Source organism: Helianthus annuus, chromosome 5, assembly GCF_002127325.2.
Source record: "Helianthus annuus cultivar XRQ/B chromosome 5, HanXRQr2.0-SUNRISE, whole genome shotgun sequence".
In the NCBI taxonomy this organism is placed as follows: Eukaryota; Viridiplantae; Streptophyta; class Magnoliopsida; order Asterales; family Asteraceae; genus Helianthus; species Helianthus annuus.
In genome coordinates, this window is record NC_035437.2 from 170,607,783 (window position 1) to 170,672,665 (window position 64,883).

At 37.0% G+C, this 64,883-nt stretch overlaps 5 protein-coding genes across 9 annotated transcripts; 1 reads left to right on the forward strand and 4 right to left on the reverse strand.

The window, feature by feature from the left end:
- Positions 1–28,950: 28,950 nt before the first annotated feature.
- On the forward strand, positions 28,951–32,574 carry LOC110942080. Its single transcript, XM_022183785.2, has 3 exons — positions 28,951–29,604; positions 30,075–30,203; positions 30,806–32,574. The coding sequence occupies exons 1-3, from the start codon at positions 29,155–29,157 to the stop codon at positions 32,249–32,251; spliced, it is 2,025 nt and encodes a 674-aa protein (XP_022039477.1). The 5' UTR covers positions 28,951–29,154; the 3' UTR covers positions 32,252–32,574.
- Positions 32,575–34,042: 1,468 nt separating this feature from the next.
- LOC110942079 (OVARIAN TUMOR DOMAIN-containing deubiquitinating enzyme 2) lies at positions 34,043–40,115 on the reverse strand. 5 transcript variants are annotated; one of them, XM_022183781.2, is made up of 9 exons: positions 39,965–40,115; positions 38,728–38,808; positions 38,581–38,626; positions 37,830–37,938; positions 35,442–35,533; positions 35,297–35,359; positions 35,055–35,201; positions 34,478–34,553; positions 34,043–34,247 (listed from the first exon to the last, which is right to left on the reverse strand). In XM_022183781.2, exons 2-9 carry the CDS (start codon positions 38,790–38,792, stop codon positions 34,195–34,197), a joined length of 651 nt encoding a protein of 216 aa, XP_022039473.1. In that variant the 5' UTR covers positions 38,793–38,808; positions 39,965–40,115; the 3' UTR covers positions 34,043–34,194. The 5 variants fall into 5 exon arrangements, with proteins under 5 accessions (XP_022039473.1, XP_022039475.1, XP_035846295.1 ...); XM_022183783.2 differs by lacking the exon at positions 39,965–40,115 and adding an exon at positions 39,810–39,907; XM_035990402.1 differs by lacking the exon at positions 39,965–40,115 and adding an exon at positions 39,810–39,894 and having other exon boundaries at positions 35,083–35,201.
- A 2,461-nt stretch (positions 40,116–42,576) lies between these two features.
- LOC110942078 (reactive Intermediate Deaminase A, chloroplastic) lies at positions 42,577–46,073 on the reverse strand. Its single transcript, XM_022183780.2, has 6 exons — positions 45,849–46,073; positions 44,504–44,619; positions 44,347–44,391; positions 43,373–43,446; positions 42,942–42,991; positions 42,577–42,822 (listed from the first exon to the last, which is right to left on the reverse strand). Exons 1-6 carry the CDS (start codon positions 46,021–46,023, stop codon positions 42,728–42,730), a joined length of 555 nt encoding a protein of 184 aa, XP_022039472.1. The 5' UTR covers positions 46,024–46,073; the 3' UTR covers positions 42,577–42,727.
- Positions 46,074–47,546: 1,473 nt separating this feature from the next.
- LOC118479305 lies at positions 47,547–49,024 on the reverse strand. Its single transcript, XM_022183777.2, has 3 exons — positions 48,586–49,024; positions 47,815–48,413; positions 47,547–47,573 (listed from the first exon to the last, which is right to left on the reverse strand). The coding sequence occupies exons 1-3, from the start codon at positions 49,022–49,024 to the stop codon at positions 47,547–47,549; spliced, it is 1,065 nt and encodes a 354-aa protein (XP_022039469.2).
- Positions 49,025–50,108: 1,084 nt separating this feature from the next.
- LOC110942077 (protein translation factor SUI1 homolog 2) lies at positions 50,109–51,515 on the reverse strand. The gene is made up of 2 exons (XM_022183779.2): positions 51,364–51,515; positions 50,109–50,659 (listed from the first exon to the last, which is right to left on the reverse strand). The coding sequence occupies exon 2, from the start codon at positions 50,629–50,631 to the stop codon at positions 50,287–50,289; it is 345 nt and encodes a 114-aa protein (XP_022039471.1). The 5' UTR covers positions 50,632–50,659; positions 51,364–51,515; the 3' UTR covers positions 50,109–50,286.
- Between the last annotated feature and the right edge of the window lie 13,368 nt (positions 51,516–64,883).

Sequence of the window (64,883 nt, forward strand, 5' to 3'; positions counted from 1 at the left end):
GCTCCAAAACTTATTAAAAATCGAAATGAAAATAAAGACAAAAAGGAGTATTAATCCGAATTTGTCCTAAGTTATTGTCTAGACTCAAGTATGTGCAATTGTGTCATTGAGATTAAACACAATAGGGTAGTGTTTAATTCACTCAACGTTGGCTCTGATACCAACCTGTCACACCCCGATTTCCACGTGTTCACCGGTGGGCCCGGTGGGGGATTACCGTGACGATGTTGGCAACAATATAGTCAAACCACACAATTATATAAATGCACAGCGGAAGCTTTAAAGATAAATATATACTTCAACCTCTGGTTGTAATATCAAATGTATTACAGAAGTCGAATGTATCCACAGCGGATCAAAATAAATAAATATTGTTCATTCAGATACGGCATCGAGTTTGCGAGACTATTCGTGATGCTTAGGAAGCTAATACCAGCCAATTTCGTATAGTACCTGCACTTAATCTTTTGGGGAAAAATACGTCAGTTTACACTGGTAAATACATTCAACTGACACATTTGAAAATGTTTATTAAAATTGATTTGAATGCACAAGGCACAAACTCTTTTATAACTTGGGAAAATTATTAAAATCTTGTGAACGTTTTACATGTTCTTTTATGCGTTCAGTAGCCCGGGTCGTACCGGGTTAAAGATTTATAGACACACCACATTGCGTAAAACCGTAGTATAAAAACCAACGGCTACGTCTTTTAATTTAATGTCGACAATGTATACCGGGTGTACGCCTACACCGGGATGTCGATGGTCGTGGCCATTTCGTAAAATGATGCCAAGGATATCCGGGACAACGGTCATTAAACCCCCCAAAGGCTTTTAAGAAACAAAACTGTTTAAATGAGCCGATCATATTATTTAATTAGCCACCTAAGCGATGGAAAAATATAATGCTCAATCAAGCGGTATTATCATACCGTAACCCAAGCCCGTATAGGGGAAATAAGTTAAAGTATTTACCTTTGCAAGTATTATTCCTTAATTTGATTAAATCACCGATAGCTTTTACTGGGCTCCTAATCTGGAACGAAGGTTTTAATTAACCTCTTAGAATCCTAACGGGTCTTTATATTGGCCGTAGCCTAGACCGGTTGGTTCTGGAATATAAATATGGTTTAATCGCGCGAAAAGGCGAAAACCGAGAATGGAATGTGATTCTGCCCCAAACAAGTTCAGAGACCTGTTTTATATGGGTTCAAGGTTCACACTCTGGATTTTGGGGTCCAAATAATATAATTTGACCCGTATCGGCTATTTTATGAAAACTAGTTTCATAAGCCGAACCGTGTGCGCAATAGGCGAAACGGTTAACCATGAGAGTCTTATGCTTATTTCCTAAGTCAATATGCCTTAAAGAGGTTGTGGTATCAGTAGGATACCTTCCGTGATGCCCGTAACGAGTTTAAGTTAATATTATGCCCCGTAGGGGCTTTTCGGTCGTTTTAAAGACTTTTAAAGGGCTCTTCGAGTTCTACAGGAAATCTGAGTTTCCCGAACAGTTTATAAAGTCTAAAATACTTTATTTATTATTTAAAATCAGTGGCAACTGGAATCGGGTCAAAAGACCTTGTAGAACTCTAGTTTTGGCCGAAAAGGGCATATTCGGTATTTACCGAACCGTAGCCATAACCGCAGGTTATGAGCAAGGTAAAAATTATTAAAAATCTTTAAAATTCCAAAAATATTATTTTATAACAGTGGGTAAAGGTTTTGGTGACGAAATCTTGGTTTAGATGGGCGTTATGCTAATTGCGCCGTTAATTACAAAAGTTTACTTTAATTGCGCTTTTTAGTATAACTCTCATTCTAGACCTCGGATTGACGTGAAACTTTAAGGACATGCTTATAATTTAGTAAGCAAGGTTATGGTCCGTTCACGTGTCCGAAATACTCGTTTTATTTCAAAAAGGCCGTTACGGTCAACTTTTAGGCGATTAACGGAAATGCGTAAAAGACTCGGACAAACAATGAACCGGTCACAGAGGGTTATACCATCATGTAACCTGGTCCTAAGAGAGTCCTAAGGCATATCTATACCTCGCTAAAACGGGTCAGAACTGAAGTCAAAGCAAAGGTCAAACTTTTGCGACATTCGGCTCCGAACCGGTTCAATGTAGCAAATGGTCGATTCAAACGAGCGCAAACAAGTTTATATACTTAATATCATGTTTTATGAGTGTCTAAACAGGTTCCATAGCATACACATTACAGATTATGCATAAATCGCAAAAATAGCTTTCTGTTGACTTTTTAACCGTTCGTTTGACTCGACATTTGGGCTAGTTAGAGTGGTGATCAGAGGGAACCCTTTTAGAGGTTTATTACCCACATTAATACCATCTCATAACTACCTTTGATTCGTCATAAGACTGAACCATCTCGGATTTATTTTAAAGTCAAACCGTATTTACGACGGTTTGGTTTCTAGCTATTTACTAAGCATAAATCAAACTTCCAAGGATCAATTGAACTTACAGAAGTTAAGACCTGCTTAGAGAACAATGAAGAAGACTTGAGAGCTCTTGAAATGACCAGATGAGTGAGTTTGAGTTGTGATGAACTTATGAACACAAGCTTGCTATTTATAGCCAAAGACATGGTCCAAGATCATCACACAATGGTCTATAAGTGTTCATGGATGATGGGCAGGTGTCCCTAAGTGTTATGGGTCGAGTAGGGGGCGCCCATACTTCTGGAAGACCCATCATTGAGTGTTTTGCCGCTTTGAACAGCCAACAGCCAAAAATCTGTCGCTGGGCATCGCTTACGGACCGTATGGCTTCGGCCTTGCGGTCCGTAAGCCATAGGCGGATCTCAGTAATCATTCCCCCTCCTTACGGTCCGTAAGGCATACCCTTTACGGTCCGTAAGGGGTTAAAAATAAATCTTTTTCAAATCTTTTTGTAATGATTAAAAATCTTGGTAATTAATTACCTGACCTTTCGAGTTTGAAGAGGTAACTTTGCGATAAGGCCCTCGATTAATTACGATTAGGGACCTCACGTTATTTACCCGTATTGTTAAGCCCCTGGTTAATTTATTTATTATTCAGAAGGCTTTAATTTATATTATTGATGCTTTTAACCCTTCTCACACGAATTCGATCGTAACTTTCTCGTTTTATAACGGAACTTCGCGGAAATTTATATATTACATTCTAGTGAGTGTATAATACTGTTACAAAACCTTGGGAACGTTAAAGGGTCACTCAGAGGTATAATTAAACATGTTGACACAGTTAACCCCTGTGGTTTGTAATCTCTCACTTTCTTCCGCGTTTCACTTCCGTACGATCTATGATTTACTCGTTTGAAGGTACAAGCATTATTTAGGGTTACTATACAGTATATTTACCCTTGATTGACATTTATAACCCTCGACTTTATACACCTTCAAGGTTTGTCAATATTAGTCCTTTATTTAATATCAATGCCACGTGTAATCAAATGACACGTGTTAACACATTATTGGACGCAAAAATTCGAGGTGTTACATCTTTTCTTAGTATTACCCATACGAAATCCTTGGGTAATCTTTTGAGCTAATTCCTTCTTCCGGTCTTCTTCTCTTGTGCGCACCATTTCATCAGTTAGGGCATTAGCTAATTCCACATCATCGTCAATAGTGCGTGGTCTCGCAGCTTTAACGATATTACGGATCTCACTAATTAGTCCCCAAATATAGCGAGAAATGAGCATCGGTTCTGGCGAAGCCAGTGTTGGTACCACTCTAGCATATTCAAAGAATGTCGAAGTATAACCGCGACAATCTACACCCGTCATACGATGATTTAGGAACTTATTTGTCATTTGATCTTTTTCATATTTGGGACAGAATTTTTTTTCTACAAGACTCTTAAACTCTTCCCAGTTCATAGCATAGGCCATCCTTTTTCCTTTTGCTTGTAATACCGTGTTCCACCATTCTAGCGCCCTTTCTTTGAACAAATTTGACGCATACATGACCTGATCGTCCATGTCACATTTACTTATTGCAATTACTGCTTCGGTTTTCTCTAACCATCGCAGTGTTGCAGTGGCTCCTTCATTACCTGCAAATTCTGCTAGTTTACAGGCAAGGAATTCTTTGTAAGTGCAACCAGGCGTTGCAGCTTTCATTTTCTTAAGAAGTGGGGCTTGCCGTGGATCATTGTCATGATTATCATGATTGCCACCTCTGTTTACACTATTACTGAAATTATCTTCTTGAGTACGTTTACTAGGAATAATTTGTTGAGGTTCAGCAGGTTTCTGGGCAGCAGCCAAGATTGCTGGAATATCATTGGCTATCCCTTGAGCAACAATGTTCTCGATATCTTGTCTAGTCATAAATTGATTTTCCTGATTTTGCTCAGATTGGTTTACTTCATTTACTGGTTCATTAGCGTTTTCCATCTGGTAATTATTATAAGTGTAAATTATTAATATCAATAATTGTGATAACAAATAATTACACATATACATATAAAATTTTACAACACACATATATATAGTCAAAATTGTCGATTTCTCGACTTTCAGTTTTATAGATTATATAGGCATCCTTACACACAGTTTATCTTACAACGTTTTATTTCTATTTTACAGTGTTATATGTTTGTTACTACTTGTTATTATACAACCACAGTGTCACACCCCAATTTTCCACGTGTCACCGGTGGGCCCGGTGGGGAGTATAGTGACGTAGTTGGCATCATCATAGACAAACAACACAATATATAAATGCACAGCGGAAGCAAAAGATAAATATATTACATTCCGAATATAAGTAATGTCAGAGTATTACAACGGAAGGTAAAGGATCCACAGGCGGATCAATAAAAGAAAACTGTTCAATAGGCTTTAGGCATCTTGAACTTGCAAGATTCCCTAGTGACGCCCCGAGCTCCCAGCCAATTACGCATAGTACCTGCCACTCAACCTTTTGGAAAATACGTCAGTTTACACTGGTAAATACAATTAACTGACTCATTTTGGAAAAAGAGTTTGAAAAGTGATTCGTGTGCAAACGGCACAAAACATCTTGACACATTGATTAAAATGCACAGAGGCAAATTAATCTTTATACTTGGGACAATTTTATTAATAAAAATCTTGTATCCGATTTACATGGTTGTCCAACATTTAGGGCTGGTGATTATACAATACAAGCCGGACAAGATTAATCGACACACCACAAATATAATCTCACAAGAAGATAATCTCACGAGTGAGTATACGTTATACATATGCAACAGGAGGTGTTTTGCCTACACCTTGTGCTTACGTCGTGGCCATTCACTTTTTAAAATGAGCCAAGGATATCCAGGACACGGTCATTAACCCCCAATGTTATTTGTTATCAATCAACACAGATTAAAACGGGATTATGCAATTTAATCATCTCCGATTAAACAGTTTCTACACCCGACCAAGCGGTATTTTTATAATACCGTATCCCAAGCCCGTATAAGGGAAAATAAGTTAAAAGTATTTACCTGAGCTAGCTCCTGTCTTAAATAGCAAGAATAATAACTCAGCCGTATTCCTAAGTAAGCGTAGGTACAATTTACCGGAAAGCTCTAGTCTGGAACGATGGTATAAATAACCAATTAGAATACTAACGGGTCTTTAATTAAGCCTAAGCTTAGACCGGTTAGTTTTAAGGAAATATACGGTTCAAGCGCACGATTAAGCGAAGACCGGATAGAACGTGATTTAGACCCGACAAGTTTGAATACTTGTATAATATGGGTATACTAAATACATTCTGGATTTTGAGACAAAAATGATAATGTTTGACCCGTTTCGGTCAATCTATGCAAACTAGTTACATAAACCGAACCGAACGCAAAAAGGGCGTTACGGGTAGCCGAATGAGTCATATGTAAGTTCCCTGAGATATTATGCTTTAAATATGATATAATATCAGTAATTTATGTTCTATTATGCCCCGAATAAGTTTAAACTCAATTTATGCCTTGGAAGGGCATTTTGGTCATTTAAAAGATTATAAAAGAGTTAAACTGGAAATCTGAGTTATAGGTCTGATTTATACAGTAAATATACTTACTTTGACATATTATAACAGTAGGGTATGACCCATATACCAAACTTGTCATTTAAAAATCAAACTATGCACCGTAGGGGTATTTTAGTAATTTCACAAGGGCTAAAAATGCCAACACTGGAACTCTGAGTTCAACATTTATACTTACTGTTATTATATGAAAATATACTAAATACATCACTAGGTATGAGTCTTATATGTTAGAAATGAGTATAACGCTTACTATGCGTTAAAAACGCTTAAAATGCGATTTAGAGCCGTTTCCGGGTTTTCGAAGGAAAGCTGAGATTTTTATATTTCCAGAATGCTCAAAATAATTTATTTAACATATAAAATCAGTAGAAAAAGGTTTCGGGTCAAAAGAATGTATAAAACTCATTTTATGGCTTAAACGGTCAAAACCGGCATTAACCGAATCGACTAAGCGATCTAAGATACGATCAGCCAAAAATTAAATAAAAATCATCAAAATCCCAAAATATTATATAACATAAGTGGGTAAAAAGTTTTGTATCAAAACGTGGCCTGAAATAGGTTATACGCGAAATGCGCCGTTTATGTAACTTTAAGATATAGTTTTACGATATCGGCCATAACTCACAATCTGGACCACTAACTGATCTCAAATTTTCGGTGCAAGTTTATATATTAGAAATAAAGATTTCTACTCTTTCACTTTTCTAAAAATCACGTTTTATATCAAAAAGGGCAAAATAGTCAACTTTAAGCATAAATCGGAAACACGCAAATGAATCGGCTAAGAATAGACTCGAGATATAAAAATTCCAGAGAGTTTTACCAAAATAAAAATGGTTCAACATATGCTCTAATACAGATCTCAAACATGCATGTACGGATCCGAATCGATAGTCTACGAAAAAGTTTTTTTATAAGACTTTCGGTTCCGATTCGTATTTATACTCAAGATTGTCGAGTTGATTATGATAAAACACATTCTCACATATATTATAAGTTATTTATGATGATCAAACAGATTGCATGTCCTCTACATTACCATTTAAGCTTATTTTTGCAAAAACCACTTCTGTTGACTTTTTAAGAACGCCTTTGACTCGACAATTAGCATGCATAAAGTGGGAATCAGAGAATACCCTTTTGAGGGTTTGTTTCCCACATAAATACCAACATATATCTGGTTTCAATTTGAGAAATGACTGAGTGAAACTCGTTTAATCAGAAAGTCAAAGTATAAGAACAACCAGTTTGACTTTTACTAACAATCGATGCAAGAACGAATTAGAGATTGAATTAGAAGCTTACAAGGGTCCTATTGATTCTTAGATAACACTAGGAATCGGCCTTGATGTCCAGAAAGCTCCTGAAGAAGTCTTGAGAGCTGTCCTTGCAATTTGAGAGTTCTTGATCACAAAGGAAATGCCAAAGAAATGATCTTTGATCTGTTTTAAAGAGGAAATCAGAGGTTGAGGATAGGTTACTGTTGCCATAGGCATGCAAGGATGTTTATTGGAGCTTTTGGAGGTGCCATGAGCTGTTATGCACTTCAAATTCGGACCAGAATTTCAATTTTCGCGAAATTTTGCTTCTGATAGTCTCACGCGGCCCGCCTAAGGATTCCCAGGCGGGTCGCCTGGGGTCTGCAGGCCCAAAAACTTTCAAACATTGGCAGATTTGGTCCCTGTCCTTGTACGCGATGTCTCGGCTACTTATTTTGACTCGTAAACCCCCAAACTTGGTTTTTAAGAACCTTGGGACATTTACCAACATGGAAATGTCCTCGGATAACTTTGCGCTCAACCGAAAAGCCATGAAATTCGACGTTGACGCTTTTAGTCCCTCAAGTACGGTTTTGGCCATAACTTTCTCATACGTTGACGAAACTTCACGAAATTTTTACCACATATTCTAGTGAGTATATTTTAGCATTATAAAGCTTCGGGTCTGCCAAAAGTTCACTCAGAGGTATAAATTAAACATGTTGACACTTTTGGCCCCTATAGTTTGAAATTCCTCACTTTGGTGCAATTTCTGCGTCGTATGATCCATGAACCATCCGTTTAATGTTATAAACATTATGTAGGGTTATCATAGAGTCTAGTTATCCATTGTTGACACTTTGGACCCTTACGTTCCAAAATTTTCACTGTTTGTCACTTTTAGTCCCTCTAAAGTATGTTTTCACATACCGGAACCTTATGACACGTGTCAATACATTATTGGACGAAATTTTTCGAGGTGTTACATCCTCACCCCCTTAAAAGAAATCTCGTCCTCGAGATTTACTGAAACAATTGAGGGTATTTCTCTTTCAATGTGGGTTCCACTTCCCACGTATATTCGGGAACTCTACGGGCATCCCATTTGACCTTAACAATAGGCACGTGCTTCCTTCGAAGCTTCTTCACCTGTCGATCATCGATCGACAAAGGTTTTTCCACAAACTTCAGACTCACATCTATGTGCATATCTGTGTGCGGTATATCCAGTGATACGTCCGCGAAACACTTCTTCAAATTACCGATGTGGAACACATTATGAATAGCGCTAAGTTCTTCAGACAATTTCAACTTATAAGCGACTGACCCGACACGTTCGACAAATCTCGAAAGGTCCTTCGTATCTCGGGCTTAGCTTGCCTTTCTTACCAAATCGCATCACCCCCCCCCCCCCTCCGGGGCGATACCTTAAGTAACACTTTTCCACCTACTTTGACGTGAAAATCTTTGCGCCTAGGATCCGTATTCGATACGGGTTTATCATTATATCACAAGTCTTCCAGCCGTTATGTGATAGTGCTTCTTGGCTTATTGGCGATACATATCCCTTAATCCTTAGGGTGTAATACATTGCGAGTTCCACCAAGCTCCTTAAATAAGCTTTTAGCTCATAAGTTATATGATCTATGATACATTCGATTCCTTCGAATGATTTTTATATATAATCAGAGTTTAACTAGCCTGATACTTATTAATTTGGCACACCCTTCCAGAGTGATGTCTTTGATGAACCTTATTTCTTAACAAGGACTTAGGAGGGTTGCTATTTCCATGAATCCTTGATTCTCTGCCGAATACTGGCAACTTATAGATGGCTATGGATTTGCTCGATCTTATTCGTTGTTTCCAAGGCAACTATCAGACCGGATGATTGGACTTACCAATCTTCTATTTAGCAATAGATAATTAACATTCCATCTAAGCAAGGTCCCCAAAGGAGTAGCCTTGATACTTATACATCACTATTATAGAAATGCTTATCTTAATGTGAGATGGTTCTTCCAACCATTACTTAAAACTAATCTTAAGGGATAGTTAATTCTCTCAGTTAGTCGAACAATCGACGATCCTGGGCAGCTGATGGAAATTCTTAATTGTTGCTTAATTTGGGTTGTGGTATTCAATGCATAAGCAGAATGAACCTTCTTTCTTAGTTAACAACACTGATTTCTTCAAGATATCGAGTTAGGCTATATGAATCCTTTATTTTAAAACTTACTTAATCGGGGTTTCGATTCTTCCAATGATGGTACTAGTTACCTTGAAGGTTTCATAATAGAATAACCCGAAATGGGATATAGATCTTAACTCTACTTGTCTCTCAAGAGGTGAACATGGTAATTCTTATAAGGAAGCTAATTATGACACATAAAGGTGTCAGAGATTTCCGTACTCTCAGGCTTTGGCTCATCTATCGCTGTCGGTGTCAGATAAATGACACATTCCCTTTACCATTGCAAAGATGCCCTAAGTAGAGGTACTTATAAGGACATTTTTTTATATAGGATATCTTCTTTGAATACTACTAGTCGACTTTAGTACAATATGACTATTGGGATATCTTCGGGGATCCCATGCATTAAACCTCCATACTGATCAGGCATGGAAGCAATCTATGGGACGCACTAGGATACGCAAATCCTCATATGGCACTCTTATCAAACATAGTTTGGCATTCGCAGACGATAGAAAACAATGAGAAAAATAATAAAATAAAATAAATAATATATATTGTCGTACTCTTTCTGGGGAAAAGTACTCCAGATTCTTATGAAAGGATTCTCTCCGAGGATGCGAGAGAGGTCATTAAAGATTCCATTGGTAATTTATACCTCATGTTTAATATATGGAGTCCTTATGAAGAGTTTTAAAAAAAAATCTGATATACTTATAGTTTACGAAGGATTTACTGGTATCCGAACCAAAATAAAACTCTTAGCATTTAAATTACTGATAAAACGACAAGGAATTGTACCTGATGTCATTATTTATGGGCCAGCTTAGGCACTTTAGGCGTTTTCAATTTTTTGGCTTTACTTCCTCCGCCGCATTTCCTTTGACATATTTAGGGCACGTAGTCTTGATGTGGCCTTTCTCATTACAGCCAAAACAAACTGCATTCTTCATGTCCTTACAGTCCAATGCTTTATGTCCCTTAGACTTGCAGATCCCACAAGCCCTGGGCTGTGATTTGGATCTTAGTTCGAACCTGCATTTCCCATAATGGCGCTTCTTGCAGGTCTCACATACTGGTTTCTTGTCAGACTTTTGTTTGTTCTTTTTCTTAGAACTCTGGGAGTTATCTACCTCCCTTTTCCTTTTTAGTTCATCCTTTGCATCCGAGGCATGAACGAGATCCTCCTTAAGAGCAAGGAAATGTGGTTCTAGATAAAACTTGGACCGAGCAGCATGGGGCTCCTTTAACTTTTTCACAGCCTTCTTCACAGCTTTTCCAACGGCTGCGTCTATCATATTTTGAAGAACATCTTTGGAAATTCTAAGGTTTACAATTTCAGCATCATTAGCATGTGTCGCGTCATCAATGGCGCGATTGACTGTTATCTTACCCGAGTTTGCCATACTCGATATTGGTTCCTAATACCAATAAAACAATTTCTTAGTTGAAATCCAACAACTGCTATTTTTCACTCTGATGGCCTTAATATATATACTAACCATGGTCTCAATCACCTATACAGGCTATTATAGCACTAACATTATTAGTGAACGTTATTTAAAATATATTAATACTACTTAGCCTAGGTCGCAAAAGACCATCAATGGCATTAAAGATTTGGACCTAGTCCATTACTTTTCTGACAGAGAATCAAAACGTCACATCTGTCTTTATTATATTAAAGAATTTAGGGAGCTTGAAAGCTTTCCATAGGAATATCAGAAAAGAGTGATTCCTATTTAGATATAAAATATCCATCTAAGGTTTGTTGGAGCATTTTCTAAGTGTCATCGGCCAATTTCTACTTCGTATAAAATGACCGAAGTCCTACCAAGACGGATACAACAGTTCTCAACAGTGATCGTTCATTATTGAATCACATGTGTCAGTATCAATTAAATCTCTGCATAAACTGCTTGATAAGGAAAAGTACCTGCTATATAGTTATCCTTCCTGGCATTCATCCGGAAGACTCATGCATTTGTTTTCCTAGCCTCTCAGGCTTCTTTATAAGCTTTGGGCAGTTGGTTTTGATGTGCCCTTCCTCGTTACAGTTGTAGCATGTGGCGTTCTTTAACCCCTTGCAATCTAAGGTTTTGTGGCCTTTGGTCTTGCAAATTCCACACAATTTAGCGCGTGGGTCTATTGTACATCTTCCAAAATGCTGCTTTTTGCAGTTATTGCATTTGGGTCTGTTATCGGACTGACTCGAGTTCTTCCTAAACTCGGAATCTTTCCCATGCTCCGAGCTTCCCTTCTTCTTCTTGTTAGTTTGATGAGAGTTTTCCTCCTCTCTTTCTCTTCTTCTCTCGCCAGAAGCCTTAACAGACTTAATTCTGATTGCATCTAAGGTGAGAGATAAGGATAAGTCCACCGCGGACCTATATGTGGTTGGCCGAGATGCTTTAACATTCCCTTTTATCTCTGGTGCTAGGCCTCCAATGAAACGCGCTATGCGTTTAGGTTCAGGGGTGACTAGATAAGGAACTAGGCGGGACATAGTGTTGAAACTTGTCACATATGCCGGACAATTCAAATCTTCCATGACCAAAGTCAAGAAGTCTGATTCTATCTTTTCTACTTCATGCTGAGGGCAATAGTTTTCCTTGACTAAAGCAACAAATTGTCCCCAAGATAAGTTGTAGAGTAGAACTTTCCCCGTGGCTTGGAGCAATGATCTCCACCATGCCAACGCTTCTCCTTTAAATGATTGTGAAACAAATTTCACAACATCTTGCTCCGCACAACCGCTGATGTCAACAACAGCGTCCATCTCATCGAGCCATGTCATGCAATCGATGGCCCCATTTTCTCCTGTAAAGTCTCTGGGCTTGCAGGAGACAAAATATTTATATGAACAGGTCTTAACTGGTGCCTCTTGATGAAACACAACTTGTCTAGACGGAATACTCCTTTGATCTGACAAGTCATGATCATCGTCCTCCCTTGACTCATGCGTTTCAGGAGGGGGCTTACTATGAGCCATAGATAGAGTCTTGGAGTGGGTATCATTTGATTCATCATTCTGTCGATCAAGAGCTCGAGTAACAGCATAATCTATTATTGCCTGCAGTTCTGCTCCAGTTACATTAATTCCGGTAGTATCATTGCTCTCCTTCAAACGACTGTTAACTTCATCTAATCCAGCCATGTAGCTTGATTGCTACATAATTATTAACAATGATTTATTCAGAGATTATTATGGAATCATCATCTTTGACGATTTATCAACCATGGTAATATAAACCATATTGGTTAACTTGTTAGTTATATTTAATTAGTATTTTCCATTATAATTTATCCTAGTTATAAAACATTAAGGATATTAAAGTGGCGCATAAAGCCTAGTCACAAGGACAGTTCTAAATTTTTGTAAGCCATGATTTCAGAGAATCGATGCATTAAGGTTTGAATCACGTTCATTACCTTCTCTTGACAGGGAGTTGTAGACTTCAACTGTCGTTTGTCTTTTTAGGACAATAGGTGTAGCCCGTGGGCATTTCCCTTCTGAGGGGTGGTTATAATATGATCATCTTCTCAGATGTTATTAGTCGAGATCGTATGGATCCTACCGACTATTATGCTTGGACCTGGTCCAACACTTTTAGACAGGAGGTCAAGACCACCACTGTCATTGTCTTATCGGACAACCAGTTTAGCCCGGAGGCACTTCATCACTATCGGATGTTTATAATGTGATCATCTTATAGGATGACACAAGCCATGATTTCTAAATCACTAGGCTAGATAAGAAAATTGGAAGAATCCAATATAAGTTTGATTGTTGTGATTTATCGAATCACATTTGTCAGGAGTGCTAACACGTTCTTAGGCGTTAACAAGGATCTGAATCCCTTGGGTAGGTTTCACCATCTTGGCCGCGTAGGCTAGATTTCACCTTTAAGATTCTTTTTAAAAATGCCTACTGGCAGGGAAGGAAGGATATTTATTTTATTCAGGATTTTATCATAAATCCTAATTTATAAGTTAATAATAGCACAAATGGCCTAGTCGCGTAGACAAGTTAATTTATAAGCCATGATCGTCTGGGATCGAGGCATTTAGTAATAGCACAAAAGGCTTAGTCACGAGGACAAGTTTAATTTATAAGCCATGATCGTCTGGGATCAAGGCATTTAGGTGTGAATCAAAGTTCATTACCTTTTCTTGACAGGGAGTCATAGACCACCACTGCCTTTTGTCTTATATGACAATTTGTATGGCCCGTAGGCGCTACATCACTATTGGATGTTTAATAAGTTTGGCCCGTAGGCTCTACATCACTAATGGATGTTTTAAATAAGTTTGGCCCGTAGGCATTAAAAGATAATTATGTCCTTATAAGGACTAATAAGGAAAACGATTTTTCAATAAAAGGAGTTTCTTCTTCATCTTATTTCTGAATGCTTTCTCCTTGGATGTTCGTTCCATTTTAGCCGCGGTACGAGACTCAGCATCTCGGGCTCCGGTGTGGAGAACTCCTATTACGGCTTCTTCGCTTGGCGACGTATCCAATATAAAAATAATCGGAAGCAGTAAATTCCAGATTAGAATCGGGAGTATTCCTATGTTAAGTCTAGACTCAAGTATGTGCAATTGTGTCACTGAGATTAAACACATTAGGATAGTGTTTAATTCACTCAGCGTTGGCTCTGATACCAACCTGTCACACCCCAATTTTCCACGTGTCACCGGTGGGCCCGGTGGGGAGTATAGTGACGTAGTTGGCATCATCATAGACAAACAACACAATATATAAATGCACAGCGGAAGCAAAAGATAAATATATTACATTCCGAATATAAGTAATGTCAGAGTATTACAACGGAAGGTAAAGGATCCACAGGCGGATCAATAAAAGAAAACTGTTCAATAGGCTTTAGGCATCTTGAACTTGCAAGATTCCCTAGTGACGCCCCGAGCTCCCAGCCAATTACGCATAGTACCTGCCACTCAACCTTTTGGAAAATACGTCAGTTTACACTGGTAAATACAATTAACTGACTCATTTTGGAAAAAGAGTTTGAAAAGTGATTCGTGTGCAAACGGCACAAAACATCTTGACACATTGATTAAAATGCACAGAGACAGATTAATCTTTATACTTGGGACAATTTTATTAATAAAAATCTTGTATCCGATTTACATGGTTGTCCAACATTTAGGGCCGGTGATTATACAATACAAGCCGGACAAGATTAATCGACACACCACAAATATAATCTCACAAGAAGATAATCTCACGAGTGAGTATACGTTATACATATGCAACAGGAGGTGTTTTGCCTACACCTTGTGCTTACGTCATGGCCATTCACTTTTTAAAATGAGCCAAGGATATCCAGGACACGGTCATTAACCCCCAATGTTATTTGTTATCAATCAACACAGATTAAAACGGGATTATGCAATTTAATCATCTCCGATTAAACAGTTTCTACACCCGACCAAGCGGTATTTTTATAATACCGTATCCCAAGCCCGTATAAGGGAAAATAAGTTAAAAGTATTTACCTGAGCTAGCTCCTGTCTTAAATAGCAAGAATAATAACTCAGCCGTATTCCTAAGTAAGCGTAGGTACAATTTACCGGAAAGCTCTAGTCTGGAACGATGGTATAAATAACCAATTAGAATACTAACGGGTCTTTAATTAAGCCTAAGCTTAGACCGGTTAGTTTTAAGGAAATATACGGTTCAAGCGCACGATTAAGCGAAGACCGGATAGAACGTGATTTAGACCCGACAAGTTTGAATACTTGTATAATATGGGTATACTAAATACATTCTGGATTTTGAGACAAAAATGATAACGTTTGACCCGTTTCGGTCAATCTATGCAAACTAGTTACATAAACCGAACCGAACGCAAAAAGGGCGTTACGGGTAGCCGAATGAGTCATATGTAAGTTCCCTGAGATATTATGCTTTAAATATGATATAATATCAGTAAGTTATGTTCTATTATGCCCCGAATAAGTTTAAACTCAATTTATGCCTTGGAAGGGCATTTTGGTCATTTAAAAGATTATAAAAGAGTTAAACTGGAAATCTGAGTTATAGGTCTGATTTATACAGTAAATATACTTACTTTGACATATTATAACAGTAGGGTATGACCCATATACCAAACTTGTCATTTAAAAATCAAACTATGCACCGTAGGGGTATTTTAGTAATTTCACAAGGGCTAAAAATGCCAACACTGGAACTCTGAGTTCAACATTTATACTTACTGTTATTATATGAAAATATACTAAATACATCACTAGGTATGAGTCTTATATGTTAGAAATGAGTATAACGCTTACTATGCGTTAAAAACGCTTAAAATGCGATTTAGAGCCGTTTCCGGGTTTTCGAAGGAAAGCTGAGATTTTTATATTTCCAGAATGCTCAAAATAATTTATTTAACATATAAAATCAGTAGAAAAAGGTTTCGGGTCAAAAGAATGTATAAAACTCATTTTATGGCTTAAACGGTCAAAACCGGCATTAACCGAATCGACTAAGCGATCTAAGATACGATCAGCCAAAAATTAAATAAAAATCATCAAAAATCCCAAAATATTATATAACATAAGTGGGTAAAAAGTTTTGTATCAAAACGTGGCCTGAAATAGGTTATACGCGAAATGCGCCGTTTATGTAACTTTAAGATATAGTTTTACGATATCGGCCATAACTCACAATCTGGACCACTAACTGATCTCAAATTTTCGGTGCAAGTTTATATATTAGAAATAAAGATTTCTACTCTTTCACTTTTCTAAAAATCACGTTTTATATCAAAAAGGGCAAAATAGTCAACTTTAAGCATAAATCGGAAACACGCAAATGAATCGGCTAAGAATAGACTCGAGATATAAAAATTCCAGAGAGTTTTACCAAAATAAAAATGGTTCAACATATGCTCTAATACAGATCTCAAACATGCATGTATGGATCCGAATCGATAGTCTACGAAAAAGTCTTTTTATAAGACTTTCGGTTCCGATTCGTATTTATACTCAAGATTGTCGAGTTGATTATGATAAAACACATTCTCACATATATTATAAGTTATTTATGATGATCAAACAGATTGCATGTCCTCTACATTACCATTTAAGCTTATTTTTGCAAAAACCACTTCTGTTGACTTTTTAAGAACGCCTTTGACTCGACAATTAGCATGCATAAAGTGGGAATCAGAGAATACCCTTTTGAGGGTTTGTTTCCCACATAAATACCAACATATATCTGGTTTCAATTTGAGAAATGACTGAGTGAAACTCGTTTAATCAGAAAGTCAAAGTATAAGAACAACCAGTTTGACTTTTACTAATAATCGATGCAAGAACGAATTAGAGATTGAATTAGAAGCTTACAAGGGTCCTATTGATTCTTAGATAACACTAGGAATCGGCCTTGATGTCCAGAAAGCTCCTGAAGAAGTCTTGAGAGCTGTCCTTGCAATTTGAGAGTTCTTGATCACAAAGGAAATGCCAAAGAAATGATCTTTGATCTGTTTTAAAGAGGAAATCAGAGGTTGAGGATAGGTTACTGTTGCCATAGGCATGCAAGGATGTTTATTGGAGCTTTTGGAGGTGCCATGAGCTGTTATGCACTTCAAATTCGGACCAGAATTTCAATTTTCGCGAAATTTTGCTTCTGATAGTCTCACGCGGCCCGCCTAAGGATTCCCAGGCGGGTCGCCTGGGGTCTGCAGGCCCAAAAACTTTCAAACATTGGCAGATTTGGTCCCTGTCCTTGTACGCGATGTCTCGGCTACTTATTTTGACTCGTAAACCCCCAAACTTGGTTTTTAAGAACCTTGGGACATTTACCAACATGGAAATGTCCTCGGATAACTTTGCGCTCAACCGAAAAGCCATGAAATTCGACGTTGACGCTTTTAGTCCCTCAAGTACGGTTTTGGCCATAACTTTCTCATACGTTGACGAAACTTCACGAAATTTTTACCACATATTCTAGTGAGTATATTTTAGCATTATAAAGCTTCGGGTCTGCCAAAATTTCACTCAGAGGTATAAATTAAACATGTTGACACTTTTGGCCCCTATAGTTTGAAATTCCTCACTTTGGTGCAATTTCTGCGTCGTATGATCCATGAACCATCCGTTTAATGTTATAAACATTATGTAGGGTTATCATAGAGTCTAATTAGCCATTGTTGACACTTTGGACCCTTACGTTCCAAAATTTTCACTGTTTGTCACTTTTAGTCCCTCTAAAGTATGTTTTCACATACCGGAACCTTATGACACGTGTCAATACATTATTGGACGAAATTTTTCGAGGTGTTACACACAGCTTCGTAACCCACTATTTCTTTGTCAACTGGCATGTCAGTAGTGACGCTCCCTTTCGTCGTATTTCCAGGAGATTTGTTCTCCTATTTCCCGGATCCTATTTCTAGTACCTATCAGTTCTTCACCAAACTGGCGGAGTTCGGCTAAGTTTTCGTTGCTCATCGGTGGGTTGGGGATAGGTTCTGGATCAAACTAAGGGAGAAAGGTACAAGGACTATTGATTATATTTTGGAACTGCCAGTCGTTCGTCCACCACTCTTCCATTTCTCCTAAAGGTCGAGTGTGGATTAGAGGGTCCGGAATAGCTGGTTCTAAAGTCACAGGGAGTTGGGTTTCGGCAGGATAAGGGTAGAAATTGTTGTTGATCGGTCTAATGACATCACAATTTGCCAGTAGGCGATCTATTTCTTCTTGAAATGTTATTTCTTCAGTTTGTTTAGAGCTTTCTCCAATTTCTATTCCCTTTGGCCTAGAATTTCCCCCGATGTCTATCCCTGCTGGCCTATAACTCTCTCCAGTCTCGATCCTTTTTCCTTTATCCACATAGTTTTCTATTTTTGGAAGTTTTCTAGTTACTGGCTTCCTCCTACGTACTTTCCTCCATCCTACATATCTTCTCTTTTAGGCTTTGCTTTCTCCGGAGGTGGAGCTTGAAATTCCAGGGGTTCCTCCATATCCGTAAATAACCAGTAAAGTCGTTGGAGACTTCGATTGGTACTGGGTAGAGATTGAGATTCTGAAATGCTTCAGATAGCTCACTCATACTGTTTAGCATATATGCAAAATGCACAAAAATGCTAAGTTAAAATCTTATAAGGAAATTTAAATAAACATTCCGTTTATTGCATATCGAAAGACTAATTTTACAAAGGATAACGGAAAATTTAAACACACTAGGATTTATTTATTTACGGAGTAGTGGTTTTCTGGATAGAAATTCTAATACTAGATCAGGCTTATTGGTAGTTTAGAGGTTTGCATTCTCTGCTACGGTAGCTAACATATAAAGATTTGCCCATTTTTCATCTAATTTGTCTTCCCAATGTGGATTATTGCCTATTTCCTGGATTTCTGGATTAAACATCACTTTCTTGAATTGGGGTTTCTGACTTTTCCTAATAATCGAAGTTCTTTTCTCTGGAGTAAGAGGATTCTCATAGTTTGCCTTACGGACAAAGATCCCTTCTTCCAGATCTACTGGGTATTTTGAGGAAGAGGTTCCTTTTTCTTTAGGTGCAGTATCTAATTTGTGGTAGATAGCAGAAAGTCTTTGTTTACCCATACTGTAACTAACAATTAATTAGTTAATAAAACACATAATCACAGAATGGCAATTTAAGTATTCCTCAAATAATTTAATAGACTTAAATCAGTGGCAAGCTTATATCAGTGGCTCTGATACCACCTTTTCCTGTCACGGCCCTTGGCCCCGGTTTGACCCGGTCCAGAGCCGCGAGGCAGGAAATCCCGTGGTATTAAATTTGAGTGACAACGGAAGTCTTTTAAAACAGGATCCTTAAATATTAAAACTGCCCGTTTACATAATTTAGGGATAAAACCTTGTAATTTACAATAAGGTGATTTCACTGGGAAATCTTTATTTTACAAAACATGTTTCTTTATTTATTTACATTGAGCCACTTCTCTAAGCTTGTAGTGCTTCACGGCACTTTTCTTGGATCACAACAGATCACCTGAAACATGTTTGAAAAAGGTTTTGTCAGCGGGGAAATACTGAGTGAATCATTCAGTTTACTGAAAACGGCACATTTGTTATAATTTACAGTATTAAGAGCGATTACAATGTTTCCATATCAACCAATTACCCACAGTATTTGTCACTCGACCGGATCTGTGACTGTGGTCATATCACTGTTGGGTCCGTTCACCCACAAGTGACGTTAATCACTATTTTGGTCCGACTACCTAATAGTGTATATCATGATTTAGGCTCGCTCACCTAAAATGATACAAACAGTAGTAATGTGCACAATACCCCACATACTGGCTGTAATTTGGTGATTACAAAGACTTAATCCATGTAATTATAACTTTGGAAAATAATTTGGAGTATTGTAAAACAGTTAATAAAAAGAGAATGACTCACATTGCAGATTTAACGAGCAGTGTATAAGCCTACTGATTAGCCTTGCTTAACCTAGTTTAAATAATAATGCACACAACTGAGTTAGTAACTAATACAGCATTTACGTCAATTCACGAGATTAAACCCTCACAACGATTGACAAAGTGCAATACTTAAATATTCAACGGATTCACGACGAATGACAGAGTATAGCCCGAGTTCGGGCAGTACTCAAACATCTTGTCGAAATCACGATGAATAACAAAGTATAAACCCCATTTGAGCAGCACTCAAACAATCGTTGGATAGTTTCAATCGATCGGACGTTGAATCGTAATAGCGATCGAGTTATTACCCTGTTTTGCGGCAGCAATTCGTGCTATGTGTGTGTTTAGGACTGTTTCTGCTATATCTCAATGTCTATTTTGAGTTTTAACGTCGTTCAAGTGCCAAAATTCGATTGCCAAACCCCTCTATTTATACACAAAATTTGACCCCCCTCGCGTGATGCGAGGGGTACCCCTATGGGCGTCGCGTAGCGCGAGGGGTCACCCTACTCTATAGGGTAGCCATGCCCCCAAATAGCTTATCTGAGTTGACAGTTTCGACAAATTCTAATTCTACAGCGAGTTATTTAGATAATCGTCAGCTAGGATTTACCCCCCCTGAGTTTTAGGGGCCCTGATCCTGATTCTGATTGTTCTGAAAATTTTAGGGTTTATGCAGAATTGCTTGGGTTTCTCAATTAGGGTTTCCTTATTAGATAATTAACATAATAAGTAATGTTTTTAGTGAGAGTTGTTACAAAAACAAACAAACAAAAACATTGAATAAGCACAAAAAAGAAGCAATGCAAAATGTACACTACCAATAAGCGTACAAAGTAAGTAACACATGTATCAAATATTGTTAGCATGTCTAGAGGACGAAACGACATAAGCTCAGAAGCCCATCACGACTGCATGTAATGGTGCCACGCCAAATGACTAACGACATCAACGTAAATAAAAACATGCGTTGCAACTCTCACACTAGCACAAAACCATCGTCAGAGAGACCAAATGTAACCCTCGTGAAAATTTCGAACTTTCAAAAACTTTTCTTTCGAAAGTATTTCGTTAACCAATATTTAAACATAATTAATTTAACGTAACGTACATTCCGAAACAAGGATATAAGTTACACATACCCTAAATACCCTTCATATAGCTTAAATATTAGGTTTGAGGGGTTAGAAATGACAAAAATGCGATAATACAAGTCGAGGAGCCAAAACTGTCTAAAGCAAAATTCGGCCCGTCGGAGGGGCTTATAGACCGTAAGACCTGGGTGGTTACGATCCGTAAGACATTCCCAGTTGCAGAAATTTTGCTTGGCCTCCAAGTTCTACCAACCATTCCCATTTCATGCCACCTAGCACGTATTTGACACATTCTTCCTGGTTCTAACTCCTCATAGCACACTTGTTAACATCTGGAAATGATGGCCAACACATGGCATGATCTTGTTATCACATTGCAAGTATAAATAGCCACCATGTTGAACCACTTTCCTTGCTCATTTCCATCTTTCCTCCCTAATCACTCATTTCTGGAGCTTGCTTCTCTTTAGAGGCCTCCTACTGAGTTCATAATATTTCTATAACACAAGTAAGCGTGCTCCTTAGTCTCTTTTTCATTATGTTGGCTAGTTATGAGCCAAAAGTCAAACAAATTGACTTTCGGTTCTAACCATTTTGGTCAAGTCAAAGTTCAAATTGAACTTTGTAACGTGATCGTAATAATGAATGTATTAATCCCTCACGATTACACCCTCTGATCATCACGTTTAGTAGGCGAAATGACAAGTCAAACTTTTACGAAATAAAAGTAAAAAATGCATAAAAGTGCATTTTACAACGAAAATGTTTTCGGGTATTACAACTTAAAGTTTTGACACCAAATCAGTTTTATAACATAACTAGACATGTTCTAACATGTCTAGCTCGTCATTTCTAGTTTAGTGCTTATTCCTTAGTCGAAAGTTGAGTGGTTTGACTTCCGTTTTGACTTTCGCATCTGACCCGTTTGGTCAATCTTAGGATCCAACCAAGCCCATTTTTATGACCATAGTAATATAGGTAATAACCCTTTGAGGTTATACCTTATGATCATGTCGTTTGGTTAGTCAAATGACGAGTCAACCTTAGATACTTTTAATTGGACAAAAATACCCTTTTTCGCATAAATTAGTTTCAAACATATATGATCATTGTTTTGACTGATAAACTGATCATACAACATAATTAAACATGTTTTGACATATCGGACTAGTCATAGGACCCATTCAACCAACCGAACCCATAGTTACGCATACGACCCGTTAAAGTGGCATAAACCACTTTAACAAGTCATAACGAGTCAAGACACCTTTTAATACTTTCAAATCAGGATGTAAGCTTTAATAAACCATATTATACGAGATCCTTCGCTCGTTTGGTTAATAAACCACATGCTATCCGATATCCCATTTAAGCCATGATACACACTAACCTTAATTATCCAACCAAATTAGGAAACACTTGAATCACTTAAGCTTTGCATACACATTTGAACGAGACATCTATGCAAACCTGTGAGTACATAGTCCCCTCTTTTATATTTCCCAAATGTTTTGGGGTGATTCATATGTGTTAACCGATTTCTCAAATGTATGGCATATATGTTTACTAAGTGCTTTTTGTGTATAATACTTATGAAACAAAACAAGAAACAAAAGCCAAATCCTGGTAGAATCTTTCTATCTTAATAGTTAGATTCTTAAAGGATACTTAAAGTACTAATTTAAATCCTTGATTGGGTTTCTAAGAGTCGTTTACAATGTATGAGACAAGACACTGAAACAAAAACAAAAGCCAAATCCTTATAGGATCTTTCTATCTTAATAGTTAGATTCTTAAAGGATACTTAAAGTACTGTTGCTAATACTTGATTGGATTTCTAAAAGTACTTTTCAACGTATGGAACAAGACGATGAACGAGTATTTATGTGTAGAATTGTGTTAGTGATTTAGATAACGAAACGAGTGTAATACGATAAGAGCATGGTGGATACGCCGCTGGGACTTCCTATAAATAAGTGCTCTTATTGTATTACTCATCGTAGCGTTATCCAAATCACGTTAGGATTTTAGGTTTTGATGAAACAAGAAACAAAATCAAATCTTTGTAGGGTCTTTCTATTTTAATAGTTAGATTCTTAAAGGATACTTAAAGTACTAATTTAAATCCTTGATTGGATTTGTAAGAGTACTTTACAATGTATGAGACAAGACAATGGAACAAAAGCCAAATCCTTATAGGATCTTTCTATATTAATAGTTAGATTCTTAAAGGGTACTTAAAGTACTATTTTAAATCCTTGATTGGATTTCTAATAATACTTTTCAACGTATGAGACAAGACAATGTGTTATTATGTGTAAAGTTGTGTAAGTGACTTAGATAATGAAACGTCATTCTTAGCAAGACCAAAAAGGCTAACAATTCATAAAAAAATCACAAATAATCAAACCAAGCAATCTCGGATCAAGGCAAAGCCCTATTGTCATTGATCCAAAAGAAAAAACAAACAAAGACAGTAAAGAAGCGCAAAAAAGAAGCAATGCAACATGTACACTACGAAGAAGCGTACAAAGTAAGCAACATATGTATCAAATACTGTTAGCATGTCTAGAAGATGAAACGACATAGGCTCAGAAGCCCATCATGACTGCATGCCACGCCAAATGACTAACGACATTAACGCAAATAAATACACGCGTTGCAACTCTCACGTTAGCACAAAACCATCGTCATAGAGACCAAAAGTTCAAACCACATCGGCCAACCATCAAACACTATATGAAAACTCATATTACCACATACAAACATCTTAAACGTCTCGGATCAACAATTACTGTAATCCTCATCGACAACGAAATCCAACTACAACAAAACCAATCACCATTACTAACACAGATCGCAACATCCTGGTTAGAACCAAGTTGCTGGGTTCTAAAGCATTAACAAATATCAGATCAAAACTACAAACAAACAGAAGCCTCAATACAAATAAAATCTCCGATGAAGGCATCCTCATCGTCATCGATAACCTACAAAACTACAAACAAACAGAAGCCTCAATACAAATAAAATCTCTCTTTTGCAGGAAAACCTCATGTGCACAAGAAACACCTACAATCTCGCCAACAACACACACCACCGGGTTGGAGCTATTGAACGCAACATTAACGATATACAAGATGATATCGGTAGCATCCGGGAGTACATGGCGAGGCACGGGGGTGGAGATGATGGTAGTGATGAAGACATGGAGTAGGAGGCTTGAAGGAACAAGGGGCTAGTTGGTGATGAGCCCACAGGTTTAAGTGCCCTTCTATCTATCAAATAATTCATGGCCTGCGTGCCATTTGTCGAACAATTTACTTTCTCTAACTACTTTTTATCTTTGTTTTATTTTTACTTTATGTTTGGATGATGCTTGACGATGGTAATTTAGGATGGTTTGTGCTTGTTTGGTTGGTATTTAGTGTTTAAACAGGTGCAATGCGAGGGTTAGAGTGCTAAACATTAGCACTTGCAGCCCTATGATGGAGAAACCGGGAGACAAAACCTATTTTTCAGGCTAACAGACTGTCCACACGGGGACGTGTCCAGCCGACACGCCCCCGTGTTCATCTCCCAGATCTGCTGTTTGGCTACTGACCTGCAAATTTTTGCCAGACACGAGGCCGTGTCCAGCCGACACGTCCCCGTGTTCACCTTCTGTAAGTTTTCGTTACTGGCAGTTCACCACGGGGCCGTGTCCAATGGACACGGGGCCGTGTCCAGACTGCCAGTGACATAAACCTTTGCTTTTAAACCCACTTTTACACATTCTAATCAACCAAAAACATTATTTTTGGACACATTGAGGACAATGTGTAATTTAAGTGTGGGGGGGATGCTAAAACCTTGAAATTTTGCAAAATCCTAAACACAAGCCTTACACAAAACTCTATTGGAACCGCTAAACACCCCAAATTTTTTTCAAAAACTTTTTCATTTTTTTTTACTTGTCTTAGTTTAAGTTGGGAATAACAAGTTCTAAAAAGGTTATATTTTTACAAGTTTACAACCGATAGCGTCGTGATAAAAAGAACCAATATAAGAAAATTATGAAACGATATAACAAGTCTAGTTAAAAATTCGATTATATATACTTGATCATATTAAAAACCCATTCCCACAAAAGTGAGTTTTGAGCCTTTATTGAGCATAAAAATACACATATTTAGATTAAATGCTCATTTTTCGTTTCTTGTGTGAATAGCCGCTCGGTTCTTACAAATCTAGAACTTGCCACGACGATACATTCCCGGTCCTTACCAACTTAAACCCAAGTAAGTAAATGATGGAGGCATTAGGACTAACCATTTTTCTTTCAAAACCATTATTTTTCATTTTTTTATCACCTACCCAAAATCCCCCTAGATAGCCCCTTTGAGCCTAAACCTTTCATTTCATTACCCCAAAACCCTTTTTACCCACCAAAAACCTTTTTATTTTTTCACCCTTTATTTTAGTAAGTTCCATGCCGCTCTCGAGTGATTCACTAAAAATATACACCTTCGGCCGAGTGTTGAGTGATCTCCCGTGAGGTATGTGAACTTGTATATAAATGGAATTTTAATAAGGCATGCTATGCCCAAATAAGTAATTTATCTTATGAAACGTTCAAAATAAATCATAACGAATAGGATTGTAAGTAAATAAAAATAAAACCTATAAAAACCTTGGATTCCCGACACTCTAGGACAAGCTAAAACATTCTCTTCTACCTATTCCATTTGGGAGTGTAAGCCACATTTAAAGAGTTTTGCTTGAGGACAAGCAAAAGTTCAAGTGTGGGGGTATTTGATGTGTGTAAAATGCAACATATAAATCACATCAATTAAGGCATAAAACTAACCCTTTTTAAGTACTAATGTTGGAAAAAGAGTGTTTTTGTCTTCCTTTTGTATTTTCAGGATGAAATGAGCTCAAAATCACAAAAGAAGCAAAAAGACAACTAATTCTAGCATAAATACAAGAAAAGGAACAAAAGTAGACTGCCCGGACCCTCAACGGCACCTCCCAAGGCAAAGGAGAAGAAACAGAGTCTGAACACGCCCCGTGTCCAGCGAACACGGGGGCGTGCCCAGGAAGCAGCAGAAAAGACAAACCAGTAGAAGCTTCCATTGCCCACCACGGGGCCGTGTCCAGCGGGCACGGGGGCGTGGTGAAAGTACAGCAGGCGCATTAATTGTAATTCGCAATTACTATTAATGAAGAGAGAGAATGTCAGACGGGCACGGGGCCGTGTCCAGCGGACACGGGGCCGTGTCCAGCCTTCTGTTCAGCCTATAAATAGAGGAGCTTGGCTTCATTTTCTCTCATCCCTTGGCACACCACCTCTCTCACACCTCATCCACCACCCACCACCACCATAACACCATCATCCACCACCATCATCCATTGTCCATCGTAGAGTGTGTGAGTCGTCTCGGGATCCAAGATTGATCGTAAGAGTTCTTGACAATCAAGGCCATGTTTGCCTAAGTCTCTTACATCACTTGGTGAAGACAAGTGTTTAGTATAATACTTTTTATTTTTAATCTTTTGCACTTTTTATTTGGTTTTGTATTAATGACTTTAATAACTAGTTACTTATGTTGAAGGTGATCTTTCCTTATCGTTTGTCCGTGGTGTCTTGGCATTATTTTACTGTCTATATAAAATAAAAGATTTTCACCATTCATATCTCCACGGTCTATATGGAGGTATGTTGGCTACCTGGTCGGGGGTTAAGGGAACGGTTTGGTAAGGGTCTTGCCCTTGTTCAGCGTTTAGAGGTCCTGCTTGGGACCTGGGTCAAATTTAGTAGGATCTCCTTCAATGCCCATAGGTATTGGATGGCGGGGATCCAAACTCTTTGACCCCCTCATAAGTTAACTACTATTAATACTATAACCCGGCTATTTAGGACTGTATCCCTGCTGACTCAGACTACTTAGCCGAGGGTAACGTCACCGCCAAAAGCGGGGCCTACCACAATTTGCATTAATAACTTAATTCATTATCTTTCAATAATCCGACCCTTTAGGATTGTATCCTTGCTGACTCAAACTACTGGGTTGAGGGTAACGTCGCCTTCAAAAGAGGGGCCTACTACAATAACTAAGATAATCTCTTAAACAAGTGCAAAAGTGCGAAAATAATCAAAGGTTATACTAATACACGTGTCGGATCCAAGTGATTCATCTTGTCTATCTGTTTTTATTTTATTTTTATTTTCAGCATTTAGTTAGTTTTTATTTTTCTTAGTTTAAAACATTTTTCTAACTTTTTGATTTGATTAGACGTTGAGGATAAACCGGTATTAAAAGCTCTTGTGTCCTTGGACGACCTCGGTATCTTACCAACACTATACTACGTCCACGATGGGTGCACTTGCCCATATGTGTGTTTAGTGTTAGTAAATATCGTGTTTTATAAATTTAAAACTTGGCTAAAAGTGTAAAAAGGGGCTTAAATACTCATCAAAAAAAATATAACACACTTCACGCACATAAAAAATATACAACACAAATAACCAAGGTTAGAATCCAATGATACATAAAAAAAAGCAATGTACAAGTTACAACCAATTGATGGACATACATATTACAAATGATAGTATTATATTATAGGGTTGAGATCCTGTACAAACAGTGCTAATTATAAGAACCGTAAGAACAGATTTAAACCATTGATAATAAGGGTTGATATTGATTATAAATAAAACCCTTATAATTAAAAATTACTACTAACAAATTAGGGGTAATTTTGTAAAATTGCTAGTCATTTGACCATTTTCCATTAAATACAAATTCCACCAAAGTTTTTTAAAGTAAAATAACTTTTATATACTTCATTATTCAAAAAAAAAAATATACCATAAAATCAAGTATTTTTTTTATCTTTAATATGAGTATCATATTGCTATACCTTTTTTGTATTTATAAAATTGATTTTTAAAAAAAGTTAACAAAAGGTGTTTTATAATTGTGTTGATAACGTGTTGATTATGTGTTAATTACAAAATAATACAAACAAACATCAAAAGTAGATATAATCAGCACATCTGGTGTGCTGATAATGGAGAACGATTGAGGATGTTGTGCTAATGTCGTTTATGTTGATAATGGAGAACGATTGAAGACGATTATTCAAAAAAAAAATATACCATAAAATCAAGTATTTTTTTTATCTTTAATATGAGTATCATATTGCTATACCTTTTTTGTATTTATAAAATTGATTTTTAAAAAAAGTTAACAAAAGGTGTTTTATAATTGTGTTGATAACGTGTTGATTATGTGTTAATTACAAAATAATACAAACAAACATCAAAAGTAGATATAATCAGCACATCTGGTGTGCTGATAATGGAGAACGATTGAGGATGTTGTGCTAATGTCGTTTATGTTGATAATGGAGAACGATTGAAGACGATGTGCTGATAATGAAGAACGATTAAGTATGTTATGCTAATTAAATAGTGTTGTCCTGATTATATTTTTTGTAATTATTTTTAATTAGTTATAAATAAATATGGTCAAAAGGTCTAAATTACCCCTAAACTAATTTTTTATTGATGAACACTTATCAATTATGTGTTGATTCTTACGATTCTTACAAACTTAAGTGTTTGTATTTAATCCCATTCCTTATATTATAATAACAACAACAATAATAATTCTTAAACAAAGAAAATTCCTTATTTATCAAAGTCGATAAAATATTCAAGGACCAAAATGCAACATTAAAATTCAGAAGCCGACAAATAATGGGAGATAATTGAATACTATAAGAACCATTATTTTAATTCAATAATTAATAACCTAACTCCAAAAGTTACACTAAACCCCTCACACTTCATCAAATATACACACAACCCCCCATCTTTCTCTCACCCTAGCTTTGACATAAATTACCCACACTTAACAGTCTACTAATACTGTGTGTGTGTGAGAGAGAGAGAAAGAGAGAGAGAGAGCGAGAAAGCATCACTTTCCCAAGAAATCTCACAAATAATAATCCACTTAATAAATCTTGTTTACTCCGTTTTCATCGTCACCGGTTATTTCCAGCCTCCTTTTATACAATAACCGGTTTTAAAGGGTTTTTTTTCTGATGGCTAAATCTTGCCGGAAAATATGAAGATTACAAGAAAAACGGATCTACCGGCTGTCACATCCTCCAAGATTCAAACTTTCTCACCGGATTCGGATCTTTTACAAAAACCCATTTCGAAAAAGCAACCAAGTCGGAGAATCCGGAACTCCGGCGGCGGGGTGCGGCTGAAGAGGGACGGAGCTCCGGCGGCCGGAAAAAGGGGTTCCAGGCCGGAGACGCCGTTGCTCCGGTGGAAGTTTGTTGAGGGTAAGGAGGAACATGAGGATGTGAAGGATGTTGAAGTTGAAAGTGATAAACAGGTGGTGGTTGGTCGGAAAAGTGGCCGGAAAATGAGGAGAGGTGGTGACGTGGCAACTGTGTCGGCGAGGAAGTTGGCTGCTGGGTTGTGGCGGTTGCAACCGCCGGATGTTGGTGGTACCGGCGCCGGTGAGTTGTGTGGTGGTTCAAAGAATAATGGGTTTGTATCTCAGGTAAAGAAATTGTTGTTATTAATATTATTTTTATTATTAATTATTATTATTCCCCAATTTTTTTCTTTTTTTTTTTCTAGGGTTTTGGTAGGTGAATCAGTTTATTAGTTCTTGATCTTTAGTTATAAACCCTAATTAAAGATCTGTTAATTTAGGGTTGTTTAGTTCAATCCCTTTTGGGGTTTGCAAATCTTCAAACCAATTTAATTCACATTTTGATTTTCTTTGTTTATTTTTTTAAATCTTTAAATTAAAGAAGAAAAGAATTCTAAATTTGGGAAAAACCATTGTTGTTTCATGTCTTAAAAAAGTCTATGGTTGACTTTTGAGCAAAAAAAGTTGATTCTTTGAGTTGAAAACTTGAAAAGCTTGAATCTTGATGTTGACTTAAAAAATCACTTGAATCTTGATGTTGACTTAGAAAATCACTTGAATCTTGAAGTTGACTTTGAATGATCTATTACTTGCAGCCCGTGATCGATCATCCGGGGATTCATTCCCCTGCTCGACACAATAGGAAGTCATTTGATTCTCATATGAAAGAAGTTCCACAAAGCCCGAATTCTGTTACTGGCTCAAGGAGTATGCTTCGTCACAAGGTATACTTTGAAATTAGAAAAATAAAAGTAGTTTGTTTGACATTTAAAGTCGAAGTATGTCCGCTAATCGAAAATGACAGTTAACATGAACATAAGTACATAACCGTTGTTCCTATTTGTTTCGGCTATTTAATACGTATATTTTTTAAGGAGTAAATTACGTTTTTGGCCCCCCTGTGGTTATATCACTTTTACTATATTAGCCCAAAATAAGAATTTTTAACATATATGCCCCCATGGTCTCTATAACTAACCATTTTGGCCCCTAAGTCTAGAGATCATGGGGGCCAAAATGGTTAGTTATAGAGACCATAGGGGCCAAAATGGATAGACTTAGGGGCCAAAATGGTTAGATATAGAGACTATGGGGGCAGATATGTTAAAAATTCTTATTTTGGGCTAATATAGTAAAGGTGATATAACCACAGGGGCCAAAAACGTAATTTACTCATTTTTTAAGGGTTCTGTTTTGGACCCAAAATGTAGATTATGACTATGATGTTATATTTGGTCGGCAATGCAAGTATAGGGGCGTTTGGATGCGCGTTTTGAAAAGCCAATATCTGATAATCTGTTAAATTCGATTTTCTATAATCTTGTAGCTTGAACCAACATTCCATTTTTCCAACTCTGCGATGGAGGGTGCAACCAAGTGGGACCCGTATTCATGGAAAGCGTCAGAAGACGCAAAACGAATCTATGGTGAATCAAAGCTTCTAGAAGAACAAGCTGGTGTAGTGTCGGTGCTTGAATCAGAACTTGAATCGGCCCGGGCCCGCATTCATGATCTTGAAACGGAAAGACGAGCTTCAAAAAAGAAACTTGAACAATTTTTAAAAAAGTTAAACGAAGAGCGTGCGGCGTGGCGGAGCCGTGAACACGAAAAGGTTCGTGCGGTTATTGATGATGTAAAGTCGGAATTAAGTCGAGAACGAAAAGGCCGGCAAAGAATGGAGATCGTGAATTCGAAGTTAGTCAATGAGTTAGCGGATGCCAAATTATCAGCCAAACGGTACATGCAAGATTACGAAAAAGAAAGAAAAGCGAGAGAATTAACGGAGGAAGTATGTGATGAATTAGCTAAAGAAATAGGTGAAGATAGAGCAGAAGTCGAAGCGTTAAAACGGGAATCTATGAAAATGAGAGAAGAAGTTGACGATGAAAGAAAAATGTTACAAATGGCGGAAGTTTGGCGTGAAGAACGTGTTCAGCTGAAGCTCGTTGATGCGAAAGTAACCCTCGAAGAAAAATATTCTCAAATGAATAAACTCATAAAGGATCTCGAAACTTTCTTGGGTTCAAAAAGATCGGATCTTGATACAGAAGAGATTAAAAGAGCCGAAACCCTTAAACAATGCGCTAATTCGGTCAATATTCAAGAAATTACGGAGTTTAAATACGAGCCCGCGGACCCAGATGACATATATGCGGTTTTTGAAGAGGTTAACTTCGATGAAATGAACGCGAAAGACATTCAACAGTTTGACAAAAACGGTGGTATCGTAGAAGATGAAGACGAAGACGAAGACGAAGATGACGATGAAAGCGGGTGGGAAACAGTGAGTCATGTTGAAGATCAAGGGTCGAATTATTCACCCAACGGGAGTGATCCGTCGGTCACGAGAAGCACCCGAAGAGAATGGGAAGAAAACGACGGGACCACAGTAACCGAAATAACCGAAGTGTGTTCCGCAACGAATAATAAAAATCCCAAAAAAGGGTCTTCGATTTCTCGTTTATGGAGGTCGTCTTACTCGAGTAACGGTGAAAATTGCAAGGTTATATCGGTGGAGGGGCGGTTATCAAGCGGAACCCATCTTTCAAACGGGACCCACCTATCACCGGGCGGTAGCTCGGGGGTGAGCATGTCGGAGTGGAGTTGTTCACCTGGGTCCGCTAGCAACACTCATTATACGAAAGGGATGAAAGGGTGCATAGAATGGCCACGAGGAGCGATGCAGAAACACAGTTTAAAAGCAAAACTAATGGAAGCGAGGATGGAAAGTCAAAAGGTACAGTTGCGACAAGTGTTGAAGCAGAAGATATGATAATGGCAAGAAAACACGAGTCGCGTGTTCTTGGAATAATGATGGTCAAAAGGGGGTATGATTCGGGTCAAAAGGTTAGGGTTTGAGTCAAGTGTTGAAGCGGGAGATATGACGGTGAACAGGAATAAAAATGTATGATTCATGTTCGTCTCGAAATAACGATTCTGGTGACCAATTTTCAATCTTGAACATACATTTTGCAGGGGATTCATTAGATTAGATTATATTCATGTCATGTTCAAGAAGATGCAAACATTGTTTTCTGTTGTAGGATGTTATAAATTCAATGCAAACTATTTGAAAGATATGATCATTCAACTTCATTTCTTAATCACAGTAAGCTGCAAACTATTTGAAAAATTGTAGGGTATCCCTATGTTGTCAAAAGCGCAAAAAGCGCGCGCCTAGGCGCACCAACAGCGCCTGGTGGTAGCGTAGGCGCAAAAACGGGTTTTTTTTTTTGAAAAAACGGTTCTGAGGCGCAAAAAGCACGCGCCTAGGCGCAAAAAACATGGTTGAGGCGCAGGGAAAAAAGCTAAAACAGAACAAATGACATTAAAAACGAAACTGAGTGCGTGCAAAAACTAGCTTACACGGGCCCGGGTTTCTGGAGCTGCATTCATGTCCGCAGGTCGCGCGGGCACGCACGAGTTCAAACCAAATTCAAGCTTAGAAACTCATTTTTGCACCCCCTGCGCGCGGGTAGGACTTATGGTAAAACATGTCATAAAGCTACAATGGAGTAGTAAAGGCTTTACCTTATAAACAACCACTAACTTTGTTCCAACACCAATGTGGGACAAAGTATTTACCACCTTTTGAGGCTTTTATTCACACACCCAAAACTTACAACATATAAGTCCTAATCTTAAATGGCATGTATAATAGTTTTTTTTTTTTAATTTTAGGGTAAATTACTTTTTGAGTCCCTGTGTTTTAGTAGTTTTAACTAGTTGTGTTTTAGTAGTTTTAACTAGTTGAGTACAAAAGCAAAAAGTTTAACGATCTGAGTCCCTATAAGCATTTTCTTTAACCATTTGAGTCCTTTTGAGTCCAAATTTTAACATTTTGAGTCCAATTTTTTGGACTCAAATCGTTATAAAATAAACAAAATTGGACTCAAAACGTTATAAAACAAATGGCTAGGGACTTAGGGCGTTAAACTTTTTTATTTTGGACTCAAGTGGTTAAAATCACTAAAACACAGGGACTCAAAAAGTAATTTACTCTTAATTTTATATGTGGAATCTTATTTATTTTCAAAGCATAACATATTTTTTATATTTTTCCTCTATGTGCACTTTTCTTAAAAAAGCACACGCTTTTTTTGCGCCTTGCGCCTAGGCTCCGGGCGAGGCTGATGCGCCTCGCCTGCGCCTTGCGTCTTTGACGGTATCCGGATGTTACAGAGATAAAATAAGTTTATGATATGAGCATCTCTTTCTTGTGCAAAAAGCAATCCATTGAATGACAAAAAACATATTTCAAGAATGGATTGCCACACTTGTGACACTATTAAAAGGTTAATAAAATGGATTACTTGACAAAGAATTCACTTTCTTGTGACAACTTGTAGTCATGTAAGTCTTGAGAAAATGTTCACCCTTTTGCGTTGTATATCGCTTTTTACATGTCGGGCTTGCGTCAACTCGCAAGAACTCGGTTCATATGTCTGACATGATTTTTAGATTCATCTCAGTTTTTTGGGATTCGGCCATGAACACAACCCATATATAATAAGTCGTTTGAGAGACCAGAAAACGGAAGATTTTTTCAAAGCAAACTGCAAACTATTTGAAAGATGATCGTCGATCTTCATTGAAAGCTCGGTTTATAAAAAAAAAAACCAATAATTTCACACTCAAATTACAGTCTATAGTACAACAATTGAAAAGACAAACTTATTGGGTACTACAACAACAAATAATTCTTAATTTATTCATTTAAATTCTTGAAAGTTGACATGCCCTGTTGCTTGTGCATGTTCCACAGCTTCCTATGTTGTCAATAACAAAAGAGGCCAAATGTGAACAGAATGACAGATAGTGATTGTGCAACTCGTTAAACATTTTTTTGTCCTCGTATTAACGTTATTACAGTAAACAATTAGCGGGCCAAATGTGCTGGATTATACTCGTTTGACCCGCTAAAAGTAAAAAATAACTAGAGTTGACCCATCCATAAGTAAATGGGTCAAAATTGTACATTAACAAGTAAATTTCTAACCTTTTGACCAATTACACCAATTTGGCAAACCCCGCAACGCAATGTGAAATTGGCAGTATCCGTGTAGCTCCTTTTCCTAAAAATATGTAAAAAATCTCCTATTATCGTCTTCACAAAAGAGTAAAATGCCCACTTTGTCCCTGAGGTTTGGCCAGTTTTGCGACTTTCGTCCAAGCATCTGGATCCAAACGGTTTAAAATCTTGCCATTTTCATCTGGCTTGTTAACTCCATCCATTTTTCTCTGTTAAGACACGGGTATTTTTGTCTTTTTTGTCAACTTAAGGGTATTTTCGTCGTTTTTGAATATACTTGTACATTATGCTAAATGATTGTTCATAAAGTGAAAACGACCGAATTGCCCATTAACTCATTAAGTTAACAAAAAAGACGAAAATACCCCTGCCTTCACAGAGAAAAATGGATAGAGTTAACGAGCCGGATGAAAATGGGCAAGATTTCAAACCTTTTGGATCCAGATGCGGAAAAACAAACTTTTGGATGAAAATCGCAAAACTGGCCAAACCTCAGGGACGAAAATGGCATTTTATTCGAATATTAATAATCGAAAAAATTGACCTTTTTATGAACTGCACATTTTTTGTACCTTTGCTGATCCTTTACAAGATTTAGAGCAAGTGATTCATACGTCCCGATGGTCCTATCGGGATTTACCGCAAAAATCGTTTGATCAAATTCTTCAGGAGCTCCATCAGCAGGGGACATCTATGATGACATAAACTTTAGGCGTTAAACGAAATCGAATGTTGTAAAGTATGCAAATATAAGGGGAGGAAAAGGAACGGTAGTGAATGACATACAGCTAAAGCATCATAATGGAGACCATCGTATATCAACATTACTCTTTCTCGATATTTCTTTTCCTGTGATACAATAATAAAAAGATGGGTTATCAACATTTTATCACCAAAGCACAAGTATTTGACATGAACGATGAATGCTGACCTGTCCATACAAGTCGCATCTTGTGGTTTGGATATCATATGCTGCAATTTCACGACCGTAATAATCTGCTAATATTGAAAGCTCTATTGCGCCTTTAAAAGAGTGGTTTAAAAAAAGAGAAAATTGTAAGATGAACAAATGGCAGGCGCATTTCGAAGAATGTTAAGTAAATGTAATGATGATAATAAAACAAATCTTGTGCGTATTTGGATGAATGATAGAGATGTCTGGACATCAAAAGAAAATTAGTTGAATTGCACATGGTACCAAAGATATTGTATCCACTTCATGAGATTGTATGTATATAGATAAAAGGAAATCTTGACATCAAGCTTTACGGGGACCATTTTCATCCTATACACTTTTAGGGGCTGTTTGTTTACCTCTTAATGAGGCTCTTAATGGTTTAGACCTCTTACTGGTTCCGCATTTAATGGTTCAGACTGTTTGTTTCATGAGCAGATGTCTGAATGGTTCAGACATTTGCCTCTGAACGTTAAGCATTATACAGGCTCTTAATGGTTCATACCTCTTACTGGTTCAGCACATAATGATTCAGACCTCTTACTAGTTCAGCACTTAACCATTCAGATGTTGCCAAACAGCCCCTTAGTCTCTTGAGAAAATCTTTTGCATTAATGGTCCCTACTATCGGGACTTAGATACATAAATAGCAACCTTTCAAAATAAAAAAAAAGAATTAATTTCATATATACCCTTACAAACTTGAAAAATTTCATATATACCCAACCAAAACTAATGATATCATATATGCCCTTACATAATAGTTAAAAAATATCAAATATACCCAATTTATTAAAAACAGTCTAATCTAATAAATAATCATTTTCCATATTTTTTTTACTTCAAGTTTCATATATGCTCATCTTTTAACTTCATATATTTATATAACATTTTTTAATCTTAAATTTATTTTTACCCATTTTTTAATCTTTTTTCATAAACAATAGTATTTTTCATCAATAATGTTTAAGCTAAATAAATTAAGCTAGAAATGAGTAGATATAATATTTGAAGTTAAAGGCCATATATGAGATCTCAAAGTTTTAGAAAATTAAGGGTAAAATTGTCATTTATGAAATTGTTTTTAATGAATTGGGTATCTATGATATTTCAACCACTTTGTAAGGGTTTATATGATATTTATAATTTTGCAAGGGTATATATGATATTTTGCAAGTTTGTAGGGGTATATATGAAATTGCCCCCAAAAAAAGATGCTTAAATGAGCAAGAAGGGCATATGTTTTTTATTCATTGTAATTTAATCATGTATATTAAGTTTAGATAAATTCCAACAGAACAATTGAACGTTGAGTCATTCTGATTAACTCAGTTTGACCTTTTAGTTAATGGTGTTAGTTAACTAACAGTCATGAAAGGAAAGACCTGACTGGGAACAAAAATTGTCTAAGGGGCTCCATTCAAAGAAAAAAAAACTCAAGGAACCAAACGTGTAGGTTGACAGATAGTCCAAAATGATCCGAAACTCATGTTATGCCCCTTTCAAAGGTCCCTATTGAGTCGCATTAAATGCAAGTGCAATCTTTCTTACCTCATATTTCTTAAATAAAAGTGTAACTCCAAGTTTATGATGGACATGTTCTTAATCGAGAGAATAATGGAAAACATGAAGGAAAATATATTCATGTAACAATAAACAGAGTATCACCAAATAGTGAGCAACAACAAATTATTTTAATTTAAGGAACACGTACTATTCTTTAGAAATAAGAGCAATATTTGAACAACAAAAATGTTTGAACTACGCCCTGCTTGCGGTATGCGCATATAATGTATATATGTGTGGGCCATCGGGGGCAAAAGTGAAACTGCACTAATTTTAATGTTATTTTACTAATTTCGTGAAAATAACGTTAAAAGCTGAGGATGGTTAATCATGCATCATGTGGTGGCGTTGATAGCTGAAAGACAAAAGGGTACATGCACTAATCGGTCTTTGTCCCGATTGCTGAGTGCTATGTGCCTTATGTCCAAGGCTTGATGCAAAACTACTATCGATCCAGAGGTCTCAATAGAAGCAGCCTCTCTATTCCTACGGGGTAGAGGTAAGGCTGTCTACATCTTACCCTCCTCAGACCCTACCTTTGCTTTGCTATTGGTGGGATTTACTGAGTATGATGACGATGATGAAATGTTACATAAGAGGAACTAGGTATCTTCTACAATGTGACAATAGGCAATAGCAGCTATGAACTTTTTGGATGCAAGTGACCGAAAAAAGATGCAGACTTAAGTAATACACAGTTAACAGATTATGAATGTTATGTCATATATGAATTCAACTAGTAATAAGGCAATCAACAATAAACGTGATACACAAAGGGATTGAAAGTTTGAAACATACCTCCCCATTTCTCCGGGTTAAGAATCCAAGCACAATATTCTTCATTACGTTTCCCAAGAAACGCTTCAGAATATTTTGTTGGATCACTTGCTACTGTAGCAGCTATAACCTGTAAAAAATATAATACATTATTAGTTAAAAACATATTAATACAAGAGTGAATTTCAAGGATTGTCCTTTATCTTTATATCCATTTTCAGGCGCTGTCCTTTATGTTCAAAATTGACGAGTTTTGTCCTTTATGTTTTCGTATCATATACGTTTTGTCCTTTAGGCCTAACCTAGTTAGTTTTTTCAGTTAAATTTGGTCATATGCTTTGCACATGAGGGCATTTTTGTCAATTCAAAGGTAAGTTCAACGGCAGATTTACAGCTCAAAGCTTCTGCAACCTTTGAATTGACAAAAATGCCCTCATGTGCAAAGCACATGACCAAATTTAACTGAAAAAACTAACTGGGTTAGGCCTAAAGGACAAAACGTGTATGATATGAAAACATAAAGGACAAAACTCGACAATTTTGAACATAAAGGACAGCGCCTGAAAACGGATATAAGGATAAAGTACAATCCCTGAAATTCACTCTTAATACAATATTTGGAATACAAGGCATCGACGTGTTAACAAATGCTTCACGCCAAATTTTAAAATTCCATTGTGTCCTAAGCTTTCATAACAGAAGAAATGGTATTGCAGTTTGATAATCAAATAAATCAACACACACGACAAATGAAAAAACGATCGAATTGAACCTGTCTCAATTCTGAAGCCTTATTTTTGTCATGGTCCATGACATACCTGCATGGATATAAACAACCAAAAATAAACTAAAAAATGAGCCATCTGCTAAATAAATAATTATACAGAGAAAACGATAGTGTGATGTTTCAGAGACTCACCCAACGGCATTAAATAGACAACTGTTATCGGAAGGAATCACCCGTCTAACTATACTACCTTCCATCTCGTACTATACACACCTAAAACCACCAAAATTGCGCAGGTTAAATGGTTAATTCAAGATATAAATACTAACACATAGGGTTGTAAACGAACTGAACGAACACAAACAAGGCCATGTTAGTGTTCGTTCGTTAAGGAAATTAACATGTTCGCGAACTGTTCACGAACTGTTCACGAACGCACACCGACCATAAGTTTATGTTCGTGTTCATTCGTTAAGGAAATTCAGTTGTTCACGAACTGTTCGTGAACACTAGCCTCGAACACAAACAAACGCAAGCAAATAAAAACGAACGTAAACAAACATTTAACTTGAAAATAAAAGATAAAAACAGTATTATCCTTAAACATTGGATATAAGTAGTTAAATACGACCATTAAATGATAAATCAAAACGCAAGAAGTTTACTACACCATCAAACGATGAATTAAGTTTAACTAACTTAGACATAATTATCCCAAAAAATGACTTCAAATGTCTAAATTTTAGCTAACTTAGAAAAAGTAGGGTTTCAAGTTTTCAATATGTTTTGATAAAAGGTTTATTATTTATTATTTTTTAATATAATCAAACGAACATGAATAAACGTAACCGAACATATTACCGAACGTTCACGAACGCAGTCGAACAAACTAGACCTGTGTTCGTGAACCGAACAAAATTTTTTGTTCGTGTTCGTTCGTTAAGCTAATCGAACGAACATAAACGAACTTCCCGCCGAACGGTTTACGAACTGTTCGCTGAACGTTTGGTTCGTTTACCAACAACAATACATCACAATATGTCAATATCCTTCACCTAGATACAACCAAATTGAAAAACCTTATTAAAGTAAAATAGTCACTCAGGCAATAAAACAAACAGTTGGTGTGCACAACCTTTTCTTCACAAATTAAGCAGCAAGATCACACCTTTTTACATATATATGCTCAATTACAGGAGCAGAAATTAAACTGAATTTTCTTTATAATATTTAAAGAATTGCTGGATTACGTGTTCTGAAAGAATATACTTTACCACACGAAACTTCAAGGATGTGATGATAAAAGCGTAGTAAATTAGGTCTTGTGTAAGCATGAATTCATCAAATTTAACCAAACGAACATCATTATTAAGTATTAAAATAAATAAACAAAAAGAGGGAAGTTAGATCTGGGGGATAAGGAGGGTACCTGTAAATTGCTTCAAGGAAGGAACAACTGGGACGACAAGCAAAAGAATCAGAAACCGTTAGACTCTGACGATAGGAAAATACGAAATTGATTGATTATTTAAAGAGAGATTGATTGATTGTTTTTCAAGAAACAAAATAAAACACTAATGATATGTGTATATATAGCTTTTGGGATTTTTTTTTTTTTTTTGAACAAAAAAGAGAGAGAGGGGAAAAAAGTGTTTTAGATAATGTTAAGATATACTAGGATTTTGCCCGTCGCGCGTTGCGGTGGCGCGCGACGGATGGTAACATATAGTAAGATAAAACACGATTCATAAAATGCAGTGCGTAAAAGACAATTAAAAAAAAGTGTAAATCACAAAGGAAGACACAAAACGTACAACACAATACCAAAGACATTTCGAAAAACACAATGCATTGCCATTTGCAAAAGTAGGAGTTGTAGTCTAGGGGTTACAATTGCAATTTTTTTTTAAGTTTGGCGGGTGTAAAAATGGAGTAATAGTGCAAGGGGTAAAAATGCAAAGTCTAAAAAAGACAAAGTGTAAAAGTATGGGGGTGGTGGCGGAAATGTGTAAGAGCTAAGGGGTGTTGGTGGAAATGTAAAGGAAGAGGGTTGGTGGCGTAATTGTGTAAGAGCTAAGGGGGTGATGGTGGAAAACCAAAGTAGGCGGTTGGTGCTGGCAAAGTTTGAAAGATGAGGTTGTGGTTTTGGAAATTTAAAGTAGAAGGTTTATGGACTAAATTTGTCATTTTATGAAACTTTGAAGATACCAAAGTCAAGGGGCTAAAATTGCAACATCGTGAAACTACCGGGGGGGGGGGCAGGGAGGCAAAGCCGGTGGGAAACCCGCGTGCGTTGCAGCGCGAGTACATTGCAAACATCGAATAGATTAGTCGAAGCGTTATGTAATGCGTTAAACATGTGAAAACGCACATTTTGACGTATCCAATTTAACTCAATAGCATTGTAGCTGGATAAAAATGTAAAGTATATCGTATTTATATGTGACCCAACTCATACATAGGAAACGTATAAAAAAGCATAAAATGTGTATCAAGGGAAAAATAACACGTGTAATAAAAGTGATATTCATATCAACGGAAAAAACTATACCCTTAGCGTGTTGCGGTAGGGTCGAAACGTAGAATTGGAAACGTACATAAAACAATCAAAAAACAAAATATATTTGACCTGACTTGTTCCCCAAAAAAGTTTACATCGAAACGTATACCAACTCGAATTTATACCGACACATAAAGTTTAATATTCATAATACAACCCGCGGGCGATGCGTCGTGGGCACATTGCAAATAGATTAGTCCAAGCACTTTGTCATGCACAAACTATATGAAAGCGCATGTCTTGACGTATTCAGTTCAACTCAATGTATGGTTGAATCCAAACGTTTAGTTTTTTAAAAAAGAAATTTAGTGAACGAAAATAATTAAAGAAAGCAATAAGCTAAAAATGTATGGATATACGGTACAACGATAAAGTTGAAACATTATAAAATTTGGAGGTTAAACCTCAATGGTCTAACATTGAAATGTAATTGAAGTTTAACTTGGAAAGGAAATGGACTCAAAACACGATTTAACAAAACTAAAAGCAAAGGGCCAAAATGTATTTTACTCAAAGTATGGGTGAAAAATTGAACTTTAATTTGGAAATGAAAGAGACTCAAAATGCAATTTAACAAAACTAAAAGCAAGGGGACAGCCTTTCAAAAAAAAAAGCAAGGGGACAAAATGTATTTTACTCAAAGTATGGGTGAAAAGAGTAAATGTCGAAATGGACTCAAAACACAATTTAAAAAAAAAATAAATAAAAGCAAGGGGCTAAAATGTATTTTACTCAAAGTATTGTGTGAAAAAGGGTTATTGCGATTTGCGAATTATTTAACTTCTAATTGCACCGATTTGTGTAAGAAATATACTACTTTATATTGTTTTTATGTTTTTGTTTTGTAGGTATCAAGACGACACCTGGAAAACGACAAATTATTGAGCAAATGGGAACCTTGCAATTGGCTGGAATCAAAGAAGACAATTGCATGTGGGCTTGAATGTAGGCAAAGTCGGTGGAAACCCCATCGACTTTGTCCTTTAAGATTGTATATAATTTTGTTTTTATGGTATGGTATTGTTATGCGTGTAACTAATCGAATTCACCGAACATTACATAAATATGTTTATGTTTTTTAACGTATATTTGTTTAATTGTTTCAATGGTATGGACCAGAAAAGTGTAACATTTTCGCCTAGGGGTGGAAGTGAACCGGACCCGACGACGTTGGTCCTTAGTAGAAGAGATATAAGTGTAAATTCCCAAGCATGTGTGTTATGTGGTGTGGATTTTGAGCCTACTGATCACCTATTTACATCTTGCATGGTGTTGACCGTGGTTTGGCAATTCATCAGTTCTTGGTGTCGCATTCCTAAAATATATGCTTTTCTCGTTCAAAGATCTATTGGAGTTTCATAATTGCGTTGGGTCAGAGGATCAAGCGAAGGAGGTGGTGCACGGTAATTAATGTATGTTGATGTATTTGGAAAACTGAGAACGAGGTTTTCTCCAAAATGTTTTAATTCCCCATGTCCAGATTTAAGTACTGTCAAAACATGCCCATTTTATTACAAACATGTTGCACAATGACCATGTTTTAATTTATTAATAAAACATCTCAGATCGAGCCTAAGCAACTGAACCTTCCAAAGAGACCAAGATTCACTACAATACACCACACCAAAGATTCTACAGTACTGCTATGCATTCAATCTCGATCTTTGCATCCAACGGCAATGCTGCAACCTGGTACGTTGAACGAGCAGGTGCTGGTGCAGGGAAATCTGAAAAAAAAAAAAAAAAAAAAAAAAAAAAAAAAAAAAAACCCACCATTTTCTTTAGATCAAGAACAAAGAATCTTCAATAATTAGAAATTAAAATGTACTAAAAAGTAAAAACTCACATTTAGCATAAATCTCATTAACCTTCTTAAAGTCCTTCAAATCAGCCAACCTGGAAACCAAAGAGATCATAAAAATCCATGTTCATTTTTCTAAGAGTAAATTACGATTTTGGCCCCTGTGGTTATATCACTTTTACCCTTTTAGCCCAAAAAAGATTTTTTTTAACATCTGAGCCCCCAACGTCTTTTTTTCTAACCCTTTTGGCCCGTAACATCTTTTTTTCTAACCCTTTTAGCCCCTAACATTTAATGGATGGGGTTAGTGTTAGGGGCCAAAAGTGTTAGAAAAAAAGACGTTGGGAGCTCAGATGTTAAAAAGAATTAAAAAATTCTTTTTTTTGGGCTAAAAGGGTAAAAGTGATATAACCACAGGGGCAAAAATCGTAATTTACTCTTTTTCTAAATAGAATATGATGATGATGGCATATTACATGATGGTGGTTTTAACCACTGAGGAATAACTAGCACCACTTGCTTTCAATATCTCTCCCATATTCTTAAGAACCTGAAAATGCAAACCAAGTTACAATAAGAGAATAAATAGCAGAGTTTTAAATGTGTTTGGGTTGAAATAGTTCATTTAGCACGGTTCAAAACAGTCCGGTCATGTTGGGTTAACTCGCACACAGTTTTTGTGCATTTTTATCAACTTTCTTATGTATGACTAATATGTTACAATATACAGTATTATTACAATGATAATGTAATTTTTCGGATATTAAAGATTTTAAAGGTTGTATACTTGAATAGTTGAATGCATTAAAAAAAACTTTGACCGATTTCAAACCCGTCTGGTCCATTTGACCCGTTCCTCTTTTAGCTAATCTTATTTGACCTAGAGTAAAATGTCATTTTCGTCCCTGAGGTTTGGTCAGTTTTGCGACTTGCGTCCAAAGGTTTGTTTTCGCATCCAGATCCAAAAGATTTGAAATCTTGCCATTTTCATTCGGCTCGTTAACTCCATCTATTTTTCTCCGTTAAGACAGGGGTATTACCGTCTTTTTTGCTAACTTAAAGGGCAATTTGGTCTTTGTCACTTTATGGACAACCATTTAGCATAAGGTACAAGTATCCACTTGAAGGCCAATTCGGTCTTTTTTTACTTTATGTACGAAAATACCCCTGACATAACAGAAAAAATGGATGGCGTTAACGAGCCGGATGAAAATGGCAAGATTTCAAACCTTTTGGATCCAGATGCGGAAAAACAAACCTTTGGACGAAAGGCGCAAAACTGGCCAAACCTCAGGGACGAAAATGACGTTTTACTCTTTGACCTATTTGAGATAATCACACAACCCAAATTGACCCATTCCTAAGTTAATGGGTCAAAAATAGCCACTTATAATAGATATATAATAGTGATGAGTTCAGAATGAGGTTGGTTAAATTTGATATAAATTACCTGCTCTGTTTGTTCCTCCACGCTGTCTGAAACAAACTTTCCGGTCTGCAAAAGTATCAAATCACCGATTAATCATACAGTGAACTAAATGTTCAAAGAGAAGGCAAATGATTGATTATAAATACATCCATTGATCATATGGAAAAATGTAACTGACCTCTGGAATAAGACCAAGAACACCAGATAGATATACGGTATTGCCGGTCTTTATGGCTTGGGAATAGGGACCCAAAGCAGCTGGAGCCTTATCTGTTTTAACAGCCTCCTTTAAACCTTCATCCAATATAAAGAAGCTTATTATTCTGATTACTTGAAATAATGTTTTTAGATGCAAACAACATTATACATGTTTTGTGAATTGTACACATTTGTCTATATTGTTCAAAAAGTTTAGTTCCGGAAACCAAACCCTGAACCGGACAACACACACAAGAGATTTTTCCCACACTGTGAGGTTCACTCTTGCCGATTCAAACCCGAGTTCCTGCATATTTTCCAAACCACAAGTGCCGGGAGCAACTTGACTACACGCTCGTTGGCCACATTTGCCTACAATAAGTACAAGGTACTTATTTTCCACAATAGCTATATTTAAAACCTTTAATCAATAACACCTATCTTTTCACCTAACTACTATCACATGAGAGCTAAGGGCCTAAGGCTATGCGGTATGGTAGAGGCCCATCTTTGGAGGATGACTCGCCACGTAAGCGCCACGTAGATCGGGTGTGAGGATGGGGCAAAGAGGATGGAGGTAAGGAAATGGGGGATGGGCCTAAAATATATATGTATATGTTGTATGTATATGTGTGTGAGAGAGGGGAGGCCCGTCGAATTCGTCACACCCCCGACGATCTCGACGAAGGAGGCACGGCGACAAAGTGGGGGAAATGGAGAGGGGGCACGGCGTCAGGGCGGGGCGGTCCCCATACCGTCCAGCCTAAAGGGTCACAAGTGCCTAATCACACCTATACTTAATATCACCTAAATGATTCTCTCTATTTCATTCTCTGAAACAAACCTACTGTCAGATACAAGCCTATAAAGGCAAAAATCTAAATAATATGAGAAAATAATTCTTAATCTTTCTTTTTGTTGTTTATAGGGTTACTGCCACTGATTTACACTACAACTTATAGATTACCACTAAAACAAGTCGGATTCCAGTAATTCAAAGACATATAATAAATTAAACAACAGTCAAACCTAGAGTGTGTTAAATCTGTATATGAAGTTATGAACAATTGAACACACAAAAGTAATTCTAACATTATTTAGCTCCACACCTCAATGTAAGCTATCTAATATCCCAATCAACTACATATTCCTCTAATAATGTTCAAATCAACCTCAAACTTAAAAACCTAACGTCGTAGTTCGCGTAAGAAACTATGAAAAATGTAACAACTTCTAAACCTAACACGACTTGAAATTATCTCAACACATTCAAAATCTAACAGAAACTGAACTTATTAATCAATCAGATAAGAAGAAATACTCACTAGCATCAGTAGAAACGGCGAAGCAGGCAAAGCGATTAGATCGGAGAGGATGATATGATACAGATGATCTCCCAAATGTATGGCTTGCAGCGATCGGAGCACGGTGGCGGAGTGCGGCGACGGTTGTCGCCGGAAGATTGGACGATATCGCTACGGCGGAAACGGAGAACGCCATTCTCTGAGTAATAATTAATAAGTCAGTATCGCCGCTCACTAGCTAACTCAGTCACTTATAAAAGCGAGAGGGATGTATTTATCTAGTTGGGCCGATGTGATTTTGGCCCAAAAGGGTAAAGGCAGTAATAATAGTTGTGTTTTAGAATTTTAGAGTTAAATCTCATTTTTAGTACTTGGTTTGGGCATTTTTTGAGTCTAGTTTTAAAAGTTTCATATTTGATTGTAGGTTTAAAAAGATTTCACCATTTGAAGTGAAGCCATTGATTGTAAAGGGTTGATCTATAATCACTAGAGCTATTGATTTAAAATTTAGATGGCTCAGATCTATTCTTATAGTTTTTAAACTTTTTAAACGTTTATACAGGACCTTAACTCCTTCACTTTAGATTTTAATCCTACTTCTAAATCTACCGTTTTATGTAATCACAAGAGCTTAATTGTAAAGGGTTGATCAATAATTACTAGAGCCATTGATTTAAAATTTAGATGGGTTAGATCTATTCTTATAGTTTTTACACCTTTTTCGCGATGGGCGGCCCCCCCTACTCGGAAAACGCTCTCAAAACTGCCAAGTAGCTCTGATACCAATTGTTGGAAATCAGCCCTTAATCGAAAACACAAACACCGGATGAACGAACTGGTTCAACTCTTTGTGTTATTTATCAATAAAAGCACACTAATTACAATGACCCTAACCCTTTATTTATACTAAAACTCATTCTAGGCCTAACCCAACTCAAAGTTAATTAAATAAAGTAACCAACTAGATAAACTTATCTAATAAAACCACTAATTTAATATACAAGACACAATAAATAACTAACCATAATTATCTATAACTCGTTTTGATATTTATCTTAATTCAAGATTAACGTCTTCATTGATCTTAACTCCATTTTAGATTTTAATCCTACTTCTAAATCTACCGTTTTATGTAATCACTAGAGGTTGATTGTAAAGTGTTGAGGTTAATTGTAGAGGGTTGATCTGTAATCATTAGAGCCATTGATATAAAATTTGGATGGGTCAAATATATTCTTATATTATTTACACTTTTTAACCATTTATACAGGATCTTAACTTCACTTTAGATTTCAATCCTATAATCGTATAGATGTTGAGGGAAAGACCTCATGGGTGACAATGTGCGAACACTTTTCCCCCACTTATTACGACTAGGCATTTTAAATCACCAAAGTAAGGTAGAGCTACTGTGGCCGTCATAACCGGTCCCACCGACCCGTCCCCGATTCAAACTGGGACCTACCAACAGTCTCCGGTAATGCTTTAGACCATTTGGTATGGGGGAGGATAGTCTCCAAAGGACTATCCTCCACATAAGCGCCACGTAGGCAAAGGAGAAGGACCTTCCCCTTGGAGACTATCCAAGGGTGTGGGGATGCTCCTCTTTCATATTTTTTATTATTATTATTTATTTGATTTAATTAATTAATGAAAACAAAGTAAATAAAAAATAAAAAAAGTTACATTTAAATAAAACCTAAAAAAAATAACCTAAAGTTACATTAAATAAAACCTAAAAAAAACCTAAAGTTACATTTAAATTAAAAAAAAAAACACATTTAAAAAAACCTAAAGTTATATTTAAATTAAAACTACACTCCCCCACTCCATTTTTTCCTAATTTTGTCCTTCATCATTTGTAAAATAGGACGGTCTTCCGGTGGATAGGAGCTAAGGTCGGTGGTCATTATTTTCCATTCCTCTAACTCCTGCGCTTCTTGTTGCTTTTTTAGCTTCTCCTCGGCTAGTTTTTTTTAATATTTACCTTCTCGGTTTGCCTGTCGTTAAAGATTTCCTTGAATGATTTTAACTCCGCCATAACACCTTCCAACCTCGAACCACCACCACTTCCTGATGCGGCTTGTTTCCTTTTTTCAGCCGCTATTTTTTTACTTTTGTCTCTTCCTGGGGGACGTTCTCCATCTTCAATCGGCTCCTCCTCATAGTCGGGCTCGTCGTTGATATTTATTTGGCAACGACCGGTTGATCCTCCAACGCTATAACTTCCTGACTCGGAAGTTTTAGACCGTTTCGCTGCTCGTTTCGCTTGTGCAACCTCATTTTGACATCCCTTCCATTTTGGGTGATCCTTTACAACTAGCCAAGCACGGACATGTGGGAAAGAAGCTTTGTTCTCATTTTCGTATAAACGCACCGCTTCATTGAAAACATTTTCGTGGTTCCACCCACTCGGTTTGTTGGCGCGCGTTGTGTTATAAAACCCACAAAAGCGGTTGATCAACGTATTCATCTTGCGCCACTTCGAGCTGATAGAATCAATGGTTCTGTACTCGCCTTGTTCCATAAGCCCGTGGAATGTATCAAGGGCTTCTTGCCAAAACGAATCGCTTAGTTGATTGTTACCTACAAGTTAGTAACAATAATAATAATATTTTGTAAGAAAAATATAGTGTACAAATAAATATTTAACAAACAACAATAAAAATATACATATAATATTTAATAATAACAATAAAAATATAATGTACAAATAATATTTAATAACAATAATAATATAAGAATAATAATATTTTACCGACTATAGGAGACGTTCCAGAGTTAATAAATGCTTTCGCCAACGCCTCTTCCTCAATTTTTGTCCATTGTTGCATTTGTTTGCCCGGTGCGTCTTCCTTTTTACCCTTTCCCTTTTTATTTTTCTTTTTTGAAGGTTCAGGTTGTGTTTCTGGCACAACCTCTATCTCATCATCTTGTTCCTCGATTTGTGTTTGAGGTGCTTGTGGCATGTTGGGTTGTTGCATTTGATATGGGTTGAACGACATGTTGGGTTGTTGCATTTGATATGGGTTGAACGACATGTTGGGTTGCATTTGCATTGGGTTGAACGGGTATTGGTTGAAAGCGTTTGACATTTGTTGGTAACCCGCAAAAGCGTTGTCCATTACGGGTGTGTAGCCGGATGACGAAAATGGGTGTGAACTTGAGTTGGGATTATTTGGGTTGTAGGGATCCATAATTTTTTAAAGGTTGAGAGAGGTTTTTTTTATAAAAATGAGAGAAAAGTGGGAGTAGTTTGGTAAAAAAAGTGGGGTGAAAAGGGGTTGAATTTATAGTGGTGGGGTAATTTTTTTTTTTTTTTTTAAAATGTTGCAAGTTACCGTTTGAAGGGCCCACCACATTCAAAATTGCCGGCCCGTCTCCAACGTCCAAATATGGACGGAAATGCCATGCCGGGCCCCAAGGGGGCAGTGTTTGACGGACCTAAAGGGGTGGGACGGCCCACTGCCGTTCCCCACACCCAATGGTCTTATGTTTTGTTGACTTTTACTTTTAGCCATTTGGTATTTGCTGATCTCAAGGAGACCAGAGCATCCATAGATAAGAGAAGATGGGAGAAGCATCATACAAATTGCACCTGTCTCAATTAAAAAGCAATTCCAGCTATGAACAAAAAGAAAACTCTCAAGTTTAAACAACTAATGAGCTATAACGAGGCCGCAGATCAAACCCTTAGTTCAGTGTCGGGTTTCATGAGTACTCTCGGTCAATCATTGATCATCAAACCCTTGGTTCAGTGCCCCGGGTTTTACAAGTACTGGTCAATCATATCATTCTCCAAATGAGATGGGGGTAGTACGTTTATTCGATGCCATCCGACCCATTTAAGATGATCGACCAACAGATGCATTCAAGCTTTTTAAGTTAATCGATTCAATGAAACAAAAAAAAAAGGTAGTTGCACGGTACCCCTGACCGCGGAACGGATCTCCCTTCCCAGTTCACCACCCTACCGCGGAACGGATCTCCCTTCCCAGTTCACCACCCGAAAAGGATCTCTGGCGGCAAATACCCATAACCATCAAAGAGGGGTAAGAAACATGTTTCGAACCCGAGACCTCGAGTGTCCTCGGTCCGGCTTTAAAGTGGGTGTCGGTGGCCACCAAAGTGGCACTAATGGGAATTGAACTTGGGTCTCCATTGAAGAACCCAAGTCACTCCACCACTAGGCCACTTGTGGTGGTTGATTCAATGAAACAAGGAATGAACAAGACATGAAAGACCAACCAATGGATGCAACATGATCAAAGAGCAAGAAGATATTGAAAACACTGAGAACTTTTATTTCATTATGACCAAACAAACTGATGAACATCATCCGGGTACTCATGATATCAATCACTTAAAAACAGCATAAAACAAGAACAGAATTCAAGAATTTATAGTAGGCATCAATAGTAAGTAAAACAACTAAACTTTCAATCAACAAACTTTGTCTTCAAAAACCATGAATTTTGATCTGATCTTTCTTCACAATACCTGCACGGCTCAAGAACGCAGAGACGTTCTTGCGTTGATCGCCTTGAAGCTGGATCACTTTACCAAGCTCTTTATCCTGCACAACAGTGCCATTACAGCAGAATTCTTTCTTGAGATCTTTGAGAATTTTCTCGTAACTGAGCTCCTTTTTCAGACCCTGAACTGTTGTCAAGCTTTTCCTACCATTTCTTTGTTGTATGCGGATATGAACATACTCTTTCACTCCAGCACCACCGCCCGAATCTTGTTCAACGTCAGCAAATGGATCGAAAGCAGATGGGATCTGAACTTCTATATCAACCATGAACTTCGTCTGAATTAAGATAATTTTACTGTTCACAATAATAAAATCAAAATTTAGCCTCTAAATAACAGATCTAGGGTTCTGTTCAAATAAAAAACAAGGATAACCGAACCAATTCGATATCAAAACAAACCAATTTATTGATTATAAAAACAAATTCAAAATTCAGCCCCAAAAATTTAGATAAATTCAAATCCTCTTCACTTTCAATCAACAGATCAAGGATTTTGTTCAGACACAATTGTAACATATAAATCATGAAAATAACGATAATCGAATCAAAGAATCTCCAATTCAATATTAAAACGAATCAATTTTAATATAACCTAATAATACAAATACTCAATAATCGATTGATTAAGAAAACAAAGGCGAATGAAACCCTAATTAAGATAATTTACTATTCACAATAACAAAATCAAAATTCAGATCATATTTCACTTTTAATTAGCAGATCTAGGATTTTATTCTTAAAATCATAACCTAAAGCAGATCAAATTAACGATAAAACAAGCTCGAATTCAATACAAAAACGGACCGTTTTAATTTAACCTAAAAAACATATGCGAATGAAACCCTAACTAACAAATCATCATCGCGCAATCAAAAACATTCATCACGATCCAATCGAACAATCAAATCAACAGCGGTTAATCAAATCGAATAAATGAATAGATCTTTATTATGTTGATCGAAAACAAATTAAAATTAAAAAAGAAGATGAGAACTTACCGAAAATCTCTGTCTCCTCTCAACGGCAAGATTGAAGATTGACCGAAGAATATTAGTATGAGAAATTAAGAAGATGGTTGGGGGATTATATAGAAAAGGAAGCGGGTGATTTCTATGGCGGTGGGTTGCGGATTACCGGGTCGGGTTATTCGCGTGACGACAGCTCATGGTATTTTCTGGAGTTTACCGGTTATTAGATAAAACACGTGTAACTAAAGTCTAAAGTTGAATATTTTTTGAATTATCTCATGCAAATTTTTTTTTTCTTTATATTGAAACTGCAAGGATAGTTTTTTTTAGGGTAAATGCCATTTTATGTCCGTGATTTGAGTTATTTTGTCAGTTTAGTCTAAAAGTTTTATTTTCCTCTTGTAGGTCCAAAAAGGTTTCACTATTGTCATTTTAGTTAAATAGATTAACTTCGTCTATTATTTCGGTTAACCAGAAGGGGCGATTCGGTCATTTTATATGTAATTCTGTTAACTAGAAAGACAATTCGGCCATATAAAATGACCGAATCGCCTTTCTCGTTAACAAAAATAATGGATGAAATTAACCTAGTGAACTAAAATGACAACAGTAAAACCTTTTTGGACCCACAGTCGAAAAATAAAATCTTTGAAATAAACTTATAGAATGTCCTAAACCACATAGACTAAAATGACATTTAACTCTAGTTTATTTATCAACCTTTCGTACCAAACCTATAAATATACTACAGTAAACTATGTGGGTTATTTTTTTTCTTGATATTCAAAGATTTAAAACTGAAATGTCAACTACTTTTTACTACTTTTTATTAAGGCTTCATAGTATCTTATTTAAGCCTGTCATTTAGCATATAGGAGGGTATTTTTTATAATATTTAAATCAGTCTCGAATAAAGTATTGTTTATTTTTAATTTTAATATTTTTCGTTATATTTTTATACATTGAATTTGTTCAACACCGTCCAAAGTTTCTTTTCCAAAAGTTGCCCAACAAGTAATCAACACCCACCAGTCTCTCAGTCCACCATCAAATTGGCATCTATAACCTGACCATAGTTGCTTTCAAAATTCAAATTCCATTATTCCTTATCCGTTCACCAAAACAAACTTATTTTAATATTTTCCATTACTTTTAATACATATTTTAATAAATTATATATTCACGATTAATCTGAATGATAAAAGTTGTTTGTTTGTAAAATACAATAAGATAAGTAGGTGTAGTGATAATTATCAAGTTAGTTTGTAATATTCTGCTCATAGTAACTAATTTAAAACTACCTATACCTTGTAAACTAAAGATATGTTTGAGGTATGAATAGGTTTTGTGTTCAAAATTTGGTTTCTTTTATTATAGTAGATAGATGATCGTAAACACAATAACATGTGTGTTAAATGCTCTAATACAAATACTCATACAAATCTTTCATGCATTCGAGTCAACCAAGCTCAAAAGAACAAAAGCCACAAAACAGATAGAAACTTGTTTTTCATGACAAAAAAAAAAAAAGAAATGAATCAATCGTAGAGTTACTTCCTTAAAACTTGTAGTTCGTTGAAAACGAGACATGCACACCTTAACACAATAGTTATGTCGTGAATGAATCAACCGTACAAAGCGTTTTAACCAAGGTCAAGAACAAACAACACAAATCGCGGTTGGTGACACAAACTAGTCATGCGTCGACCATCCGAGACTAGATCAATTTACATACCAAGTCAAAATTTAAGATTTCAACTTAACATCCAACAATATTAATGGCAACAATGATACATACAAACTAAGGGGTTGTTTGTTTATATCTTAATAAGACTCTTAATGGTTCAGACCTCTTACCGGTTCAGCACTTAATGGTTCAGACTGTTTGTTTCACGAGCAGATGTCTGAATGGTTTAGACATTTGCTTCTGAATGGTTAAGATATATATAGAGTCTGAATGGTTAAGACCTCTAATCTGAATTGGTCAGACATTTGCCTCTGAATGGTTAAGCATTATACAGACTCTTAATGGTTCAGACCTCTTATTGATTCAGCACTTAATGGTTCAGATCTCTTACTGGTTCAGCACTTAACCATTCAGATATTGCCAAACAGCCCCTAAGGCGACATTATTGGGTACCATATGAGATATTAAGCAATTGTGGCTTAGTATATACCAGAGAGGTGTCCGCACGATGTGCCCATAAACACAGACACCGGTAATCATGTAACATGTTAGTTTTTTTTTAAATTAAAAAAATGTAGTAATACCATATTCAAATTGAGAAGAACAAAATGCTTGTTTTTACGGTGTTTTTTTTTTTTTTTTTAATATTAACATATAAAAATATTATAGCGATTTAAAATTCACGGGGGGAAGTTGACTTAAATAAGAGGCAAAAGCATAGTTGAGGAATGCATGGGCAAGATAGAGACAAAAGCATAATTGTTGTTTAAACAACCAAAAAGCTGAGTAAAGTTAAGGGATCATAGGTTACGTATTTAACACTATAAATAAGCAACATAACTATGCATATATGTATTGTAATATTAGCTTTGGGAGTCTTTCAAAAAAAATTTAAAATTTTCATTTTTAACCCTAAAGTTTTAATATTTGACAATTTAAGTATAAACTTCTAATTTTTGTTTCCTTTTTAACCCTAAAGTTTAAATCTTTGACAATTTAAGTTTAAAGTTTTAATATTTGGTAATTTAACCCGTTTGATTAATTTGATTTTTTACTAATTCAAAAGTTTTCATCTTTTGCGATTTAACCACTTTGATTTTTTTTACTTATGTGTTGTAATCTTGGCTTTGGGGGGTTTTTAAAAAAAATTGATTATGCATATAGTTATTGTAACCTTGGCTTTAAGGGTTTTTCAAAAAAATTTTTTTTTGATTTTTTTACTTTTCACCCAAAAGTGTTTCATAAATTACTTTTAATCCAAAACTATTTGTTTTTTTTACTTTTAACACAAAACTTTCTATCTTTTGCAATCTATCTTCACAACTTTTTTTACTTTCAACTTTGGTCTTTTATAGTTTTCATTTTCCGCAAATTTTTCGCTTTATGCTTCGTTCAAAATTTTGTGACTTAACACATCGCAACGTGCGTCTTTGGTTTAGCGTTTTTACGTTTCATTCTAAATTTTGCGAGTTAACACGACGCAACGTGCGTGTGTGGGTGAACGTTTTTACATCGTCTATTTTTTTCCCGTTTGACAGCTTCAACATAACGTGCGCGTCCTAAATCAATTTAGTTATAACTAAAGAATCCCCGCCGCAATGCGGCGGGTCGTATTTCTAGTTGTTTAAAAAAAATTACCAGGTTGGATAATGGCTAAAAGACAGATTTGGCCCCATAAAGTCTTTAACACATGCATTAAGTGTTACCTTGAGGAATCATACTTGTTTTAATTAAAAATTTAAGATGTCTTTTGGTGCTCCATACTAGGGCTGTTCAAATCGCTCGTCGCTCGTCGCTCGCTCGACGCTCGTTTGGAAATTGCTCGGAAAATGCTCGTTCGATTTGACGCTCGGTTGTAAACGAGCCGCTCTGCTCGGTTCGGTTTGTAAACGAGCCAAGCATGAGCAAAGGTCCGTTCGGCTCAGTTCGGCTCGAATTATTATTTTAATTAGTATATATATACATATACATATACACATACATCTATAAACATGTATATACACGAATATAAATTATACATATATTTACACACATACACCTATATATACACACACTTATACATACATATATACTTAAGTATAAATTAAATTTATAGTTTTATATGTACCAATCTATTAGATTATGGTCAACTATATACAAATTTACAACTATATCTATACGTACTAGCCCAACCACGCCAATAAAAAATTAAAATCAAAACTAAAAGTTAAGCTCAAACCAATAAACAACAGTTTGTTCATCGCCTCTATGTTTCATGTCGTTACCCTAAGTCGATCGTCTCCTGCTCTCAACGTAATTGTTCGTGCAATATGATAATCGCCTCGTCAGCCACAACATTGTTATTATAAGAAAAATATTATGCCATGAAATGTGCATGTTTTTAAAGACATAAAAGCTTGAGATCCAACATTGTCACTACCTCTCTCAGCAAATTTAAATTGGGTGACACGGTTGTCCAAATCGCTCGAACTTCTCTCGACGCTCGCTCGGAATTTTTACTGCTCGAAAAATGTTCGCTTGATTTGATGCTCTATTTTAAATGAGCCGCTCCGCTCGGTTCGGTTTATAAACGAGCCAAGCACGAGCAAATGTGCGCTCGGTTCGGCTCGGCTCGGCTCGGCTCGTGAACAGCCCTACTCCATACACTACTAGAAAACTGCTACTATTCCCACGTCAATTTCCATGGGAAATCCGTGGGTAACAGTGTTTACCCACGGATTTCCCACGAAAATGGGCTGTGGAAATTATGCTCGTGGGTAATTTTTTCTGACGCATTTCCTACAAATTCTCCTACTCGATCATTTCCCACACAAATGTTTCGTTAGAATTCTCCTACACATTTCTCACGGAATTAATTTTCTTAATTTTCCAACGCATTTCCCACGAAACATTACTTTTTTAAAATTTTGTGTTTAAATAGATAGATAACGAATAATTCATGAGATTGTTGTGATGTGGATTTACCAAAAGACGTAACTAGAGTGATTGGAACAAACTTAACCAATGAATTACGAATTGTATTTTAGAAACATAGTAATGTTTGTATCTAAATTCTTAGTAAATATTTCCTTGCAAGCGTAGATAACTCTAGCAACACTATCACTAGCTTATTGGCAGTTGACATTTTGGTTGTAGGTACGGGTTGGATATCGAAGACACAGATCATATTTTCATCAAGTGCTTGGCTGCTAGATGTGTGTCAGTGTGTGGTGGCAAGTTTTTGTTTGGTTTAAGGTGGGTATGTCTCCGGATTCCCACTCGGTAGCTAATAGGTTGAAATTTTTCGATGAGCAACCGGCAGAGACGTCTCTGAAAATTCATGTACCCTATAACCTAGTTGAGATTGAAAAAATGTGTCATTCCGTAATGTTTATTATTGTTATTTTTTAAATCAAATGGGTATTGGGCTCACTAAAGCTCGGCTCTTTTACAACCCAAGACAAAAACGATCGCACTATTTTAGAGCGAATTCTAAATGAGCCTCTAGCCACGAGCCATTTGAATAACCCTAAATGTAGCGTAAGTGGTGATACCATTTGAATAGCCTCGGATGGGTGTATTTTCGCCAAGTCCGAGACTAAGTCTAAGGGGGCGTTTGGTTCGCGGAATGTTTTGGAATTGGAATTTGTATAGGAATTAGAATTTGAAGGAATTGGATTTGGAATTTAAACATTCCAATTGGAATTGGAAATTGTTGAAATTGTAATCTCAATTCCATTTTTGTTGTGTTTGGTTGTCAAATAAATTGGAATCCATCACCCCGGCACCCACAACCACCAGTTCGGGTCGAAATGTTACGGGTCGAAACGGTTCGCGTCAAAACGGTTCGATTCGAAACAGTGCTAGTCGAAACGGTTCGCGTCGAAATGGTTCGGGTCGAAGCGGTTCGATTCGAACCGGTACGGGTCGAAACGGTACGATTCGAAACGGCTTGGGTCGAAACGGTACTGGTCGAAACGGTACGGGTCGAAACAGTTTGCGTCGGAACGATTCGGGTCGAAACGATACGGGTCGAAACGGTTTGATTCGAAACGATACGATTCGGATCGAAACGATTCGGTTCGAAATGGTTCGGTTCGAAACGGTACGGGTCGAAACAGTTTGGTTCAAAACGGTACTGGTCGAAACGGTTCGCGTCGAAACAGTTCCGTCGAAATGGTTCGCGTCGAAACGGTACTTGTCAAGGCGGTTTGCGTCGAAACGGTTCGCGTCGTAACGGTTCAATTCGAAACGGTACGGGTCGAAACCGTTCGCGTCGAAACATTACGGGTCGAAACCGTTCGCGTCGAAACCATTCGCGTCGAAACGGTACGAGTCGAAACTGTTCGCGTTGAAACGGTACGGGTCAAAACGGTTCAGATCGAAACCAGTATGGGTCGAAATGGTTCAGATCGAAACGGTACGGGTTGAAATGGTGTAACACCCCAAAAATGGGTTTGATAATTTAAACTCGGTTAATATAAAGGAAACGGGTAAAATACCATTTGGGGTAAAAGCGAAACCGTAAATAAAAGTTGACTAGGAATAATTAACCGAGTGGTGACATGTATATAAGTAACAAGATAATGAGTGTAAGTCTCATTATTAATTGAAACGAAGTTTGAGGGACCAAAACCGTTAAAAAGGGAAACATGATTTATTAAATAAAGGAAAACACACATACACACACACTTGGTGTGTGCATGAGACGATCAGGAAGAAGAAGAACAAGGGTTCAAACCCTTGTTCTTGATAAATCTTCAAATTGAAGGGTGGAATGAAGTCCAAATTCACAACCGAACATGAATTAACGATCACCTTCACAAGGGGATCATAAGGTATGTCTTAAAACTTAGATTTGATGATCTTGTTTGAAGTGGGTTGTGATCAATCCATGAATTTGTATGAAATTAAGCATGTAGAGGTGTTAGAAACACCAAATAGAACTTGTGTTATGAATAATTTCAAGTAATTGGGTGATTTAGAATAAAACCCATTGCATGAGTGTGAAGATGATGATCATGATGAACTTGAAGATGTTATAGTGTGATCTTGAGATGTATAGGGTGTTGTATGATAGGCTAAGATAGATAAACTTGACGTGAAATTTATGATTATGAGATTTTGCTTGAATGTAATGGTTCATAAGATGAAATAAGAAAGAACATGCTTAAAGCACTTGTACATTATGCTTAGAAAGTGATACGCGCATCAGGTGTTTGATGAAATGCTTAGGAGAAAATGATAAGTGAGATTGTATGCTAATAATGAATAAATGTATGTAGAATGTGATGATGATGTATTAGATAATAGATTTGTATAAGGAATGTGTTTTGAATGAATTACAAGTGGGAAATTAGTTTGATAAGATGATATGGCTAGAAACCTTCATTAAAAGATATGTATGATCATGTATGCTAATCATGTTATGATGAATGTGATAGCATGTACGGATAGTGTAACACCTCGAATTTTTGCGTCCAATAATGTGTTAACACGTGTCATTTGTTTACACGTAGCATTAATACTGAATAAAGGATTAATTTTGACAAACCTTGAAAGTATATAAATTCGAGGGTTATAAATGTCAACAAGGGTAAATATACTGAATAGTAACCCTAAATAAATGCTTGAACCTTCAAACGAATGTATCATAGATCGTACGAAAGTGAAACACGAAAGAAAGTGAGAGATTACAAGCTACAGGGATTAACTGTGTCAACATGTTTAATTATACCTCTGAGTGACCCTTTAACGTTCCCAAGGCTTTGTAACGGTATTATACACTCACCAAAATATAATATATAAATTTCGCGAAGTTTCGTTATGAAACGAGAAAGTTACGATCGAATTCGTAGGAGAAGGGTTAAAAGCGTCAATAATGAAAGTTAAGGCTTTCTGAATAATTAATAAACTAATCGGGGACTTAATAATGCGGGTAAATAACACGAGGCCCCTATCGGTAAATAACCGAGGGCCAAACCGCAAAGTTACCCCTTCAAACCCGAAAGGTCAGGTAAATCATTACGAAAGATTTCGTTATTAATTACCAGATTCTGATAATCATGACAAAAGATTTAAAATTTCTGAATTTATAACCTCTCGCGACCCGCGTGAAGGTTAGGGATAAGTTGAGGCGGGCCGCGAGCCTCCTAATATACGCGTCTGATAATTGGATCTCAGGCGACCCGCATTATAAACGCATGGAACTCCCATGCGGGCCGCATTAGACGCCCAGATGCAGAAAGTTGTAACATCTTGCCTTTTGGAGCCTTTGAACGACCAAACAACCAATTAATGGAGCATGGGTGCCCCCTACTCGACCCATATCACTTAGGGACACCTGCCCATGATCCATGATCAAAGGTAGACTGAGTTGTGATGATCTTGAGGTCTTGTGAACACTATAAATAAGCACATTTGGTTCATAACATTCACCACAACACAAACACTTCTATCTGATCATTCTAAGAGCTCTCTAGCATTCCCTTCTGCTCTCTAAGCAAGATACCACTTCTGTAAGTCGTTCATAACCATTTTGGTCTTACATTTTCATAGTTATAGCTTATAAACACAACCGTCGTAACTAACGGTTGTCATTACAATAACTTGCAAATGGTTCAGTCTTATGACGGATCAAAAGTAGTTATGAGCTGGTATTTATGTGGGTAATAAACCCCTAAAAGGGTTCCCTCTGATCACCACTCTAACTATGTCAAATATCGAGTCAAACGCGCACTTAAAAAGTCAACAGAAAGCTATTTTAGCGATTTATGCATAATCTGTAATGTACATACTAAGAAACCTGTTTTGACACTCATAAAATATGATATTAAGTATATAAACTTGTTTGCGCTCGTTTGAATCGACCATTTGCTATATTGACCCGGTTCGGAGCCGAATGTCGCAAAAGTTTGACTTTTGCATTGACTTCAGTTCTGACCCGTTTTAGTGAGGTATAGATATACCTTAGGACTCTCTTAGGACCAGGTTACATGATGGTATAAACCTCTGTAATCGGTTCATGAGTTATCCGAGTCTTTTGCGCATTTCCGTTAATCGCCTAAAAGTTGACCGTAATGCCGTTTTGAAAATAAAACGAGTATTTCGGACACGTGAATGGACCATAACCTTGCTTATTAAATTATAAGCATGTCCTTAAAGTTTCACGTCAATCCGAGGTCTAGAATGAGAGTTATGCTAATTAGCGTAATTTAAATAAACTTTTGTAATAAACGGCGCAATTAGCATAACGCCCATCTAAACCAAGATTTCGTCACCAAAACTTTTACCCACTGTTATAAATTAATATTTTGGGAATTTTAAAGATTTTTAATAATTTTTACCTTGCTCATAACCTGCGGTTATGGCTACGGTTCGGTAAATACCGAATATGCCCTTTTCGGCCAAAACATGAGTTCTACAAGGTCTTTTGACCCGATTCCAGTTGCTACTGGTTCCAAATAATAAATAAAGTATTTTAAGCTTTATAAGCTGTACGGGAAACTCAGATTTCCTGTAGAACTCGAAAAGCTCTTTAAAAGTCTTTAAAATGACCGAAAAACCCCTACGGGGCGTAATATTAACTAAAACTCGTTACGGGCATCACGGAAGGTATCCTACTGATACCACAACCTCTTTAAGGCATATTGACTTAGGAAATAAGCGTACGACTCTCATGGTTGACCGTTTCGCCTATTGCGCGCACGGTTCGGCTTATGAAACTAGTTTTCATAAATTAGCCGATACGGGTCAAATTATATTATCTGGACCCCAAAATCCAGAGTGTGAACCATAAACCCATATAAAACAAGTCTCTGAACTTGTTGGGTCAGAATCGCACTCCATTCTCGGTTTTCGCCTTTTCGCGCAATTAAACCATATTCATATATCGGAACCAACCGGTCTAGGCTACGGCCATTATAACGACTCGTTAGGATTCTAAGAGGTTAATTAAAACCTTCGTTCTAGATTAGGAGCCCCAGTAAAAGCTATCGGTGATTTAATCCAAATTAAGGAAATATACTTGCAAAGGTAAATACTTTAACTTATTTCCCCTATATGGGCTTGGGTTACGGTATATTAATACCGCTTGATTGAGCATTATATTCTTCCATCGCTTAGGTGGTTAATTAAATAATATGATCGGCTCATTTAAACAGTTTTGTTTCTTAAAAGCCTTTGGGGGGTTTAATGACCGTTGTCCAGGATATCCTTGGCATCATTTTACGAAATGGCCACGACCTTCGACATCCCGGTGTAGGCGTACACCCGGTATATATTGTCGACATTAAATTAAAAGACGTAGCCGTTGGTTTTTATACTACAGTTTTACGCAATGTGGTGTGTCTATAAATCTTTAACCCGGCACGACCCGGGCTACTGAACGCATAAAAGAACATGTAAAACGTTCACAAGATTTTAATAATTTTCCCAAGTTATAAAAGAGTTTGTGCCTTGTGCATTCAAATCAATTTTAATAAACATTTTCAAATGTGTCAGTTGAATGTATTTACCAGTGTAAACTGACGTATTTTCCCCAAAAAGATTAAGTGCAGGTACTATACGAAATGGGCTGGTATAGGCGTCCTAAGCATCGTACATAGTCTCGCAAACTCGATGCTGCATCTGAATGAACAATATTTATTACTTTTTGATCCGCTGTGGATATATTCAACTTCTGTAATACATTTGATATTACAACCAGAGGTTGAAGTTTATATATTTATCTTAAGCTTCCGCTGTGCATTTATATAATTGTGTGGTTTGACTATATTGTTGCCAACATCGTCACGGTAATCCCCCACCGGGCCCACTGGTGAGACACGTGGAAATCGGGGTGTGACAGGTTGGTATCAGAGCCAACATTGAGTGAATTAAACACTATCCTAATGTGTTTAATCTCAATGACACAATTGCACATACTTGAGTCTAGACAAGAACTTAGGACAAATTCGAATTGTTATTCCAATTTTGTTCTTTCTTTTATTATTGGAATTTAAAGTTTTATAAAGCAGGAAAAATGCCACCTGTTATATTCCGAGGAAGAGGAAGGGGAAGAAGAGGCAGAGGAGATATCGTGACACATCACGATAACGAAGCTGGACCATCAGGTACAAGACATCCTTCAATGACAAGGAGCGAAGAACCACAACGACGAAGAGATCTCTACGAACCCGCGAGGCATTCCACCTCGCACAGCTCGACGCCATCTTATCGGCACTCCTTTGGGCCAAATTCAGAGAATGATCCCAACAACCCACAACCTTCCTTCATACCTCTACAACGTTCGGTATCGCACCGAAATTACGACGACCCTACTCCATACTTCATAGGTCAGTTTAATCCGGCTGACTACATACAGGAACCTTCAGGCTTTGTTCCATTAGGGCCACAAGATCATTTCTCCGAGGACCATATGGATGAAGATACTGATCCAACTGAACCTGCTCGTGGTACGCCCACGCATCCGATAGAAGTCTCTGATGGGTCATCCTTCCATGGCACACCCTATCAGGGACCAGACAATTTCCAAGCGTTGTTTGACCGACATGAGTGGTACTACACGCCACCTCAACAGACATCTCAACAACCGCGACATCCACAGGATCCCTCTGAGGATTCACGCTTTGAGGCAGTTACGCCACCACCTCCGCCCCCGGCGCAACCAGTAATGCCTGATCCGCCGAGGCGTAGGAGGACAAATGCTCGTATGTCTACACGAGGAGGAGGGGGTATCCACTTCAGCACTCCTCGACACTCTAGTAGTAGCCACTATCCGCCACTACAAGAAGAAGGACCTTCAAGTCCTATACAGGAGGCGAACTCCGCACCAGCTGCACCAAATTCGCCACCATTTGGGTACGACCAACCCATACCTGCTTACACGGGTCCAACGGCTTACAACCCGTTCGAACCGTCACAAGCACAATACAACTATAATTATGAGCGCGACCCATATGTGGTGTCGGCTAGATATAATGCGCGCTACCCTGACGGAGCTCATGGGAACATGGGACCACCGGACTACTCAGCTCATGGGTATCCAATACCTCCCAGACCCCCAGTTCCGCAACAAGCGCCGCAACCACGTTTCTCTCCTCCTGAACAGGAAGAGATACTCCATCGACTAGATCGTGTGGAGAGAGAGTTCGAGGAAGAAAAGAAAAGCCACCGAGGATTTCTCAAGGGCTTGGCAAACCTACTAAAGGGCAAAAAGAAGAAACGTGACCACTAGCCCTTAATAGTTGTACTAATGTAATTTCTACTTTGAAATAAGTCCCTGCGTGGACACTTATCGTATTTCAGTCCCTATGTGGACTTATTTTTGTCCTTGCATGGACACCTATCTTATGTTAGTCCCTGCGTGGACTTGTCACTTATTTTATACCTCTATGGAGGTATATACTATTTGAAAGACCCGTTTAGGGCGATATGTAATTGTATTTGAGATTATGGAATGTATGTTATGAGTTTTGTTTTAATATGTATGAAATAAATCAAAACCAATCCTTTTAATTGATCTGCCTAAATAAAGAATCTTAAAAGGTGAAACCTAGCTTGGTGTCTTTTAAGATCCAGTCAAGATGGTACGACCTAATTGAAAAGATTCTGATTCCCTGTTAACCTCTGTACGCATGTTAACAATCATGGCAGATGTGATTCGTTAAAATCACGCACGTCATTCTTATACAATAATCCTTTAAGGATTTCAAAACCCAACTAAATGATTTATAAATCGTGGGTTAAATCACCAATGAAGGTGATCAATCTTATTAAAAACATCCATTAGTGATGTAGTGCCTACGGGCCAATATTATTTAAAACATCCATTAGTGATGTAGTGCCTACGGGCCAGTATTATAAAAACATCCATTAGTGATGTAGTGCCTACGGGCCAATATTATTTAAAACATCCATTAGTGATGTAGTGCCTACGGGCCAGTATTATAAAAACATCCATTAGTGATGTAGTGCCTACGGGCCAACCTTATTAAAACATCCATTAGAGATGTAGTGCCTACGGGCCAATCATATTAAAACATCCATTAGAGATGTAGTGCCTACGGGCCAACCATATTAAAACATCCAATAGAGGTGTAGTGCCTATGGGCCGTAATAATTGTTTTATAAAGACAAAAGGCAGTGGTGGTCTATGACTCCCTGTCAGAAAGAGATAAAAGAACTACGGTTCAAATCTCTATGCCTTTGATTCTCTGAAATCTCGGCTAATATTATAAAACATCATCATGATTAGGCTTTATGCCGCCAATACTATTTATATAGCTGAAATAGGATATATTCAAATCCTAATATGTAATGAAGTAATAAGTTAACCAAATATGGTCTCTGTACCATGGTTGACAAATTGTCATAAAAGACAATCATATGATAATCTCCTGAATAAAATTTTGTTAGCTTCTATAACAGATTCAAGTTACAATGGCGGATCCCAACGGAGAGAATAGCCATACTAATGATGATGACTACGACAATACGCCAGTGCATTTGACAGGCGCACAACTGAAGGCTCTGATTGACAATGCTGTTCAGGCAGCTCTTGATCGTCAATATACTGAGTCCCAAGGCAGAACCGTGTCAAAACCACCCTCTAAACCAAAGACACACTCCAAACCACCCTCTCAACCCAAGAAAGATGATGACAAACACTCGTCCACTGAGAACAGCGTTCATCGCGATAGAGAATATACTGATGCATCAAATGCTAAGGGTTGCACCTACAAATACTTTGTATCTTGTAAGCCCCGGGAATTTACAGGGGAGAAAGGCGCTGTGGATTGTATCACCTGGCTAGATGAGATGGACACTATTGTGGACATCAGCGGGTGTGCAGAGAGGGATGTGGTGAAGTATGTGTCCCAGT

Bases quoted from the DNA above. Each gene is read 5' to 3' on its own strand.
- LOC118479305 (XM_022183777.2), bottom strand. From the start codon at position 49,024: ATGGATCCCTACAACCCAAATAATCCCAACTCAAGTTCACACCCATTT. The intron at 48,414-48,585 runs GTAAAATATTAT...ACTAACTTGTAG, and splicing joins TGGAACGTCTCCTATAGTCG to GTAACAATCAACTAAGCGAT. The intron at 47,574-47,814 runs GTAAATATTAAA...ATGTAACTTTAG, and splicing joins ACGACAGGCAAACCGAGAAG to GTTTTTTTTAGGTTTTATTT.
- LOC110942080 (XM_022183785.2), top strand. From the start codon at position 29,155: ATGAAGATTACAAGAAAAACGGATCTACCGGCTGTCACATCCTCCAAG. The intron at 29,605-30,074 runs GTAAAGAAATTG...TATTACTTGCAG, and splicing joins ATAATGGGTTTGTATCTCAG to CCCGTGATCGATCATCCGGG. The intron at 30,204-30,805 runs GTATACTTTGAA...ATAATCTTGTAG, and splicing joins GGAGTATGCTTCGTCACAAG to CTTGAACCAACATTCCATTT.
- LOC110942078 (XM_022183780.2), bottom strand. From the start codon at position 46,023: ATGGCGTTCTCCGTTTCCGCCGTAGCGATATCGTCCAATCTTCCGGCG. The intron at 43,447-44,346 runs GTAATTTATATC...TTGCATTTTCAG, and splicing joins TGGAGGAACAAACAGAGCAG to GTTCTTAAGAATATGGGAGA. The intron at 42,992-43,372 runs GTAATATGCCAT...TTTGGTTTCCAG, and splicing joins GTGGTTAAAACCACCATCAT to GTTGGCTGATTTGAAGGACT.
- LOC110942077 (XM_022183779.2), bottom strand. From the start codon at position 50,631: ATGGTTGATATAGAAGTTCAGATCCCATCTGCTTTCGATCCATTTGCT.
- LOC110942079 (XM_022183781.2), bottom strand. From the start codon at position 38,792: ATGGAAGGTAGTATAGTTAGACGGGTGATTCCTTCCGATAACAGTTGT. The intron at 38,627-38,727 runs GTGAGTCTCTGA...ATATCCATGCAG, and splicing joins TGTCTATTTAATGCCGTTGG to GTATGTCATGGACCATGACA. The intron at 35,202-35,296 runs GTATGTCATTCA...ATGTCATCATAG, and splicing joins TCCATTATGATGCTTTAGCT to ATGTCCCCTGCTGATGGAGC.